Source organism: Entelurus aequoreus, unplaced genomic scaffold (assembly GCF_033978785.1).
Source record: "Entelurus aequoreus isolate RoL-2023_Sb unplaced genomic scaffold, RoL_Eaeq_v1.1 HiC_scaffold_50, whole genome shotgun sequence".
Classification (NCBI taxonomy): domain Eukaryota; kingdom Metazoa; phylum Chordata; class Actinopteri; order Syngnathiformes; family Syngnathidae; genus Entelurus; species Entelurus aequoreus.
The window spans coordinates 33,080-105,168 of record NW_026907982.1 but is presented as its reverse complement, the minus strand read 5'-3'; the positions used below and the strand labels follow the sequence as shown (position 1 = coordinate 105,168).

At 37.2% G+C, this 72,089-nt stretch overlaps 2 protein-coding genes across 2 annotated transcripts; one reads left to right on the top strand and one right to left on the bottom strand.

Annotated features, from left to right (window-relative positions):
- The first annotated feature begins 26,205 nt into the window (after positions 1–26,205).
- On the top strand, positions 26,206–27,050 carry LOC133645418 (cholesterol 25-hydroxylase-like protein 1, member 1). Its single transcript, XM_062040240.1, has one exon. The coding sequence runs from the start codon at positions 26,206–26,208 to the stop codon at positions 27,046–27,048; it is 843 nt and encodes a 280-aa protein (XP_061896224.1). The 3' UTR covers positions 27,049–27,050.
- Positions 27,051–33,944: 6,894 nt separating this feature from the next.
- Positions 33,945–66,507, bottom strand: LOC133645417 (chondroitin sulfate proteoglycan 4-like). The gene is made up of 22 exons (XM_062040239.1): positions 66,362–66,507; positions 64,696–64,859; positions 59,766–60,869; positions 59,311–59,700; positions 59,100–59,221; positions 57,876–57,984; positions 55,661–56,989; positions 55,290–55,382; positions 53,641–54,132; positions 53,437–53,571; positions 52,602–52,787; positions 52,345–52,527; positions 52,092–52,268; positions 51,421–51,619; positions 51,214–51,345; positions 50,905–51,080; positions 50,636–50,831; positions 46,614–46,785; positions 46,166–46,502; positions 43,315–43,467; positions 42,650–43,231; positions 33,945–35,705 (listed from the first exon to the last, which is right to left on the bottom strand). The coding sequence occupies exons 1-22, from the start codon at positions 66,420–66,422 to the stop codon at positions 34,668–34,670; spliced, it is 7,530 nt and encodes a 2,509-aa protein (XP_061896223.1). The 5' UTR covers positions 66,423–66,507; the 3' UTR covers positions 33,945–34,667.
- Positions 66,508–72,089: the final 5,582 nt, after the last annotated feature.

Genomic DNA, 72,089 nt, shown 5'->3' with positions numbered 1-72,089 from the left:
CCTTCTCTCGATCAGACACTTAGAAAAAAAACGGGAAAAAAAAAAAAAAAAATTTGGATTTTTTCTAAGTACAAAATCGAGAGAGGCTAAAAATCACCTCTTTTTCCTTCTCTCGATCAGACACTTAGAAAAAAAACGGAAAAAAAAAAAAAAAAAAATTTGATTTGATTTTTTCTAAGTACAAAATCGAGAGTGGCTAAAAATCACCTCTTTTTCCTTCTCTCGATCAGACACTTAGAAAAAAAAAAGAAAAAAAAAAAAAAAAAATTGGGTTTTTTCTAAGTACAAAATCAAGAGAGGCTAAAAATCACCTCTTTTTCCTTCTCTCGATCAGACACTTAGAAAAAAAACGGAAAAAAAAAAAAAAAATTTGGATTTTTTCTAAGTACAAAATCGAGAGTGGCTAAAAATCACCTCTTTTTCCTTCTCTCGATCAGACACTTAGAAAAAAAAATGAAAAAAAAAAAAAAAAAATTGGATTTTTTCTAAGTACAAAATCAAGAGAGGCTAAAAATCACCTCTTTTTCCTTCTCTCGATCAGACACTTAGAAAAAAAAACGGAAAAAAAAAAAAAAAAATTGGATTTTTTCTAAGTACAAAATCAAGAGAGGCTAAAAATCACCTCTTTTTCCTTCTCTCGATCAGACACTTAGAAAAAAAACGGGAAAAAAAAAAAAAAATTGGATTTTTTCTAAGTACAAAATCGAGAGAGGCTAAAAATCACCTCATTTTACCTTCTCTCGATCAGACACTTAGAAAAAAAACGGAAAAAAAAAAAAAAAAATTTGATTTTTTCTAAGTACAAAATCGAGAGAGGCTAAAAATCACCTCATTTTACCTTCTCTCGATCAGACACTTAGAAAAAAAATGGAAAAAAAAAAAAAAATTGGATTTTTTCTAAGTACAAAATCGAGAGAGGCTAAAAATCACCTCTTTTTACCTTCTCTCGATCAGACACTTAGAAAAAAAAACGGAAAAAAAAAAAAAAATTGGATTTTTTCTAAGTACAAAATCAAGAGAGGCTAAAAATCACCTCATTTTACCTTCTCTCGATCAGACACTTAGAAAAAAAACGGAGAAAAAAAAAAAAAAATTGGATTTTTTTCTAAGTACAAAATCGAGAGAGGCTAAAAATCACCTCATTTTACCTTCTCGATCAGACACTTAGAAAAAAAACGTAAAAAAAAAAAAAAAATTGGATTTTTTCTAAGTACAAAATCGAGAGAGGCTAAAAATCACCTCATTTTACCTTCTCTCGATCAGACACTTAGAAAAAAAACGGAAAAAAAAAAAAAAAAATTGATTTTTTCTAAGTACAAAATCGAGAGAGGCTAAAAATCACCTCATTTTACCTTCTCTCGATCAGACACTTAGAAAAAAAAACGGAAAAAAAAAAAAAAAAAATTTGATTTTTTCTAAGTACAAAATCGAGAGAGGCTAAAAATCACCTCATTTTACCTTCTCTCGATCAGACACTTAGAAAAAAAACGGAAAAAAAAAATAAAAAATTTGGATTTTTTCTAAGTACAAAATCGAGAGAGGCTAAAAATCACCTCATTTTACCTTCTCTCGATCAGACACTTAGAAAAAAAACGGAAAAAAAAAAAAAAAATTGGATTTTTTCTAAGTACAAAATCGAGAGAGGCTAAAAATCACCTCTTTTTACCTTCTCTCGATCAGACACTTAGAAAAAAAACGGAGAAAAAAAAAAAAAAAATTGGATTTTTTTCTAAGTACAAAATCGAGAGATGCTAAAAATCACCTCATTTTACCTTCTCGATCAGACACTTAGAAAAAAAACGTAAAAAAAAAAAAAAAAAATTGGATTTTTTCTAAGTACAAAATCGAGAGAGGCTAAAAATCACCTCATTTTACCTTCTCTCGATCAGACACTTAGAAAAAAAACGGAAAAAAAAAAAAAAAAAAATTGATTTTTTCTAAGTACAAAATTGAGAGAGGCTAAAAATCACCTCATTTTACCTTCTCTCGATCAGACACTTAGAAAAAAAACGGAAAAAAAAAAAAAAAATTAGATTTTTTCTAAGTACAAAATCGAGAGAGGCTAAAAATCACCTCATTTTACCTTCTCTCGATCAGACACTTAGAAAAAAAACGGAAAAAAAAAATAAAAAATTTGGATTTTTTCTAAGTACAAAATCGAGAGAGGCTAAAAATCACCTCTTTTTACCTTCTCTCGATCAGACACTTAGAAAAAAAACGGAAAAAGAAAATTAAAAATTTGGATTTTTTCTAAGTACAAAATCGAGAGAGGCTAAAAATCACCTCATTTTACCTTCTCTCGATCAGACACTTAGAAAAAAAACGGAAAAAGAAAATTAAAAATTTGGATTTTTTCTAAGTACAAAATCGAGAGAGGCTAAAAATCACCTCATTTTACCTTCTCTCGATCAGACACTTAGAAAAAAAACAGAAAAAAAAAATAATAATTGGATTTTTTCTAAGTACAAAATCGAGAGAGGCTAAAAATCACCTCTTTTTCCTTCTCTCGATCAGACACTTAGAAAAAAAACGGAAAAAAAAAAAAAAATTGGATTTTTTCTAAGTACAAAATCGAGAGAGGCTAAAAATCACCTCTTTTTCCTTCTCTCGATCAGACACTTAGAAAAAAAACGGAAAAAAAAAAAAAAAAAAATTTGGATTTTTTCTAAGTACAAAATCGAGAGTGGCTAAAAATCACCTCTTTTTCCTTCTCTCGATCAGACACTTAGAAAAAAAAATGAAAAAAAAAAAAAAAAAATTGGATTTTTTCTAAGTACAAAATCAAGAGAGGCTAAACACCTCTTTTTCCTTCTCTCGATCAGACACTTAGAAAAAAAACGGAAAAAAAAAAAAAAAAAATTTGGATTTTTTCTAAGTACAAAATCGAGAGTGGCTAAAAATCACCTCTTTTTCCTTCTCTCGATCAGACACTTAGAAAAAAAAATGAAAAAAAAAAATAAAAAATTTGGATTTTTTCTAAGTACAAAATCGAGAGAGGCTAAAAATCACCTCTTTTTCCTTCTCTCGATCAGACACTTAGAAAAAAAAATGAAAAAAAAAAAAAAAAAATTGGATTTTTTCTAAGTACAAAATCAAGAGAGGCTAAAAATCACCTCTTTTTCCTTCTCTCGATCAGACACTTAGAAAAAAAACGGAAAAAAAAAAAATAAATTTTGGATTTTTTCTAAGTACAAAATCGAGAGTGGCTAAAAATCACCTCTTTTTCCTTCTCTCGATCAGACACTTAGAAAAAAAAATGAAAAAAAAAAAAAAAAAATTGGATTTTTTCTAAGTACAATATCGAGAGAGGCTAAAAATCACCTCTTTTTCCTTCTCTCGATCAGACACTTAGAAAAAAAACGGAAAAAAAAAAAAAAAAAATTTGGATTTTTTCTAAGTACAAAATCGAGAGAGGCTAAAAATCACCTCTTTTTCCTTCTCTCGATCAGACACTTAGAAAAAAAACGGAAAAAAAAAAAAAAAAAAATTGGATTTTTTCTAAGTACAAAATCGAGAGTGGCTAAAAATCACCTCTTTTTCCTTCTCTCGATCAGACACTTAGAAAAAAAAAAGAAAAAAAAAAAAAAAAATTGGATTTTTTCTAAGTACAAAATCGAGAGAGGCTAAAAATCACCTCTTTTTCCTTCTCTCGATCAGACACTTAGAAAAAAAACGGAAAAAAAAAAAAAAAAAATTTGGATTTTTTCTAAGTACAAAATCGAGAGAGGCTAAAAATCACCTCTTTTTCCTTCTCTCGATCAGACACTTAGAAAAAAAACGGAAAAAAAAAAATAAAAAATTTGGATTTTTTCTAAGTACAAAATCGAGAGTGGCTAAAAATCACCTCTTTTTCCTTCTCTCGATCAGACACTTAGAAAAAAAAATGAAAAAAAAAAAAAAAAAATTGGATTTTTTCTAAGTACAAAATCAAGAGAGGCTAAAAATCACCTCTTTTTCCTTCTCTCGATCAGACACTTAGAAAAAAAACGGAAAAAAAAAAAAAAAAAATTTGGATTTTTTCTAAGTACAAAATCGAGAGTGGCTAAAAATCACCTCTTTTTCCTTCTCTCGATCAGACACTTAGAAAAAAAACGGAAAAAAAAAAAAAAAAAATTGGATTTTTTCTAAGTACAAAATCGAGAGTGGCTAAAAATCACCTCTTTTTCCTTCTCTCGATCAGACACTTAGAAAAAAAAATGAAAAAAAAAAAAAAAAAAATTGGATTTTTTCTAAGTACAAAATCAAGAGAGGCTAAAAATCACCTCTTTTTCCTTCTCTCGATCAGACCCTTAGAAAAAAAGCGGAAAAAAAAAAAAAAAAAATTGGGATTTTTTCTAAGTACAAAATCGAGAGAGGCTAAAAATCACCTCTTTTTCCTTCTCTCGATCAGACACTTAGAAAAAAAACGGAAAAAAAAAAAAAATTTGGATTTTTTCTAAGTACAAAATCGAGAGAGGCTAAAAATCACCTCTTTTTCCTTCTCTCGATCAGACACTTAGAAAAAAAACGGAAAAAAAAAAAAAAAAATTTGGATTTTTTCTAAGTACAAAATCGAGAGTGGCTAAAAATCACCTCTTTTTCCTTCTCTCGATCAGACACTTAGAAAAAAAAATGAAAAAAAAAAAAAAAAAATTGGATTTTTTCTAAGTACAAAATCGAGAGAGGCTAAAAATCACCTCTTTTTCCTTCTCTCGATCAGACACTTAGAAAAAAAACGGAAAAAAAAAAAAAAAAAAATTGGATTTTTTCTAAGTACAAAATCGAGAGTGGCTAAAAATCACCTCTTTTTCCTTCTCTCGATCAGACACTTAGAAAAAATAATGAAAAAATAAAAATAAAAATTGGATTTTTTCTAAGTACAAAATCAAGAGAGGCTAAAAATCACCTCTTTTTCCTTCTCTCGATCAGACACTTAGAAAAAAAACGGAAAAAAAAAAAAAAAAAATTTGGATTTTTTCTAAGTACAAAATCGAGAGTGGCTAAAAATCACCTCTTTTTCCTTCTCTCGATCAGACACTTAGAAAAAAAAATGAAAAAAAAAAAAAAAAATTGGATTTTTTCTAAGTACAAAATCAAGAGAGGCTAAAAATCACCTCTTTTTCCTTCTCTCGATCACACACTTAGAAAAAAAACGGAAAAAAAAAAAAAAAAAATTTGGATTTTTTCTAAGTACAAAATCGAGAGAGGCTAAAAATCACCTCTTTTTCCTTCTCTCGATCAGACACTAAGAAAAAAAACGGAAAAAAAAAAATAAAAATTTGGATTTTTTCTAAGTACAAAATCGAGAGTGGCTAAAAATCATCTCTTTTTCCTTCTCTCGATCAGACACTTAGAAAAAAAAATGAAAAAAAAAAAAAAAAAATTGGATTTTTTCTAAGTACAAAATCAAAAGAGGCTAAAAATCACCTCTTTTTCCTTCTCTCGATCAGACACTTAGAAAAAAAACTGAAAAAAAAAAAAAAAATTTGGATTTTTTCTAAGTACAAAATCAAGAGAGGCTAAAAATCACCTCTTTTTCCTTCTCTCGATCAGACACTTAGAAAAAAAACGGGAAAAAAAAAAAAAAATTTGGATTTTTTCTAAGTACAAAATCGAGAGAGGCTAAAAATCACCTCTTTTTCCTTCTCTCGATCAGACACTTAGAAAAAAAACGGAAAAAAAAAAAAAAAAATTTTTGATTTTTTCTAAGTACAAAATCGAGAGTGCCTAAAAATCACCTCTTTTTCCTTCTCTCGATCAGACACTTAGAAAAAAAAAAGAAAAAAAAAAAAAAAAATTGGATTTTTTCTAAGTACAAAATCGAGAGAGGCTAAAAATCACCTCTTTTTCCTTCTCTCGATCAGACACTTAGAAAAAAAACGGAAAAAAAAATAAAAAATTTGGATTTTTTCTAAGTACAAAATCGAGAGTGGCTAAAAATCACCTCTTTTTCCTTCTCTCGATCAGACACTTAGAAAAAAAAATGAAAAAAAAAAAAAAAAATTGGATTTTTTCTAAGTACAAAATCAAGAGAGGCTAAAAATCACCTCTTTTTCCTTCTCTCGATCAGACACTTAGAAAAAAAAACGGAAAAAAAAAAAAAAAAATTGGATTTTTTCTAAGTACAAAATCAAGAGAGGCTAAAAATCACCTCTTTTTCCTTCTCTCGATCAGACACTTAGAAAAAAAACGGGAAAAAAAAAAAAATTGGATTTTTTCTAAGTACAAAATCGAGAGAGGCTAAAAATCACCTCATTTACCTTCTCTCGATCAGACACTTAGAAAAAAAACGGAAAAAAAAAAAAAAAAAATTGGATTTTTTCTAAGTACAAAATCGAGAGAGGCTAAAAATCACCTCATTTTACCTTCTCTCGATCAGACACTTAGAAAAAAAATGGAAAAAAAAAAAAAAATTGGATTTTTTCTAAGTACAAAATCGAGAGAGGCTAAAAATCACCTCTTTTTACCTTCTCTCGATCAGACACTTAGAAAAAAAACGGAAAAAAAAAAAAAAAATTGGATTTTTTCTAAGTACAAAATCAAGAGAGGCTAAAAATCACCTCATTTTACCTTCTCTCGATCAGACACTTAGAAAAAAAACGGAGAAAAAAAAAAAAAAATTGGATTTTTTTCTAAGTACAAAATCGAGAGAGGCTAAAAATCACCTCTTTTTCCTTCTCTCGATCAGACACTTAGAAAAAAAACGGAAAAAAAAAAAAAAAAAATTTGGATTTTTTCTAAGTACAAAATCGAGAGTGGCTAAAAATCACCTCTTTTTCCTTCTCTCGATCAGACACTTAGATAAAAAAATGAAAAAAAAAAAAAAAAAATTGGATTTTTTCTAAGTACAAAATCAAGAGAGGCTAAAAATCACCTCTTTTTCCTTCTCTCGATCAGACACTTAGAAAAAAAACGGAAAAAAAAAAAAAAAAAATTTGGATTTTTTCTTAGTACAAAATCGAGAGTGGCTAAAAATCACCTCTTTTTCCTTCTCTCGATCAGACACTTAGAAAAAAAACGGAAAAAAAAAAAAAAAAATTGGATTTTTTCTAAGTACAAAATCGAGAGTGGCTAAAAATCACCTCTTTTTCCTTCTCTCGATCAGACACTTAGAAAAAAAAATGAAAAAAAAAAAAAAAAAAATTGGATTTTTTCTAAGTACAAAATCAAGAGAGGCTAAAAATCACCTCTTTTTCCTTCTCTCGATCAGACACTTAGAAAAAAAACGGGAAAAAAAAAAAAAAATTTGGATTTTTTCTAAGTACAAAATCGAGAGAGGCTAAAAATCACCTCTTTTTCCTTCTCTCGATCAGACACTTAGAAAAAAAACGGAAAAAAAAAAAAAAATTTGGATTTTTTCTAAGTACAAAATCGAGAGAGGCTAAAAATCACCTCTTTTTCCTTCTCTCGATCAGACACTTAGAAAAAAAACGGAAAAAAAAAAAAAATTTGGATTTTTTCTAAGTACAAAATCGAGAGTGGCTAAAAATCACCTCTTTTTCCTTCTCTCGATCAGACACTTAGAAAAAAAAATGAAAAAAAAAAAAAAAAAATTGGATTTTTTCTAAGTACAAAATCGAGAGAGGCTAAAAATCACCTCTTTTTCCTTCTCTCGATCAGACACTTAGAAAAAAAAATGAAAAAAATAAAAATAAAAATTGGGTTTTTTCTAAGTACAAAATCAAGAGAGGCTAAAAATCACCTCTTTTTCCTTCTCTCGATCAGACACTTAGAAAAAAAACGGAAAAAAAAAAAAAAAAATATTTGGATTTTTTCTTAGTACAAAATCGAGAGTGGCTAAAAATCACCTCTTTTTCCTTCTCTCGATCAGACACTTAGAAAAAAAAATGAAAAAAAAAAAAAAAAAATTGGATTTTTTCTAAGTACAAAATCAAGAGAGGCTAAAAATCACCTCTTTTTCCTTCTCTCGATCACACACTTAGAAAAAAAACGGAAAAAAAAAAAAAAAAAAATTTGGATTTTTTCTAAGTACAAAATCGAGAGAGGCTAAAAATCACCTCTTTTTCCTTCTCTCGATCAGACACTTAGAAAAAAAACGGAAAAAAAAAAAAAAAATTTTTGATTTTTTGTAAGTACAAAATCGAGAGTGGCTAAAAATCACCTCTTTTTCCTTCTCTCGATCAGACACTTAGAAAAAAAACGGAAAAAAAAAAAAAAAAATTGGATTTTTTCTAAGTACAAAATCGAGAGTGGCTAAAAATCACCTCTTTTTCCTTCTCTCGATCAGACACTTAGAAAAAAAAATGAAAAAAAAAAAAAAAAAAATTGGATTTTTTCTAAGTACAAAATCAAGAGAGGCTAAAAATCACCTCTTTTTCCTTCTCTCGATCAGACACTTAGAAAAAAAACGGAAAAAAAAAAAAAAAAAATTTGGATTTTTTCTAAGTACAAAATCGAGAGAGGCTAAAAATCACCTCTTTTTCCTTCTCTCGATCAGACACTTAGAAAAAAAACGGAAAAAAAAAAAAATTTGGATTTTTTCTAAGTACAAAATCGAGAGAGGCTAAAAATCACCTCTTTTTCCTTCTCTCGATCAGACACTTAGAAAAAAAACGGAAAAAAAAAAAAAAAAATTGGGATTTTTTCTAAGTACAAAATCGAGAGTGGCTAAAAATCACCTCTTTTTCCTTCTCTCGATCAGACACTTAGAAAAAAAAATGAAAAAAAATAAAAATAAATTGGATTTTTTCTAAGTACAAAATCGAGAGAGGCTAAAAATCACCTCTTTTTCCTTCTCTCGATCAGACACTTAGAAAAAAAACGGAAAAAAAAAAAAAAAAAAATTGGATTTTTTCTAAGTACAAAATCGAGAGTGGCTAAAAATCACCTCTTTTTCCTTCTCTCGATCAGACACTTAGAAAAAAAAATGAAAAAATAAAAATAAAAATTGGATTTTTTCTAAGTACAAAATCAAGAGAGGCTAAAAATCACCTCTTTTTCCTTCTCTCGATCAGACACTTAGAAAAAAAACGGAAAAAAAAAAAAAAAAAATTTGGATTTTTTCTAAGTACAAAATCGAGAGTGGCTAAAAATCACCTCTTTTTCCTTCTCTCGATCAGACACTTAGAAAAAAAAATGAAAAAAAAAAAAAAAATTGGATTTTTTCTAAGTACAAAATCAAGAGAGGCTAAAAATCACCTCTTTTTCCTTCTCTCGATCACACACTTAGAAAAAAAACGGAAAAAAAAAAAAAAAAAATTTGGATTTTTTCTAAGTACAAAATCGAGAGAGGCTAAAAATCACCTCTTTTTCCTTCTCTCGATCAGACACTAAGAAAAAAAACGGAAAAAAAAAAAAAAAAAATTTGGATTTTTTCTAAGTACAAAATCGAGAGTGGCTAAAAATCACCTCTTTTTCCTTCTCTCGATCAGACACTTAGAAAAAAAAATGAAAAAAAAAAAGAAAAAATTGGATTTTTTCTAAGTACAAAATCAAAAGAGGCTAAAAATCACCTCTTTTTCCTTCTCTCGATCAGACACTTAGAAAAAAAACTGAAAAAAAAAAAAAAAAAATTGGATTTTTTCTAAGTACAAAATCGAGAGAGGCTAAAAATCACCTCTTTTTCCTTCTCTCGATCAGACACTTAGAAAAAAAACTGAAAAAAAAAAAAAAAATTTGGATTTTTTCTAAGTACAAAATCGAGAGTGGCCAAAAATCACCTCTTTTTCCTTCTCTCGATCAGACACTTAGAAAAAAAACGGAAAAAAAAAAAAAAAAAATTGGGATTTTTTCTAAGTACTAAATCGAGAGTGGCTAAAAATCACCTCTTTTTCCTTCTCTCGATCAGACACTTAGAAAAAAAACGGGAAAAAAAAAAAAAAAAATTGGATTTTTTCTAAGTACAAAATCGAGAGAGGCTAAAAATCACCTCTTTTTCCTTCTCTCGATCAGACACTTAGAAAAAAAACGGAAAAAAAAAAAAAAAAAATTTGATTTTTTCTAAGTACAAAATCGAGAGTGGCTAAAAATCACCTCTTTTTCCTTCTCTCGATCAGACACTTAGAAAAAAAAAAGAAAAAAAAAAAAAAAAATTGGGTTTTTTCTAAGTACAAAATCAAGAGAGGCTAAAAATCACCTCTTTTTCCTTCTCTCGATCAGACACTTAGAAAAAAAACGGAAAAAAAAAAAAAAAAATTTGGATTTTTTCTAAGTACAAAATCGAGAGTGGCTAAAAATCACCTCTTTTTCCTTCTCTCGATCAGACACTTAGAAAAAAAAATGAAAAAAAAAAAAAAAAAATTGGATTTTTTCTAAGTACAAAATCAAGAGAGGCTAAAAATCACCTCTTTTTCCTTCTCTCGATCAGACACTTAGAAAAAAAAACGGAAAAAAAAAAAAAAAAATTGGATTTTTTCTAAGTACAAAATCAAGAGAGGCTAAAAATCACCTCTTTTTCCTTTTCTCGATCAGACACTTAGAAAAAAAACGGGAAAAAAAAAAAAAAATTGGATTTTTTCTAAGTACAAAATCGAGAGAGGCTAAAAATCACCTCATTTTACCTTCTCTCAATCAGACACTTAGAAAAAAAACGGAAAAAAAAAAAAAAAAATTGGATTTTTTCTAAGTACAAAATCGAGAGAGGCTAAAAATCACCTCATTTTACCTTCTCTCGATCAGACACTTAGAAAAAAAATGGAAAAAAAAAAAAAAATTGGATTTTTTCTAAGTACAAAATCGAGAGAGGCTAAAAATCACCTCTTTTTACCTTCTCTCGATCAGACACTTAGAAAAAAAACGGAAAAAAAAAAAAAAAATTGGATTTTTTCTAAGTACAAAATCAAGAGAGGCTAAAAATCACCTCATTTTACCTTCTCTCGATCAGACACTTAGAAAAAAAACGGAGAAAAAAAAAAAAAAATTGGATTTTTTTCTAAGTACAAAATCGAGAGAGGCTAAAAATCACCTCATTTTACCTTCTCGATCAGACACTTAGAAAAAAAACGTAAAAAAAAAAAAAAAATTGGATTTTTTCTAAGTACAAAATCGAGAGAGGCTAAAAATCACCTCATTTTACCTTCTCTCGATCAGACACTTAGAAAAAAAACGGAAAAAAAAAAAAAAAAAATTGATTTTTTCTAAGTACAAAATCGAGAGAGGCTAAAAATCACCTCATTTTACCTTCTCTCGATCAGACACTTAGAAAAAAAACGGGAAAAAAAAAAAAAAAAAATTGATTTTTTCTAAGTACAAAATCGAGAGAGGCTAAAAATCACCTCATTTTACCTTCTCTCGATCAGACACTTAGAAAAAAAACGGAAAAAAAAAATAAAAAATTTGGATTTTTTCTAAGTACAAAATCGAGAGAGGCTAAAAATCACCTCATTTTACCTTCTCTCGATCAGACACTTGGAAAAAAAACGGAAAAAAAAAAAAAAATTGGATTTTTTCTAAGTACAAAATCGAGAGAGGCTAAAAATCACCTCTTTTTACCTTCTCTCGATCAGACACTTAGAAAAAAAACGGAGAAAAAAAAAAAAAAAATTGGATTTTTTTCTAAGTACAAAATCGAGAGATGCTAAAAATCACCTCATTTTACCTTCTCGATCAGACACTTAGAAAAAAAACGTAAAAAAAAAAAAAAAAAATTGGATTTTTTCTAAGTACAAAATCGAGAGAGGCTAAAAATCACCTCATTTTACCTTCTCTCGATCAGACACTTAGAAAAAAAACGGAAAAAAAAAAAAAAAAAAAATTGATTTTTTCTAAGTACAAAATTGAGAGAGGCTAAAAATCACCTCATTTTACCTTCTCTCGATCAGACACTTAGAAAAAAAACGGAAAAAAAAAAAAAAAATTAGATTTTTTCTAAGTACAAAATCGAGAGAGGCTAAAAATCACCTCATTTTACCTTCTCTCGATCAGACACTTAGAAAAAAAACGGAAAAAAAAAATAAAAAATTTGGATTTTTTCTAAGTACAAAATCGAGAGAGGCTAAAAATCACCTCTTTTTACCTTCTCTCGATCAGACACTTAGAAAAAAAACGGAAAAAGAAAATTAAAAATTTGGATTTTTTCTAAGTACAAAATCGAGAGAGGCTAAAAATCACCTCATTTTACCTTCTCTCGATCAGACACTTAGAAAAAAAACGGAAAAAGAAAATTAAAAATTTGGATTTTTTCTAAGTACAAAATCGAGAGAGGCTAAAAATCACCTCATTTTACCTTCTCTCGATCAGACACTTAGAAAAAAAACAGAAAAAAAAAATAATAATTGGATTTTTTCTAAGTACAAAATCGAGAGAGGCTAAAAATCACCTCTTTTTCCTTCTCTCGATCAGACACTTAGAAAAAAAACGGAAAAAAAAAAAAAATTGGATTTTTTCTAAGTACAAAATCGAGAGAGGCTAAAAATCACCTCTTTTTCCTTCTCTCGATCAGACACTTAGAAAAAAAACGGAAAAAAAAAAAAAAAAAATTTGGATTTTTTCTAAGTACAAAATCGAGAGTGGCTAAAAATCACCTCTTTTTCCTTCTCTCGATCAGACACTTAGAAAAAAAAATGAAAAAAAAAAAAAAAAAATTTGGATTTTTTCTAAGTACAAAATCGAGAGAGGCTAAAAATCACCTCTTTTTCCTTCTCTCGATCAGACACTTAGAAAAAAAAATGAAAAAAAAAAAAAAAAAATTGGATTTTTTCTAAGTACAAAATCAAGAGAGGCTAAAAATCACCTCTTTTTCCTTCTCTCGATCAGACACTTAGAAAAAAAACGGAAAAAAAAAAAAAAAAAATTTGGATTTTTTCTAAGTACAAAATCGAGAGTGGCTAAAAATCACCTCTTTTTCCTTCTCTCGATCAGACACTTAGAAAAAAAAATTAAAAAAAAAAAAAAAAAATTTGGATTTTTTCTAAGTACAAAATCGAGAGAGGCTAAAAATCACCTCTTTTTCCTTCTCTCGATCAGACACTTAGAAAAAAAACGGAAAAAAAAAAAAAAAAAATTTGGATTTTTTCTAAGTACAAAATCGAGAGAGGCTAAAAATCACCTCTTTTTCCTTCTCTCGATCAGACACTTAGAAAAAAAACGGAAAAAAAAAAAAAAAAAAATTGGATTTTTTCTAAGTACAAAATCGAGAGTGGCTAAAAATCACCTCTTTTTCCTTCTCTCGATCAGACACTTAGAAAAAAAAATGAAAAAAAAAAAAAAAAAATTGGATTTTTTCTAAGTACAAAATCGAGAGAGGCTAAAAATCACCTCTTTTTCCTTCTCTCGATCAGACACTTAGAAAAAAAACGGGAAAAAAAAAAAAAAAAATTTGGATTTTTTCTAAGTACAAAATCGAGAGAGGCTAAAAATCACCTCTTTTTCCTTCTCTCGATCAGACACTTAGAAAAAAAACGGAAAAAAAAAAAAAAAAAAATTGGATTTTTTCTAAGTACAAAATCGAGAGTGGCTAAAAATCACCTCTTTTTCCTTCTCTCGATCAGACACTTAGAAAAAAAAATGAAAAAATAAAAATAAAAATTGGATTTTTTCTAAGTACAAAATCAAGAGAGGCTAAAAATCACCTCTTTTTCCTTCTCTCGATCACACACTTAGAAAAAAAAATGAAAAAAAAAAAAAAAAAATTGGATTTTTTCTAAGTACAAAATCAAAAGAGGCTAAAAATCACCTCTTTTTCCTTCTCTCGATCAGACACTTAGAAAAAAAACTGAAAAAAAAAAAAAAAAATTTGGATTTTTTCTAAGTACAAAATCAAGAGAGGCTAAAAATCACCTCTTTTTCCTTCTCTCGATCAGACACTTAGAAAAAAAACGGGAAAAAAAAAAAAAATTTGGATTTTTTCTAAGTACAAAATCGAGAGAGGCTAAAAATCACCTCTTTTTCCTTCTCTCGATCAGACACTTAGAAAAAAAACGGAAAAAAAAAAAAAAAAAATTTGGATTTTTTCTAAGTACAAAATCGAGAGTGGCTAAAAATCACCTCTTTTTCCTTCTCTCGATCAGACACTTAGAAAAAAAAAAGAAAAAAAAAAAAAAAAAATTGGATTTTTTCTAAGTACAAAATCAAGAGAGGCTAAAAATCACCTCTTTTTCCTTCTCTCGATCAGACACTTAGAAAAAAAACGGAAAAAAAAAATAAAAAATTTGGATTTTTTCTAAGTACAAAATCGAGAGTGGCTAAAAATCACCTCTTTTTCCTTCTCTCGATCAGACACTTAGAAAAAAAAATGAAAAAAAAAAAAAAAAAATTGGATTTTTTCTAAGTACAAAATCAAGAGAGGCTAAAAATCACCTCTTTTTCCTTCTCTCGATCAGACACTTAGAAAAAAAAACGGAAAAAAAAAAAAAAAATTGGATTTTTTCTAAGTACAAAATCAAGAGAGGCTAAAAATCACCTCTTTTTCCTTCTCTCGATCAGACACTTAGAAAAAAAACGGGAAAAAAAAAAAAATTGGATTTTTTCTAAGTACAAAATCGAGAGAGGCTAAAAATCACCTCATTTTACCTTCTCTCGATCAGACACTTAGAAAAAAAACGGAAAAAAAAAAAAAAAAAATTGGATTTTTTCTAAGTACAAAATCGAGAGAGGCTAAAAATCACCTCATTTTACCTTCTCTCGATCAGACACTTAGAAAAAAAATGGAAAAAAAAAAAAAAAATTGGATTTTTTCTAAGTACAAAATCGAGAGAGGCTAAAAATCACCTCTTTTTACCTTCTCTCGATCAGACACTTAGAAAAAAAACGGAAAAAAAAAAAAAAAATTGGATTTTTTCTAAGTACAAAATCAAGAGAGGCTAAAAATCACCTCATTTTACCTTCTCTCGATCAGACACTTAGAAAAAAAACGGAGAAAAAAAAAAAAAAATTGGATTTTTTTCTAAGTACAAAATCGAGAGAGGCTAAAAATCACCTCATTTTACCTTCTCGATCAGACACTTAGAAAAAAAACGTAAAAAAAAAAAAAAAATTGGATTTTTTCTAAGTACAAAATCGAGAGAGGCTAAAAATCACCTCATTTTACCTTCTCTCGATCAGACACTTAGAAAAAAAACGGAAAAAAAAAAAAAAAAAATTGATTTTTTCTAAGTACAAAATCGAGAGAGGCTAAAAATCACCTCATTTTACCTTCTCTCGATCAGACACTTAGAAAAAAAACGGAAAAAAAAAAAAAAAAAATTTGATTTTTTCTAAGTACAAAATCGAGAGAGGCTAAAAATCACCTCATTTTACCTTCTCTCGATCAGACACTTAGAAAAAAAACGGAAAAAAAAAATAAAAAATTTGGATTTTTTCTAAGTACAAAATCGAGAGAGGCTAAAAATCACCTCATTTTACCTTCTCTCGATCAGACACTTAGAAAAAAAACGGAAAAAAAAAAAAAAAATTGGATTTTTTCTAAGTACAAAATCGAGAGAGGCTAAAAATCACCTCTTTTTACCTTCTCTCGATCAGACACTTAGAAAAAAAACGGAGAAAAAAAAAAAAAAATTGGATTTTTTTCTAAGTACAAAATCGAGAGATGCTAAAAATCACCTCATTTTACCTTCTCGATCAGACACTTCGAAAAAAAACGTAAAAAAAAAAAAAAAAAATTGGATTTTTTCTAAGTACAAAATCGAGAGAGGCTAAAAATCACCTCATTTTACCTTCTCTCGATCAGACACTTAGAAAAAAAACGGAAAAAAAAAAAAAAAAAATTTGATTTTTTCTAAGTACAAAATTGAGAGAGGCTAAAAATCACCTCATTTTACCTTCTCTCGATCAGACACTTAGAAAAAAAACGGAAAAAAAAAAAAAAATTAGATTTTTTCTAAGTACAAAATCGAGAGAGGCTAAAAATCACCTCATTTTACCTTCTCTCGATCAGACACTTAGAAAAAAAACGGGAAAAAAAAATAAAAAATTTGGATTTTTTCTAAGTACAAAATCGAGAGAGGCTAAAAATCACCTCTTTTTACCTTCTCTCGATCAGACACTTAGAAAAAAAACGGAAAAAGAAAATTAAAAATTTGGATTTTTTCTAAGTACAAAATCGAGAGAGGCTAAAAATCACCTCATTTTACCTTCTCTCGATCAGACACTTAGAAAAAAAACAGAAAAAAAAAAAAAAAATTGGATTTTTTCTAACTACAAAATCGAGAGAGGCTAAAAATCACCTCATTTTACCTTCTCTCGATTAGACACTTAGAAAAAAAACGGGAAAAAAAAAAAAAAAAATTGGATTTTTTCTAAGTACAAAATTGAGAGAGGCTAAAAATCACCTCTTTTTACCTTCTCTCGATCAGACACTTAGAAAAAAAACGGGAAAAAAAAAAAAAAAATTGGATTTTTTCTAAGTACAAAATTGAGAGAGGCTAAAAATCACCTCATTTTACCTTCTCTCGATCAGACACTTAGAAAAAAAACGGGGAAAAAAAAAAAAAATTGGATTTTTTCTAAGTACAAAATCGAGAGAGGCTAAAAATCACCTCATTTTACCTTCTCTCGATCAGACACTTAGAAAAAAAATGGGAAAAAAAAAAAAAAAATTTGGATTTTTTCTAAGTACAAAATCGAGAGAGGCTAAAAATCACCTCATTTTACCTACTCTCGATCAGACACTTAGAAAAAAAACGGAAAAAAAAAATAAAAAATTTGGATTTTTTCTAAGTACAAAATCGAGAGAGGCTAAAAATCACCTCTTTTTACCTTCTCTCGATCAGACACTTAGAAAAAAAACGGGAAAAAAAAATATATATATTGGATTTTTTCTAAGTACAAAATCGAGAGAGGCTAAAAATCACCTCTTTTTACCTTCTCTCGATCAGACACTTAGAAAAAAAACGGAAAAAAAAAAAAAATTTGATTTTTTCTAAGTACAAAATCGAGAGAGGCTAAAAATCACCTCATTTTACATTCTCTCGATCAGACACTAAGAAAAAAAATGTAAAAAAAAAAAAAAAAAAATGGATTTTTTCTAAGTACAAAATCGAGAGAGGCTAAAAATCACCTCTTTTTACCTTCTCTCGATCAGACACTTAGAAAAAAAACGGGAAAAAAATATATATATTTGGATTTTTTCTAAGTACAAAATCGAGAGAGGCTAAAAATCACCTCATTTTACCTTCTCTCGATCAGACACTTAGAAAAAAAACGGGAAAAAAAAAAAAAATGGATTTTTTCTAAGTACAAAATCGAGAGAGGCTAAAAATCACCTCTTTTTACCTTCTCTCGATCAGACACTTAGAAAAAAAACGGAAAAAAAAAAAAAGAAAATTTGGATTTTTTCTAAGTACAAAATCGAGAGAGGCTAAAAATCACCTCATTTTACCTTCTCTCGATCAGACACTTAGAAAAAAAACGGAAAAAAAAAAAAAAAAATGGATTTTTTCTAAGTACAAAATCGAGAGAGGCTAAAAATCACCTCTTTTTACCTTCTCGCGATCAGACACTTAGAAAAAAAACGGAAAAAAAAAAAAAAAATTGGATTTTTTCTAAGTACAAAATCGAGAGAGGCTAAAAATCACCTCTTTTTACCTTCTCTCGATCAGACACTTAGAAAAAAAACGGAAAAAAAAAAAAAAAATTGGATTTTTTCTAAGTACAAAATCGAGAGAGGCTAAAAATCACCTCATTTTACCTTCTCTCGATCAGACACTTAGAAAAAAAACGGAAAAAAAAAAAAAAAAATTGGATTTTTTCTAAATACAAAATCGAGAGAGGCTAAAAATCACCTCTTTTTACCTTCTCTCGATCAGACACTTAGAAAAAAAACGGGAAAAAAAATAAAAAATTGGATTTTTTCTAAGTACAAAATCGAGAGAGGCTAAAAATCACCTCATTTTACCTTCTCTCGATCAGACACTTAGAAAAAAAACGGGAAAAAAAAAAAAAAATTGGATTTTTTCTAAGTACAAAATCGAGAGAGGCTAAAAATCACCTCTTTTTACCTTCTCTCGATCAGACACTTAGAAAAAAACGGAAAAAAAAAAAAAAAAATTGGATTTTTTCTAAGTACAAAATCGAGAGAGGCTAAAAATCACCTCTTTTTACCTTCTCGCGATCAGACACTTAGAAAAAAAACGGAAAAAAAAAAAAAAAATTGGATTTTTTCTAAGTACAAAATCGAGAGAGGCTAAAAATCACCTCTTTTTACCTTCTCTCGATCAGACACTTAGAAAAAAAACGGAAAAAAAAAAAAAAAATTGGATTTTTTCTAAGTACAAAATCGAGAGAGGCTAAAAATCACCTCATTTTACCTTCTCTCGATCAGACACTTAGAAAAAAAACGGAAAAAAAAAAAAAAAAATTGGATTTTTTCTAAATACAAAATCGAGAGAGGCTAAAAATCACCTCTTTTTACCTTCTCTCGATCAGACACTTAGAAAAAAAACGGGAAAAAAAATAAAAAATTGGATTTTTTCTAAGTACAAAATCGAGAGAGGCTAAAAATCACCTCTTTTTACCTTCTCTCGATCAGACACTTAGAAAAAAAACGGGAAAAAAATATATATATTTGGATTTTTTCTAAGTACAAAATCGAGAGAGGCTAAAAATCACCTCATTTTACCTTCTCTCGATCAGACACTTAGAAAAAAAACGGGAAAAAAAAAAAAAATGGATTTTTTCTAAGTACAAAATCGAGAGAGGCTAAAAATCACCTCTTTTTACCTTCTCTCGATCAGACACTTAGAAAAAAAACGGAAAAAAAAAAAAAGAAAATTTGGATTTTTTCTAAGTACAAAATCGAGAGAGGCTAAAAATCACCTCATTTTACCTTCTCTCGATCAGACACTTAGAAAAAAAACGGAAAAAAAAAAAAAAAAAAATGGATTTTTTCTAAGTACAAAATCGAGAGAGGCTAAAAATCACCTCTTTTTACCTTCTCGCGATCAGACACTTAGAAAAAAAACGGAAAAAAAAAAAAAAAATTGGATTTTTTCTAAGTACAAAATCGAGAGAGGCTAAAAATCACCTCTTTTTACCTTCTCTCGATCAGACACTTAGAAAAAAAAACGGAAAAAAAAAAAAAAAATTGGATTTTTTCTAAGTACAAAATCGAGAGAGGCTAAAAATCACCTCATTTTACCTTCTCTCGATCAGACACTTAGAAAAAAAACGGAAAAAAAAAAAAAAAAAATTGGATTTTTTCTAAATACAAAATCGAGAGAGGCTAAAAATCACCTCTTTTTACCTTCTCTCGATCAGACACTTAGAAAAAAAACGGGAAAAAAAATAAAAAATTGGATTTTTTCTAAGTACAAAATCGAGAGAGGCTAAAAATCACCTCATTTTACCTTCTCTCGATCAGACACTTAGAAAAAAAACGGAAAAAAAAAAAAAAAAATTGGATTTTTTCTAAGTACAAAATCGAGAGAGGCTAAAAATCACCTCATTTTACCTCACCTCGATCAGACACTTAGAAAAAAAACGGAAAAAGGTAAAAAGAGGTGATTTTTAGCCTCTCTCGATTTTGTACTTAGAAAAAATCCAAGATTTTTTTTTTTTTCCCGTTTTTTTTCTAAGTGTCTGATCGAGAGAAGGTAAAAAGAGGTGATTTTTAGCCTCTCTCGATTTTGTACTTAGAAAAAATCAAAAAATTTTTTTTTTTTTTTCAGTTTTTTTTCTAAGTGTCTGATCGAGAGAAGGTAAAATGAGGTGATTTTTAGCCTCTCTCGATTTTGTACTTAGAAGAAATCCAAGAATTATTTTTTTTTTTTCCGTTTTTTTTCTAAGTGTCTGATCGAGAGAAGGTAAAAACAGGTGATTTTTAGCCTCTCTCGATTTTGTACTTAGAAAAAATCCAAGAATTTTTTTTTTTTTCAGTTTTTTTCTAAGTGTCTGATCGAGAGAAGGTAAAAAGAGGTGATTTTTAGCCTCTCTCGATTTTGTACTTAGAAAAAATCCAAGAATTTTTTTTTTTTTTCCGTTTTTTTTCTAAGTGTCTGATCGAGAGAAGGTAAAAAGAGGTGATTTTTAGCCTCTCTCGATTTTGTACTTAGAAAAAATCCTTTTTTTTTTTTTTTTTTCTCCGTTTTTTTTCTAAGTGTCTGATCGAGAGAAGGTAAAAAGAGGTGCTTTTTACCCTCTTTCGATTTCGTACTTAGAAAAAATCCAAGAATGTATTTATTTTTTTCCCGTTTTTTTTCTAAGTGTCTCATCGAGAGAAGGTAAAAAGAAGTGCTTTTTACCCTCTGTCGATTTGGTACTTAGAAAAAATCCAATTTTTTTTTTTTTTCCTCTGTTTTTTTTCTAAGTGTCTGATCGAGAGAAGGTAAAAATAGGTGCTTTTTACCCTCTTTCGATTTGGTACTTAGAAAAAATCCAATTTTTTTATTTTTCTCCGTTTTTTTGTAAGTGTCTGATCGAGAGAAGGTAAAAAGAGGTGCTTTTTACCCTCTTTCGATTTGGTACTTAGAAAAAATCCAATAATTTTTTATTTTTTTTTCCCGTTTTTTTTCTAAGTGTCTCATCGAGAGAAGGTAAAAAGAGGTGCTTTTTACCCTCTTTCGATTTGGTACTCAGAAAAAATCCAAGAATTTTAAAAAAAAAATTTCTAAGTGTCTGATCGAGAGAAGGTAAAAAGAGGTGCTTTTTTTACCCTCTGTCGATTTTGTAGTTAGAAAAAAATCCAATTTTTTTTTTTTCTCCTCCGTTTTTTTTCTAAGTGTCTGATCGAGAGAAGGTAAAAAGAGGTGCTTTTCACCCTCTTTCGATTTGGTACTTAGAAAAAATCCAATATATATTTTTTTTCTCCGTTTTTTTTCTAAGTGTCTGATCGAGAGAAGGTAAAAAGAGGTGCTTTTTACCCTCTTTCGATTTGGTACTTAGAAAAAATCCAATTTTTTTTTTTTCTCCGTTTTTTTCTAAGTGTCTGATCGAGAGAAGGTAAAAAGAGCTGCTTTTTACCCTCTTTCGATTTGGTACTTAGAAAAAATCCAAGAATTTTTTTTTTTTTTTCCCATTTTTTTTCTAAGTGTCTCATCGAGAGAAGGTAAAAAGAAGTGCTTTTTACCCTCTGTCGATTTGGTACTTAGAAAAAATCCAATTTTTTTTTTTTTTTCTCTGTTTTTTTTCTAAGTGTCTGATCGAGAGATGGTAAAAAGAGGTGCTTTTTACCCTCTTTCGATTTGGTACTTAGAAAAAATCCAATACTTTTTTTTTTTTTTTTCTCCGTTTTTTTTCTAAGTGTCTGATCGACAGAAGGTAAAAAGAGGTGCTTTTTATCCTCTTTCGATTTGGTACTTAGAAAAAAATCCAATTTTTTTTTTTTTTCTCCATTTTTTTTCTAAGTGTCTAATCGAGAGAAGGTAAAAAGAGGTGCTTTTTACCCTCTTTCGATTTGGTACTTAGAAAAAATCCAAAAATTTTTTTTTTTTTTCTCCGTTTTTTTTCTAAGTGTCTGATCGAGAGAAGGTAAAAAGAGGTGCTTTTTACTCTCTGTCGATTTGGTATTTAGAAAAAATCCAAATTTTATTTTTTTTTCTCCGTTTTTTTTCTTAGTGTCTGATCAGGCCCGAGAAGGAACTCCTCCAGCTTCTCGACATCAACCTCAGGAGGAACGACTTTGAGTTCAATGGTCATTTCTTTCTACAGATCAAGGGCACGGCCATGGGCAAAAAGTTTGCTCCGGCCTATGCTAACATCTTCATGGCAGAATGGGAGACCTCTGCCCTTGCTGCCTGCGCAATCAGGCCCCTCCATTATTTCAGGTATTTGGATGATATCTGGGGGGTGTGGACTCATTCCATGGAGGAATTTGAGGTGTTCCGCCACACCCTGAATACCCACAACCCCAGTATCACCATCAAGTCCGCCACCAGCCCCACGTCGGTGGACTTCCTGGACACTACCACCTTCAAGGGTCCGGATTTTACCTCCACTCACCATCTGGACATTAAGGTGTTTTTTAAAGAGACGGATACCCATGCCCTCCTCCACAAAACCAGCTTCCACCCCCGACACACCTACGCGGGATTGGTGAAGTCCCAGCTGTTGAGGTTCCACCGGATCTGCACCAGGCGGGAGGACTTTGTAACGGCCATGGGAGCCCTGTTCACGGCCCTGAGGAAGAGAGGGTATTCCAGATCCTTCCTCAGGAGACAGTTCAGGTGCTTCCTGGACCAGAAGAAGCCTCCCCCTGGTAAACACATGATCCCCCTCATTACAACCTTCTCACCTGCGGCGGTACAGGTTTCCAGAAGGGTCAAGGGTAACTTTTGTACCTTTGTGGAGAAAAGCGGCAAACTGAAGGACCATTATCTGGTCTCTGCCTACCGCAAAAATCCCAGCCTGGGTGATCTGCTTGTCAGGGCTCGGATCAGTTCCACCGGAGATCCGCCCTCGGCCCGGAGCAGCGCTCCCTTGCGGAACATCCCGTGGCTGGTCAATCGCCACAGCGGTAAGGTCTTCCGGCCACTGTACAGAGGAGACGGGCAGGTCAAAAATTGCGTGTATGTTATCCTCTGCCAGCGTTGCCGTGCTATGTATGTTGGTGAAACGGGCAACACCATCGCCACCCGTTTCCACCAACATAAATATAACATTGTCCGGCAGAAGAACACCACCACCTACCTTGTGCCACACTTTATCCGGCACGGGTGGGCTTCTGTCCGGGCGTGTGTGGTCCAAGCCAACTCCAGATGGAGTGCCGCCCAACGGAGGCGGGCGGAAGGCCTCTGGATCCACAGACTGGGTACTAGACACCCGGGGGGGCTCAATGAGGCGTGAGTGCGAGCCCGCTGGGCCATAGACGGACCGTGCACACCCTTCTTATTCTTTTTTTTCGCTCTTTTCTATTGCCCCACCCCCACCCTTAGCCCTAACCCTAACCAACTCTCTTTCTCTATGCCTAAACCTAACCAACTATTTTTCTTTACGCCTAACCCTAACCCTAACCCTAACTCTAAACCTAACCCTAACTCTAATCCTAACCCTAACCCTAACCCCACCCCAACCCTAACCCTAACCCTAACCCTTATTTTGGATTGATTTTCCCACACCTGGCTTCTTCCTCGGCTTTCTGATGAGCGGACTTAACGACTGCAGGTGTGAGCTTTAGCCCCGCCCCCTGCAGAGCTCTAGTAAAATCCTCCCCCTCCCACAGCTCCATTTGGAAAAAGGCTCCAGCGGATGAGGTGGCCATCTTGCTGGAGACCTCAAATGTGGAAGCTTTACATGCCTGAAGAGGCCAAACAGGCCGAAACGCGTCGCATGTTCACAAAAATAATTAAGAAATTGGTTGATGTGTCTGACACTACGATTGGGGTCCCCCTGGGGGGGTGTGCTCTGGGTGTGGGGTCACTCTGGCAGACTGTAGACGGACAGTGCATATTCCCTTTTCCCTCCCCCAAACCCTAACCCTAACCCCCCAACACCTAACTAGCCAGTGCCTCCAGTCTGCCGTTGGGGTGGCATCCTGCCCTTTGTGCGCCCCCCCCCCCCCCCTTGGGGCTCTGTTGGGCATTGCTGGGATGTGGTGAAGGGCTGATGATAATCAGACACATTCTAAAATTGGGGTCAGAGGTCACAGACGCCGAGGAACCATCTGGACGTGTGTTTATGAAATACTTACCTGGATTTGTTTGAGTTTTCCTGTATATTTTTGCAGTGATACTTACCTGTACATATTTTGCAGTGTTTTTCCTATCTGTATATACTTTGCAGTGATTTGTTTAGTTTAGTGTGTGGTGTGATTATTATCTTATTTTGGACTGATTTTCCCACACCTGGCTTCTTCCTCGGCTGTCTGACGAGCAGACTAAACGACTGCAGGTGTGAGCTTTAGCCCCGCCCCCTGCAGAGCTCTAGTAAAATCCTCCCCCTTCCACAGCTCCATTTGGAAAAAGGCTCCAGCGGATGAGGTGGCCATCTTGCTGGAGACCTCAAATGTGGAAGCTTTACATGCCTGAAGAGGCCAAACAGGCCGAAACGCGTCGCATGTTCACAAAAATAATTAAGAAATTGGTTGATGTGTCTGACACCACTCTCGGCGTTGTACGATTGGGGTCCCCTGGGGGGTGTGCTCTGGGTGTGGGGTCACTCTGGCAGACTGTAGACGGACAGTGCATATTCCCTTTTCCCTCCCCCAAACCCTAACCCTAACCCCCCAACACCTAACCTTAACCCTAACCCTAACCCTAACCCTAACCCTCTTTGATCCATAGGTTTGAGTAGTCGCTGGCGACACTGCAGTGGGGAGCTTAAGCCCCGCCCCCCTGCAGCTCACCTATATATATCCTCCTCCTGCCAGCAGGCTCATTCCCTCTCCGGCCGTGATGAGGGGACATCCGGCCGTGAAGACAAATAGGGAAGCCTCAGGAGATTAGAAGTGCTCCACCTACTAGGGAATTAGTAGCGTCCCAGTTGGCATGAGGTCAAAAGCCAACCTGACGAGGCCTAGGGGGCCGAAACGCGTCGTTGGACAGCCGCAGGGATTTTTCGAGTGTGTCTGCCACCACATTGAGCGCCCGCAATGGGAGTTATGTCGGATGGGGTCCCGGGGGTCCTGCGTTTGGCGTGGGCGTCGCCTTGACAGGTTGCAGACGGACAGTGCACTCCCTTTGCCCCTCCCCCTTCCCCTAACCCTAACCCTAACCACAAACCTAACCCTAACCCTAACCCGCTTCTGATTCTTTGTTACACAGTGAAAGGAGACTTGAAGGATAGTATGCAGCTCATTGGCTGAACAGGAGACATGTGATCTGCTAGTGTCACTCTGTGGAAAATACCCAGTTGCTAGAATGCCAAGCGTGTATCGCTGGCGCCATCTGGTGGACAAAACCAGTCATTACAGTGCACTGCGTGTCCCTCTGAATAAAGCTGCCAAATCAACCAATATTCACTGAAATATTAATCAAAATATGATTATAAATCACCTTAAATTATGCTCTATCCCAATGGAATATAGAAAGACATAATTAGGTGGCAGAGAACCTCCTACCTCCACACATAATTGTGATCCAGCCTAATTAATGGCTTGAAAAATTGTATTACAAGTTATGACAAGGTTAGGTTTTAGGCATTCACCATAGTGAGGTTAGGGTTAGGATAAGGATCAGGGTGGAGGTAGGATGAAGTTCTCTGCGGCCCATTGTACACAAAATACACCTTAGCTTGTGCATTGTAAAATATGGATTCTAAAAGACACATAACCAGGCGACAGAGGAATGCATCCCTTATAAAATTGTGAAACAAGTTTTACAACGGATATAAAATTGGCATCTCTGTGGCTCCAAGACAAAATGCAACAAGTGGCCTAATAGTGACAGTAGTCCATCAAAAAAATTGTAAATTTTTTGCCTGTGTGATTTATACAGGAAATGGATGGGTGGGGGTGCGCCCCAGGAGGAGGAGCAAAGGCAAGCCCCCAACAGAGACCCCAGAGGGACCCGCGCGAGGCAGGGCATCAACCATACAACGGAGAGGAGGCACAGGCCAGTTAGGTTTTGGGGGATTAAGAAAGAAAGAGCAAGAGAGAGAGAGAGAGAAAGGGGGAGGGGTTTGTGCACGGTCTGTCTACTCCCCGCCAAGGCAACGCCCCGCCAGACGCAGAACCACCCGGAAGTCCCCAAAGGAGGCCAACCAGATAACACCCACAAAGTCAGACATTTTGCACACCATTTAGACATCCCCCCGATATATGGGTCATGTGTGGTGGGCCCGCCCATTTACGGAACCAGCGTGTCAGCCCGTCAGTGGGAGACTTCCAAGTCACCGCACCGACATCTGTGGCTGGCTGGACAACGATGGGCGTGAGCGAGCTGTAGTCAGGAGGACCGAGTGTGGAATCCAATGAGCCAGCTTGTACCTAAGTTACGGTCAGAGCGAAAAAAGATACACCCTGCACTGCCTCTCTAGTCCTTCACTCTAACGTTCCTCATCCACAAATCTTTCATCCTCGCTCAAATTAATGGGGTAATCGTCGCTTTCTCGGTCCGAATCTCTCTCGCTCCATTGTAAACAACAGGGAATTGTGAGGAATACTAGCTCCTGTGACGTCACGCTACTTCCGCTATAGGCAAGGCTTTTTTTTTATCAGCGACCAAAAGTTGCGAAGTTTATCGTCGTTGTTCTATACTAAATCCTTTCAGCAAAAATATGGCAATATCGCGAAATAATCAAGTATGACACATAGAATGGATCTGCTATCCCCGTTTAAATAAATAAAAATCATTACAGTAGGCCTTTAATCCTCTTTGAGTCAAACTCCAATACTTTATAAGAGGGATTTTGCTAGTGTGGAGTGTGCAGAAGCAGTCCAGTGTGCAGCATTGCATCAACATGTTGAACATCAGCGACTTGCCAACGCATCCTCTCACCTCCACAAGATGGGAGTGTCTCCTGCAGCCGCTGTGGGACTATCTGCTTCTGCACCACCTGCCTCTCATCTCGTCCCCTTTCTTCCCAGTCCTGCTTGCTTTTTGCAGCTACTTCTTCTTCAGCTTACCTTTTGCAGTCATGGACCTGTTGGGAGAAAGGGCTCCTTTATTCCACCAGTACAAGATCCAGCCGCAGAGGCAGCCCACACTTGGAATGATGGCCAGGAGCTTGCTGACAGCTCTTTTTAACCACATCTTCTTTGTCCTACCAAGTGTGATGGTCAGCATGTTCATCCTTCCTCCACCAGCGATACCTCAGGAAGCTCCCGCCCTTCGCAACATCTTCATAGATGGACTGGCTCTTCTTCTACTCTTTGACACTCAGTACTACATCTGGCATTTTATACACCACAAACACAAGCAGCTTTATCGTTTCATCCACGCCATCCACCACGAATACACGGCGCCTTTTTCCTGGTCCACCGAGCACCTCAGCATCCCAGAGCTGATAACGGTTGGACTCTGGAGCAACCAGGACCCCGTTCTTCTCAAGTGTCACCCTCTTACAATGTGGTGCGTCACGGTGCTCAGTATCTGGATGTCAGTGGAGGACCACATTGGCTACGATTTGCCGTGGAGCCTCAATCGGCTGGTGCCCTTCGGCCTGCTGGGGGGCGCACCGGCTCATGACATGCACCATCAGAGACCCAGCAGCAACTACGCTCCCTTTTTTAGCCACTGGGACAGAATATTTGGTACGGCAGTCTCACTGAGGGACAAAAAAGATGTTAGGTTGGCTACATAATGAGAGACTATGTTTTGTCAATGTGAACCTGCACATCCATGTCATTTCATCATTTGCTCACGTTAAACTTTTTGTACTATTATTAGGCATTTAAAGGTGATGCTTTGGTGGATGCATGGAGGATGAACGTCATCACATTAGTAAAATTGCCTGACTATATTAAACAAACTGTAAATGCATTGCTTGATTTAAAGCCTTATTGGGTTTATTTTATTGTAATCATTATTTTTCTTCTTCTTGTTTTATGGCAGGACACTAAATGCTAAAGGTGCATTACCGCCACCTGCTGTATTGGAGTGTGAACCAGAGTTCCTTCCCTCCTACCTCCCTCACATGTCTCAGATAAACTACGATATAGGTGAAACAAAACATTGGAGCTCTATAAGTTACATAGCTACCAGAGCAGGATTTGATACCCGTACCCCTTGTTAATGGTCAAGTGTGAATCACTGATCTATCCTTGGTCTTCTTGAGTGAAGATTCCGGGCCCCAATGACAAATGTAACCGAGGACCCGTCTTGATAAACTACGATGGAGGTGAAACAAAACTTTGGAGATTTTTAAGTTACCTAACGACATGACTGGGAATGGAATCCATTACCCCGTTATGGAAGTCAATGCGTTTAACCGCTCAGCTATCCTGGGTATCGGTGTCATTATTTAGCTCACGTTTAAGACATATTTTTTAGAATGGATCAACTTTGACAATTTTCCAGCTATGTCTTTATTCAACACACCATGCATCCTCACACATTTGGAGCCAACATTTGAACAGTTAGTAACTTAATCTGCATTATTTGTCATTTATCATCTTTCATGTTTCCTTCTTCCGCAGTATGAAATATGTAGGCGTGAGCGGCAGATATGTGGGAGTGGCTTTGCAGCTGAGAGGCCTCAAATACATTTATGTATGGAACAAAATCTTGTCTTCACAAGACCCAGGATAACCCAGTGGTTAAGACTGTTGACTCGGAGTGAAAGGTGCTGGGTTTGAACCCCACTCTGGTTGACAGTATTTTGTTCAACTTCCAACAAACTTTACTGAGCAAGATGTCCTCGATGACATTTGTGTATGGAACAATATCTTCTCTTCACAAGACCCATGATAGCCCAGTGGTTAAGACTGTTGACTTGGAATAAAGGATGCTGGGTTGGAATCCCGGTAAAGTTGATATGTAACTTACATAACTGTGGCAGGAGTCATCAAGGTGACATACATTGTGGCTGTGTCACCTCTCCTATGTAATGTAAATAAAATAATTATTTAATTAACTTAACATATCTTATTTTAATCATACCCAGGAGTGCTCATTTTTCAAAGCTCTTTATTATTAACTTTCTACTCCTATTCCCACCCACTTCAGGAATTACACTCACACGCACACACACAGGTAACCCCTGAGGTGTCATCATTGACTATTTGACAATTTATTTTTGATTATTATTATTTTTAGCGTTTACATAATTTTTCAACTATATGTTAATCAAGCAACTAGCATGTTGTCTTGACGCCATACAGCTAAATTACTGATTACCTATATGGGGTTTGAACCCAATACCCCTGTATCAGGATTCTTGATTTTCGCTCTTATACAAATGTAATCAGTGAACTATGATGGCGGTGAAACAAAAAGCAAAATTCTCCAATTTATGGATTTGAACCCAGTAGTACTGAGTGAGAGGCAGCAGTTTTTTAGTTGCAAATATAACGAGTCAGAGTCACCACGTTTATTATTTGCTGACTCATTGTTTTTGCCAGTGGAAAATGTGCAGTGTGACCATGCACTTGACAAGCCAAGAAACCATGTGCACAATCTCCTTTTCTCATGATCCTATTGCATAATTCTAAATCTTTGCAAGTGTATAACTCATTCACATTTTACCGACTGAAGAAAAAGCAGGATTTAGAAGGTTTCTCACAGGTCAAGCACAGCATTGGAAAGAATTAAGGACATCCTGTTCTTGAGTGCAGGGCAAACGTGCAGCTTTAGATGGATGCAATGTTCAGTCTGAAGGTAAAAACAGGCCAATGCTGTTTTGTGTGTCTGTAATGAGCTGCGTTTATCCATGCGTGTCTCAGACATGTACACTATAACTTTATGCACCGACCGGTCCAACTTCATGTCATATATCAGACGAAACAACGTTACATGAAGGGAATAGGACAGGATTCTGATGGGACACACGTTAGCGACACTAGCAAAGCTAGCATGAGCAACACTGCTAACACTACGGTCACATTTTAACAGCCACACCATGCTTTGCTGAAGAAAAGCATGTCAGTAGCTGACTGGCAGCTAGTTGGCAGAGCTCCATTCCTTAAGGCAGGGGTCGGCAACCCAAAATGTTGATAGAAATATATTGGACCAAGAATACAAAACTAAAATCTGTTTGGAGCCGCAAAAAATTGAAATCCTTAAATAAGTGTTATAATGAAGGCAAGACATATTGTAAGTGTCTATATTAGCTATATTAGCCTACTATCAAAGGCTGACGCAAATCTTCGTTGACAAAAATGTTATATTTAAATTTTTATTGTACCCATTTTTGCAACATTGGAAATCATTAGTAAAATGGAGACTTCTCACAGGATGAGATAACTACTGGCTCAGAATGGCCACAGGTATAGACGTGTGTCCAAGTTTAAGGAAATCGCAGGCTGTCTTCTTATAATGGATTTATTACAATCTTTGCAAGCTGGGTAATGTTTGCTGTGGTCTGGAACAACATGGCACACAAACAACTTTGAGAAATGCAGCCAATTTTACATACAGACAATGTGTCATGAGACATGCATATATAAATTAAATACACAGAGGACATAAATAAAGGAAATTAAATGAGCTCAAATATACCTACAAATGAGGCATAGTGATACAATATGTACATACAGCTAGCCTAAACAGCATGTTAGCCTTGATTAGCTTGCAGTCATTAATTGACCAAATATAACTGAATAGCACTCCAGCAAATCAATAAAATCAACAAAGCTCACCTTTGTGCATTCACGTACAGTATAAAACCTTTGGTGGACAAAATGAGACAAAGAAGGCGTGGCATTAAACACGTCTTTCTGTGGCAGCATCGGATAAATTTGTGCATGTAAACAAACTACGATGAGTTCAAGGATCGCTGAAATTGAAATTAGTAGGACAAAATGGTGCTTGCCGATTACTCATCAGTGAAGCATGTATAACATAAACAGTGGGATTTCCAAAACTTAGGGAGCTTTGTGTCATGTTTGTTCTATTACAGAAAAAATATTCAAACAAAAAATATACTTTTTTCTTTATCTTTTGCCATTTTCACAAATCTCTATAGAGGTCCAGGGAGACACGGGTGCTGAGCTAAAGAGCTGCGAGTTGCTGACCCCCGCCTTAAGGTGTGTAGCAAAACCTGCGTTCTATTTATTACTCTCTTCTGTTTTTTAGCTAGCGGTGGATCAGAGTGTTGCCTTCGTGGGGTCGTACAGCTGCAATGGTTGTGTTCTCACTCATGCAGAAAAACAAGCAGGAACCAGCCCGCAGGTAAAAATCCATTTTAGTTCCACAAGGCAAGGCAAAAAATACAAAAAGTTTGACTCTAGCATAACGTGAAGCCAAAACATACACAGGGTGAACAGCATGAAAGTCGTTATGCGGGGGGGGGGGGAAGAAATCCCAACCCAGCGTGTATAGCGAACATTGATCCAGCGACTAAGGCTGGGTGACCAAAGATTATAAAAGGGAGTGATTAACGGAGGAGACAGGTGGGACGACTAATCACAAACTGAAGACAGGTGTGTCCATTCAGTGCCCGAGGCAACAAGAAAAGTAAACAGAGGAAGAAGCGCTGAGGACAAAACAGAACCCTAAACTGCGAATAATAATCAAATCACAACACGAGACATAGCGTCATGACAGAGGCTTTCATGGTTTCATCCAAAGTGATTTTTGAGGGCCTCTTTTCCTAAAAGTGCCATAAATAAGTGAGGGAGATGATAGATTTTTCTCAGGTCGTACGGACACATTCTACTGTTACAACATCAAAAAAGTCAATTTGGCATGGTAACATCCTTCATTGCAGTGGTGTGCATGTGTCGTCAGGACCTTCTCTGCTGGCCTAACATAACCACAAATCATCATCATATATAAAGATACAAAAATGTTTTTATTGACTTTCCCTAAATATGTAAAAGTATTCATATTCTCTTCATGTCATTTTATGCTCCTTCCAGCGCTGTTGTTTTTAGTTTTAGTTTGTATCCAATCAGAATTCAGCTAGTTTATGTTGCCATGCTGTACCAAATCTGTCTTCAGAATCAACAATGTGTGTGCACTGTAAGCCATCGGGGAAATACAGTTGATAGACAGTTGCCATAGCCAATCAGATCACGAGTTGTTGTCAGTAAGGCCTTCTAGCAGGCCTAGGGTTGATGGTGACATTTACACGTCCTGTGATTGGTTACTCATCAAGACCATTAGCGGATACATTTGAGAACACATACAGTTGAGATACATGTGGGATAGCCAATCAGATCACCAGTTGTTGTCAGTAGCCTATCTAGGTAGTCTGATGTTCATGAGACTGTGATTGGATACTCACTTGTCACTCCAAAGTGAGTATCCATTCACAAGTTGCAATTTAGCAGGAAGTGTTGCACCGTAGCCATACCGGGCTAGCAGAGCAGGAGAACAAATCGTTGATTAGGTGGCAGATATATATTTGCAAGGCCATTTTCAAGAAGGATATTTAAAGAGAAACTACATCTTGTGAGACCATGTCGGCCAACCCGGGGAAGCTAGCTCAGCTGTTCTGGTGATGAAATGCTCGCCATTTCCACTGGAATAAGCCGACGACGAGGGGTACCACTGGGGGGTGTTTGTGCTTTGAAAGACACGCTGCTGAAGGAGAGGAGCTTTCCTCTCCGCTGTGAAATAAATCTACTTTGGCATATTCTTCCAGAAAAATCGCTGGTCTTTTGTCTTTTTAGGGCTCATGTTGATTTAGCAAAATAGACAAAACTTGTTAAAAGATGAAAAAACACAGAAAAAGCACACACGCTGAAGTGCTGAGAAGTGACTAGTAGTGTCCTGGCCAGCAAATGTAGCTCCCCATTAATGCTGTGTCCTGCTTTTTGCCTGCAGGCTTGACACAAAGTGAATGACTGAATAAAAACGTTCGTACAAAGAGACATGGTTTGCACACCTCGGCCTGTTTGGCGCGGTCTAAAAGTTTGTGAATTGAAAAGTTTGCCAACAGAGGTGTTTGTAAATTGAATGTTTGTGACAAAGGTGTAAGGTCTGTTGAGGACGGACGGGCTCATCAAGTGGTCATTGATGCTCCCTGACGGGCTCATCAAGTGGTCATTGATGCTCCCTGACGGGCTCATCAAGTGGTCATTGATGCTCCCTGACGGGCTCATCAAGTGGTCATTGATGTTCCCTGACGGGCTCATCAAGTGGTCATTGATGTTCCCTGACGGGCTCATCAAGTGGTCATTGATGTTCCCTGACGGGCTCATCAAGTGGTCATTGATGCTCCCTGACGGGCTCATCAAGTGGTCATTGATGTTCCCTGACGGGCTCTTCAAGTGGTCATTGATGTTCCCTGACGGGCTCATCAAGTGGTCATTGATGTTCCCTGACGGGCTCATCAAGTGGTCATTGAAGTTCCCTGACGGGCTCATCAAGTGGTCATTGATGTTCCCTGACGGGCTCATCAAGTGGTCATTGAAGTTCCCTGACGGGCTCATCAAGTGGTCATTGAAGTTCCCTGACGGGCTCATCAAGTGGTCATTGATGTTCCCTGACGGGCTCATCAAGTGGTCATTGATGTTCCCTGACGGGCTCTTCAAGTGGTCATTGATGTTCCCTGACGGGCTCATCAAGTGGTCATTGATGTTCCCTGACGGGCTCATCAAGTGGTCATTGAAGTTCCCTGACGGGCTCATCAAGTGGTCATTGATGTTCCCTGACGGGCTCATCAAGTGGTCATTGATGTTACCTGACGGGCTCATCAAGTGGTCATTGATGTTCCCTGACGGGCTCATCAAGTGGTCAGTGATGCTCCCTGACGGGCTCATCAAGTGGTCATTGATGTTCCCTGACGGGCTCATCAAGTGGTCATTGATGTTCCCTGACGGGCTCATCAAGTGGTCATTGAAGTTCCCTGACGGGCTCATCAAGTGGTCATTGATGTTACCTGACGGGCTCATCAAGTGGTCATTGATGTTCCCTGACGGGCTCATCAAGTGGTCAGTGATGCTCCCTGACGGGCTCATCAAGTGGTCATTGATGTTCCCTGACGGGCTCATCAAGTGGTCATTGAAGTTCCCTGACGGGCTCATCAAGTGGTCATTGATGTTCCCTGACGGGCTCATCAAGTGGTCATTGATGTTCCCTGACGGGCTCATCAAGTGGTCATTGATGCTCCCTGACGGGCTCATCAAGTGGTCATTGATGTTCCCTGACGGGCTCATCAAGTGGTCATTGATGTTCCCTGACGGGCTTATCAAGTGGTCATTGATGTTCCCTGACGGGCTCATCAAGTGGTCATTGATGTTCCCTGACGGGCTCATCAAGTGGTCATTGATGTTCCCTGACGGGCTCATCAAGTGGTCATTGATGCTCCCTGACGGGCTCATCAAGTGGTCATTGATGTTCCCTGACGGGCTCATCAAGTGGTCATTGATGTTCCCTGACGGGCTCATCAAGTGGTCATTGATGCTCCCTGACGGGCTCATCAAGTGGTCATTGATGCTCCCTGACGGGCTCATCAAGTGGTCATTGAAGTTCCCTGACGGGCTCAACAAAACTTGAAGTTGTATCAAATCAAGCATGTGCATGTTGAATTGTCTTTTATTGAAAAATAAATCTTTACCAGTGCATGGTGAAGGAGACAATCGAGGAGAAATTCTTAACATTTTAAAAACTTATTGAACTACCAGTGGAGTCACTTGTCACATTGTGAGCTGTAACTTGCTTGACAGTAAGTCCCAGGATACAGATTGAGACTTTTATTAGTAGGTTGCACAGTGAAGTACATATTCCGTACAATTGACCACTAAATGGTAACACCCAAATCAGTTTTTCAACTTGTTTAAGTCGGGGTCCAGTGGAGTCACTTGTCACATTGTGAGCTGTAACTTGCTTGACAGTAAGTCCCAGGATACAGATACCATCATTCTGAAGTCATGGCAAGATAAAACACTAAAAGAATTCACTAAAGTACCAACATTATCATGTTATCAATATTAAGCAATATCCATGATACAGTAAATAAATAAACCTATTTATATTACACATATTTGTTCCAAAGCAATACGACATAGCAAAGGACATTAAAAACGAGCAAACAATTGATCGCATTGATTGCGTATTGCCGCAACACATTTTGAATTTAGCCCGCAGGACGCTTTATTAGGCACAGTCCAGTGCAGACATTCTGCCTTTACAAATGCTCGACTACTATCATTTACCAATGTTATTGTTGGAGTTTCATATTGGTTGTGTTTCTTCAAATGTGGTTCAATCAAAACAGATCATTAAGCCCTGAAGTTGTTCATAGTATACATGCCTCCTATACAGCAGTAAATAGTGCACACCTCTAAGGCACAGTTCGTATTTGATTCCGATCAATCAAACCCAATACTGGTTGTCTTTCAGCGTGGGGGGCTTAGATCGACGAGAGGACTTGAACGCTACAGAAATGGCTGGTAACGAATTTCTACCAAAAGTGTTCTCTCTTTCCCAACCTGTAATATTCTCATCACTACTTGTAGCCTCAGCTTCAAACGGTCCCCAGAAGGTCATCCCTGGGGCCAGACTGCGCCTCCTGGGGCCTATGGGTGCCCTGGGAGAGGCAGGGCAGCTGGCGGTACGAAGCGGGGTGACCACCACTGAGGGCATAGCCACGCTTCGCTCGGGCCCGCCCGAATACGGGCTGCCCTCGGCGGGTAACTGCACAGAAGCGAGCTCCTGCAGGAGGCGCATCCTGGCCTGCTTCTCTCTGCGGTGACGCAACACCAGGATCAATACCACCAGGATCACGATGAGGAGCAGACATGCCAGCAGAGGCAGGATGATGAGCAGAGGGTCCGAGGCAGGTCGAGGGAGGACCGCCACCTGAACGGGGTGAACGTCAGGAGGCTGTGCCGGGCCGTGGTCTGGCTCGGCCGGAGGAGGGCTGGACTTTGACCGGCTGCCATGATGCGTGTGGTTTGCTATGCGGTTGTGAGGCCTCACTTTATGATGCGTCTTATTGTGGTTCTTGTGTGTTAGGATGTGAGGGTGCAAAGCCATTTCCACACCGCCGTGCGTCCGCCCCCCTCCTCTCGGCCCTCCCGCAGCGGGCTTGCTCCGTGTCGTCTTGTGTTCACTACTCGCCACGTCCGCTTTATTCCCACCGGGCGGAGCGTGATGCATCTGGTGATGAGGTAAGATGGTGAAGTGAAGCTCACCTTTCGCTGGTTGGACATTTCCAGCCTTCAGCAGGAAGATGAAAGAATCGTTGAGAGGCGTGGCGGGGGCGTGGCCAATTGTTAGCGCCGAATCGTTACTTTGGATTTGATCGTCGTTGTCGCTCAGAGTCTCCTCGATGGCGACGCGTCCTTGCAACACGTCACGAAATGTAAAGGACTTCAGGACCTCTGATGCTCTGTTGGGGTCATAGGTCATCTGCGTACATGCAAGCACAATATTACAAAGTATAAATATATATATATATGTATATATATATATATATATATATATATATATATATATATATATATATATATATATATATATATATATATATATATATATATATGTACATATATATATATATGTATATATGTACATATATATATATATGTATATATGTACATATATATATATATATATATATATATATATATATATATATATATATATATATATATATATATATATATATATATATATATATATATATATATATATATATATATATATACTGTATATGTATATTTATTTATCATACGCAGTCATTTTTACTTTAGAATGTTGTTAGAGATCACCAAGTGTTGAGTTGAGTTGAGTTGAGTGTGAGTTTATTTGGAACATGCATGCATACAACTTGATACATCACACATGCATGCATACAACATGATACATCACACATGCATGCATACAACATGATACATCACACATGCATGCATACAACATGATACATCACACATGCATGCATACAACTTGATGCATCACACATGCATGCATACAACATGATACATCACACATGCATGCATACAACATGATACATCACACATGCATGCATACAACTTGATACATCACACATGCATGCATACAACATGATACATCACACATGCATGCATACAACATGATACATCACACATGCATGCATACAACATGATACATCACACATGCATGCATACAACATGATACATCACACATGCATGCATACAACTTGATACATCACACATGCATGCATACAACTTGATACATCACACATGCATGCATACAACATGATACATCACACATGCATGCATACAACATGATACATCACACATGCATGCATACAACATGATACATCACACATGCATGCATACAACTTGATGCATCACACATGCATGCATACAACATGATACATCACACATGCATGCATACAACATGATACATCACACATGCATGCATACAACTTGATACATCACACATGCATGCATACAACATGATACATCACACATGCATGCATACAACATGATACATCACACATGCATGCATACAACATGATACATCACACATGCATGCATACAACATGATACATCACACATGCATGCATACAACTTGATACATCACACATGCATGCATACAACTTGATACATCACACATGCATGCATACAACATGATACATCACACATGCATGCATACAACTTGATACATCACACATGCATGCATACAACATGATACATCACACATGCATGCATACAACTTGATGCATCACACATGCATGCATACAACATGATACATCACACATGCATGCATACAACATGATACATCACACATGCATGCATACAACTTGATACATCACACATGCATGCATACAACATGATACATCACACATGCATGCATACAACATGATACATCACACATGCATGCATACAACATGATACATCACACATGCATGCATACAACTTGATGCATCACACATGCATGCATACAACATGATACATCACACATGCATGCATACAACATGATACATCACACATGCATGCATACAACTTGATACATCACACATGCATGCATACAACATGATACATCACACATGCATGCATACAACATGATACATCACACATGCATGCATACAACATGATACATCACACATGCATGCATACAACATGATACATCACACATGCATGCATACAACATGATACATCACACATGCATGCATACAACATGATACATCACACATGCATGCATACAACATGATACATAACACATGCATGCATACAACTTGATGCATCACACATGCATGCATACAACATGATACATCACACATGCATGCATACAACATGATACATCACACATGCATGCATACAACTTGATACATCACACATGCATGCATACAACATGATACATCACACATGCATGCATACAACATGATACATCACACATGCATGCATACAACATGATACATCACACATGCATGCATACAACATGATACATCACACATGCATGCATACAACATGATACATCACACATGCATGCATACAACATGATACATCACACATACAACATGATACATCACACATGCATGCATACAACATGATACATCACACATGCATGCATACAACATGATACATCACACATGCATGCATACAACATGATACATCACACATGCATGCATACAACATGATACATCACACATGCATGCATACAACATGATACATCACACATGCATGCATACAACATGATACATCACACATGCATGCATACAACATGATACATCACACATGCATGCATACAACATGATACATCACACATGCATGCATACAACATGATACATCACACATGCATGCATACAACATGATACATCACACATGCATGCATACAACTTGATGCATCACACATGCATGCATACAACATGATACATCACACATGCATGCATACAACATGATACATCACACATGCATGCATACAACATGATATATCACACATGCATGCATACAACTTGATACATCACACATGCATGCATACAACATGATACATCACACATGCATGCATACAACATGATACATCACACATGCATGCATACAACATGATATATCACACATGCATGCATACAACTTGATACATCACACATGCATGCATACAACATGATACATCACACATGCATGCATACAACATGATACATCACACATGCATGCATACAACATGATACATCACACATGCATGCATACAACATGATACATCACACATGCATGCATACAACATGATACATCACACATGCATGCATACAACTTGATACATCACACATGCATGCATACAACATGATACATCACACATGCATGCATACAACATGATACATCACACATGCATGCATACAACATGATACATCACACATGCATGCATACAACTTGATACATCACACATGCATGCATACAACATGATACATCACACATGCATGCATACAACATGATACATCACACATGCATGCATACAACATGATACATCACACATGCATGCATACAACATGATACATCACACATGCATGCATACAACATGATACATCACACATGCATGCATACAACATGATACATCACACATGCATGCATACAACATGATACATCACACATGCATGCATACAACATGATACATCACACATGCATGCATACAACATGATACATCACACATGCATGCATACAACATGATACATCACACATGCATGCATACAACATGATACATCACACATGCATGCATACAACATGATACATCACACATGCATGCATACAACATGATGCATCACACATGCATGCATACAACATGATACATCACACATGCATGCATACAACATGATACATCACACATGCATGCATACAACATGATACATCACACATGCATGCATACAACATGATACATCACACATACAACATGATACATCACACATGCATGCATACAACATGATACATCACACATGCATGCATACAACATGATACATCACACATGCATGCATACAACATGATACATCACACATGCATGCATACAACATGATATATCACAATTTCTAGTTTCTCTATTCAACATGTTCAAAAAGGAGTAGGAAGAAGCAGAGCTTATTTAATTCTACCCCTTTTGCATTACATAGCAGTTGCTAAAACTTATGTTCACTTCCTGTTCTCAATGTATTCACAATATACGCCATAAGTACTAACATTAAAAATGAATAAATAATCATTAGTGAAGTAAGTTATATTTCATATATGGTGAGATAAATAAGATTATTTTGAAAATTAATGGATGGATGAAATACATTGAGAATGTTTATCATGGTTTTTCTTCTTTGTACTTTGTAAACACTTTAAGTTTGAAGAGTTTCTTGAAGTGGATCATATTAGTATTTTGTTTGATTTCTTTGCTTGATCCATTCCATAAATTAATTTCACATACTGATACACTAAAGGTCTTAAGTGTTGTACGTGCGTAAAAATGTTTTAAATGGCATTTTTCTCTAAGATTATATTTCTCCTTTCTTTTGATGAGAATAATTGTTGTGTATTCTTGGATAGCAGGTTATAGTTTGCTCTGTGCATAATTTTAGCTGTTCGCAAATTCACTATGTCGTGGAATTTCAGTATTTTCGATTGAATGAATAAAGGGTTTGAATGTTCTCTATATCCAACATTATGTATTATTATAACTGACTTTTTTGTAAAACTGTTAATGAATGAAGTGTAGTTTAGTAGTTATTTCCCCAGATTTCTGCACAATAACTCAAATATGGTAACACTAGTGAGCAGTAGAGAATATGAAGTGATTTTTGGTCTAGAACATATTTTGCTTTAACGTGTTTTTTTTACATGCGATTTCCAGTTCATTTTATCATCAATCGTTATACCTAGAAAATCGGTTTAGAGTGGTGTAGAGTGGTAAATGATTCACCCAATTCGTCCAAAAAGTATTATTTACTTTGTTCATATGTATAGCAGCGACATATACCGAACAGAATAAACAAAACACATTCAATTGAATTCACTGCTAATGAAATGATCCAACACTGACCTCTTGTGGTGCACTGTATTTACTGTACAGAAGTTGTGTTTACATTACAACTTCTACAATTGGGTTCTTGGCAAAAAAGTCTTGCTTTGACATTAATAAATCTCTTGACATGTACACCATGTTTCTTGAAAAAAAAAAATCTGAATAAACAAGGTAAAGGTCTACATGGTACAAAAACGACAATTAGATTTTGATGGATTGATATGTAACATTGTAACATGTGTATTTATTTTTGCTACCAGATAAGGGTACAATCTTAATTTAGACTTAAAATTCCCTCTATGAATATGATGTGTCAGTCTAAAAACATAAGCAAAGCATGTTGCTAATCAAATATAAGGCAGAGCAACGTTATAATATTAAACTTTTGCTATAGTAGAAACTATACAGGCAGTGACATTTTTAGACAGCCTGGCAAAAATGTAATTAATTAGTGCAAATGATGTATTAGAAAACCTGGAGTAATGTTTAATACTAAATATAAAATGTTCCACAAATGATGCAAGTTCAGTTGTACTATTTGTCGTATTGCTCCTCATAAAGTATTGTGTATCGCTGTGTTTGATCTAAATAAGTCAAGTAATTCAAAAGCTTAAGGCCAACAAAAAGGATATTCCGCCTCCAATGTTCCACCTGCGGTCAATCTCGCCTCATTGGAGCTATTTTTTCTGCTGACATCCGGCCTGTTTTATTTCTTTCAAAAAATCTATTTACCTGTATGCTTTGAAAATTAAATATTTTAGAATAGCCCCCACATACATTGATTTTTCAGTGTGCGGCCCTCAGTGGAGAATGTTTGGACACCCCGGGGTTAGTTTTATGTAGGAATGTACACATCTTTGGAAAGTGCCATTGTTTTGAATCAAAATAATATCATTTCAGTGCAAACCCAAACAATGGACTAACATAAAAAGCAGGCGTCGTTCATATTATAAACAAAACTATGAACAGAAAACAGCATAAGTAGAACAAGTTTCATAATCATCCATCCATCCTCCTATTTTCTACCACTTGTCCCTCTCGGGGTCGGTTGTGGAGCCTATCCTAGCTGCACTCGGGCGGAAGGTGGATAAACATAAATGTTTGCAGAGTTTTGCCTTCATATTCAGTGAGTTTTAGGACTAATACTTGTAGCATTCTGAGTGGCTATTTTTAGCTTCAAACTATAAGTGAAGTTTGTCATTACATTTTTACGATTTTATGGACTTTTTAAAGGCATATGCTTGTATTGGTGTGTTTGCTTGTAATTTACCATTTACCCAATTAGGTGCTTGTGCTTTAAATGTTCCGACAATTGGTTTTGATGAACTCTTAGTTGTTGTTTGTTGCTTTACATAAATGTTAGACATGACGTTTGCGAACGAGTCGAGTCTTTTGAACAATTCTTTCAGGTGAACGATGACAAATGATTCTCAGTTGGGAGTCGTTCCTTTCCAAGCCATTTGTATATGAAAATTGCCCACGTTACCTGCAGTACATGTGCACACCACTTTTACTGCTGTACCAGGAATTGGAGGAGATATTAGCGCCTGTAGGTATAGGAGTGCAGTTTTGTATTCATAATTTTATCATGCATACATATTCTAGTTGTATTTTGATGTATTATAAACATATACGTTTAATCCTTATTTGTAATTTTTGTTCCTGTATTGTTAAAATGCTGGTGGACATTTTTTGTGTGCATATACTTAATAAAGCATGTAGCATGCATAGGTTGTATGGTACCACAACATTTTTTTAGGTAAGGTAAAATGATAAAACAGTGATCTCATTGTCAAAGCATGAGGTATTGCACTACATAATGCAATGTTTACAATAAAAAACACAATCCATCCATCCATTTTCTACCGCTTGTCCCTCTCGGGATGACAGGGGGTGCTGGAGCCTATCCGAGCTGCACTCGGTACACCCTGGACAAGTCACCACCTCATCACAGGGCCAACAACATTCACACTCACATTCACACACTAGGGACCATTTAGTGTTGCCAATCAACCTATCCCCAGGTGCATGTGTTTGGAGGTGGGAGGGGCCTAACCCCAGGTGCATGTGTTTAATAGAGTAAATATTGTTGGGATATGTAAATTTGAGTTGCTCTTAGATAAGTATTATCTCATAACTGCTATAAGAGATAGTTTCTTTGATATTTGAGTTACATAACAAAATACAGCATAATAGCCAGCCAGTCTTTTGAAAAGCTCTTTAACAGGAAAGGCTCCTCAAGATCTAGCTTCTTTAAAAGAGCCATAAATCTTATCTCTAATAGATGTACACAATCAACCTGTTTATTTGATCTATTCTTCATTTGGATATTATTACAAAAAACAAGAACATTCTTGCTTTTCTTAAAAAAAATGAAGCCATACCTTGACAAGTTTGCCATGTTTTGGTGGAGCCAGAACCTCAAAGATCGGGTCGGCTCTGCTAATTCTCGCCAGCTCCGAGGCGTCCATCATGGCTTTCCCCAGTTTCACGGCGATGCCACTGGGGACTCTCACTGGTTCCCGTAAATAGATGAGAGGTCGCACGACTACCTTCACTGTCTGTGATGTCACGTTTCCATACTCCACACCCGGTGCCGTGGCCGAGATGGAGATTTGAAAGCTGTCTTCCGATTCACTGAGCTCAGTCATGTGATAGACAACACGGCCATGTTGGAGATCCTCATGGCAGAAGGTCATGACTTCTTGGTCGTTTATAGCAATGCGTCCATGCCGGGGGTGGGTGGTTACCGTATAGGTTATGTTGGCCTGACTTTGACCATTTGTTTGAGCTGCGAGCTGGTTGATTGTCAGGATAACAGCAGTTGTGCCTTGAACCAATGACAGGCCGGTGTTGTTAACTATAAAAATGAAGGGCTTAATCACCTCCAAACTGAACAGTTTGTAGAGCGGACGATGATGACCATCAGTTACATTAAAGTAGAAAACTCCCGTTGAAGGCTCGCCCTGGTGAGAAAATCAAATCAAATGTCATTATTAAAAATGAAAACATAACAGATGGGAAGTTTCCACCAAGACTGACTCTGCACCTGCTGTATAAAATGCAGCCGGCCGTGGTTGACGTCGTACTGCGTGAACGATGTCACTGGTTCTGGCCTTTCACCCAGCGTCAGGTAGCCGTTGTTGGGCTTGCTGATTACAAGATAATGCAGCTCCTCCGGAGGCGTGTCATGATCTTCAACCTGTTCTTGTAGATGCAAACTGAATGTTAGCAAAGACAGGGAATGTTTGCTTTTAATTACCATATGAATCTGAATATGAGACCATTGCACTTGGAGCTGTGTTTTGTAAAAGTAGAATACTTATATTTTTGTCAGTATGGTCTTTTGCAGCATGATTGAAACAATTGGGCAACTGAGGTAAATGTGTTCAAACGACCTCTGTGAAACCCTAGGGCCCAAAACAGGAATTATTTGTGTTCCCTAAATGATATGATTTTTCAGTTCAAAGGTTTGCGGTCTGAAATATTTTTTATTTTTTCTAATAAAATGGCATTGTGTTTTTTTTGCAACGTTGTTAGAAAATATAAACAAAGTATACACACTTCTCTTAAGACCTCTATCAGCCCCAATGACTTCATTTCCAGCTAATATATTTGTAACAGACCGTAATCCTGGTATATGACCATGCTTTTTCCAGGAAAAACAAATGAATCTAATTTTTGCCCAGCGAAAAACAAGAAAACATTGTTTTGATGTAATTGCGCCCCTTAACCAACAGATAACGCCAAAATCATTATGCGCAATTTTGAGATCTTTGGTAAGCGTAAATGAGTTAAACTGCCATTAAATTGATGAAATGCAATGAAAATTATTTTGGGCAGTTATATATAATATGACAGTACCGGTATTAGTATAGTACCGCGATACTAATGAATCATATTCGGTACTATACCGCCTCTAAAAAGTACTGGTCCCCCACACCTCCTAATGTAAAGTATAAAACAACAGAAGAATAAGTGATTATTACATTTTAACATAAGTGTAGATAGAACATGTTAAAAGAGAAAGTAAGCAGATATTAGCAGTAAATGAACAAGTAGATTAATAATTCATTTTCTACCACTTGTTCTTAATAATTGGGACAAAATAAAAGAATAATAAATGACACAATATGTTACTGCATACTTCAGTTGACTAATTAGGAGCCTTTGTTTGTTTACTTACTAATAAAAGACAAGTTGTCTAGTATGTTCACAATTTTATTTAAGGACAAACCTGCAATAAAAATCATATGTTTAATGTACCCCAAGATTTTTTGTTAAAATAAAGCCAATAATGCAATTTTTTGTGGTCCCCTTTATTTAGAAAAGTATTGAAATGTATCAATATACATTTTGGTACCGGTACCAGTACCAAAATATTGGTATCGGGACAACACTAAATGACAGATACAGTAAATAAAAGACTTGTCTGTACTCAACAACCTCAACCAAGTTTTGCATGCTTTCTTTCTCATTGTAGCTCAGTAGGCACTGTCAAAATATTTGGTCTACTGCAGGGGTCGGCAACCTTTACCACTCAAAGAGCCATTTTGGCAAGTTTCACAAATTAAAGAAAGTAATGGGAGCCACAAAAAAAATGTTAAATTTAAAATGAAAAACACCGCATACAAAGCTTAAATGCTTTGTGCTATGTTAACCAGGGGTCTCCGACATACGCACCGGCACGCACTTTAATGTGGAAATTTGATGTTAGTGCAGCCCGCGAGTTTTGAATGAATGGCGCTTGATAGCGTCATACTTGTCAACCCTCTCATTTTTCCCGGGAGACTCCCGAATATCAGAGCGTGATGACACTGCATTTGGCGCCCTCTACAGTCTGCCCTAACAGTGTACCTGCTAGATCACACGTAGAATGCAGTGTCAGCTTGCTCACGTAAGTGACAGCAAGGCGTACTACGTCAGCAGCCACACATCTTACACTGACGGTACCAATACTCAGAATCCCATGCAGCCCTAACTCTTCCGCTCAACCAACGCACGGAGAGGGGGGGGGTTGATGTGTGGGGGGATTTGGTGGTAGCGGGGGTGCATAATGTAGACCGGAAGAGTTAGGGCTGCATGGGATTCTGGGTAATGGTTGTGTTGTGTTTATGTTGTGTTACGGTGGGATGTTCTCCAGAAATGTGTTTTTATTCTTTTTTGGTGTGGGTTCACAGTGTGGCGCATATTTGTAACGCAACAATGTTAAAGTTGTTTGATACGGCTACCGTCAGTGTAAGCTGTGTGGCTGATGAGTAAGTATGCTTTGCTGTCTCCTGTGTGTGCAAGTAATAACAACATGCAACATGTGGCTGGACTGGCACGCTGTATGTAAATGCTATAGAGGACAATTACTGCAGTGCAATTAGGGCACGCCCTTTATTTAGTAATTAGAGTGTAAATAGGATTATTTTTTCCCTGGGAGTAATCTATGAGAGACACTGAGATCCATAAATCTCCTGGGAAAATCGGGGGTGTCGGCATGTATGTAGCTGAGCTGCATCAGAGTGGTCAAGGAGCCGCGGGTTGCCGACCCCTGGTCTACTGTATCAAAATCAGTGTTGTCATGAATTATTGACATATTCAAGGCTGCAATTACCCAACCTCAAATATTCCATTCTGCAACTTATATTTTAGAAATAGTGCATATTTATCATTATTTATTTTTTGACGAGAATGCCATAAAACATTAAAAACAAGTGTAAAAGATAAGTTCATATCAATAGATAGATCTGAAGTTCAAAGCTTTCAAGCATTGAAAGTAAAAAGAAAAATAATTGATTGATGACTTCTGACACTTTTATGAGCGGGTCCCTATTGGATCCTAAGAGTAAGTGTGTGTATTCAATCTTAAGGTTGCACATGGGTTAAGAAAATCATTGAGAAAATATTATCACCTGCAGATTGTCTGGTCCGAGAATGACCCTCTCTCCAACGACAACCTTCAAACTCGGGGATCTATTCCTATTCATTGGAGGCTGGTCGTTGACCGGAGTTACCGTAATGTTAAATGTCTCCGTCACAGCCAGGCTGTCCTTGACGTGGCGATGAGACACTGAGTCTAATGATGGAAGGGAGGAGGAAGCTGAGTAAAACGGAGATGAGGAGGAGGAGGCATCAAGAGGAAGCACCCATGCCCGGAAAGTGAAGCTGTCACTCGTGCTCTCAGAGTCATCGTGGATGTAAGTCATGCCAAATTTGTTCAATGTAATCTGCGAAAAATCTGGTTGTTCCCTTTTGGAAAAAAAAGGCAGAGCATCTAAGGATACATACTGTATGTACAGTATATCACTATGGAAGTGTCTAAATTAAGCCAATTGTGAAACAGAGAAAGGAGTAGAACACCTGGTGAGGTTGCGGCCATGGATAGACAAAGCGCCGTGGCGCGGAAGAGAAGTCAGACGGTAAACAACATGGTGGTCTTTCTGGAAGGGCTTGGGGACTTTCCCAAGGAGATTGGAGGCATCAAGTTTCGATCTGTCAATTGTAATCCTGCCACCTTCCAACACCACAGCGCCTGAGAGACAGATCAAAAAAAGCATTGCTCATTTTGGTTGTATTATAGTTCATGTACTTTTATTCTAGCCCGTCAAGTGGATGTTTCTTAAAAGCCACATTTGTATCCTGCAGCAGAGCTCATGAGTTTCAATTTGGAGAAATAAATGGTAAATGGTAAATGGGTTATACTTGTATAGCGCTTTTCTACCTTCAAGGTACTCGAAGCGCTTTGACACTATTTCCACATTCCCATTCACACACTATGATCAGTACACTATGATCAGTACACTATGATCAGTACACTATGATCAGTACACTATGATCAGTACACTATGATCAGTACACTATGATCAGTACACTATGATCAGCACACTATGATCAGTACACTATGATTTTGTGAGTCAAGTCTTCTTCTTGGCATGCGGCTATTCATTTGCAAGAAGATACCCTTTTTTGGGAAAGACAATGTGGGTTTTATACACTCAAATGGAAGGACTCACACGGCAGTTAGTACAGGTATGGTGCTTTAAAATGCACCTGGCCTGGGAATTTGTTTATACCTTACACTGGAAATACCTTTTGTCAGCATCAATTTGACAAATTGCTGATAAGATGTGAAATTGTAAATGTATTTGGTGAAACTCATTGAGTTGACACATTGCCTCTTAACAGCAGCAAACACATTGTTGATAAGTTAAGTAGTAATTTTTCTTTTTTTCTTTGAATACGATACACAAATTAAAAATTGGATGGCGGGGATTGGTTATCATGGTCCTCCACACAAATTCTAATAATGGAAATGATGTGCTTTACTTGTTATGACCTTTCACGCCAGGTCATATTCTCTGTTTGTGTTCAGTATTATTCTCCGTAGTTTAGTGTTCTGTTATGTTCTCAATGCTCCTTTCCTCTCTTGTTTACATTTTCTTGTTGCTAAGCGCACTGATTATGAATGTTGTCATTCATTCAGGTCATTGTAATCTAAGATCATTCAATCAATCGCAACTGGACTGTTTGGTTTGTCTGGGAAGACGTTTTGCCTCTCATTCGAGTAGGCTTCATCAGTTCTTGCTCATAGACTTAGATTGGTCAGATCTAGTCTAGCGGCTTGTGCCAAAAACCCAAATATTTATACTCCAAAACCAGGAGGGTGTGCCTGGGCAAGGATGGTTTTGCATTATTGTTGTGAGAAAAACAACCGTTTTGATGCAAACGAGCAATCCTAACTGTCAAAGTCATCGACAGTCGGTGAAGTGTAATTTCCCCTCCTTAGCATTGAGGTATTGTGTGGCAGAACGATCGCTGTGGATCGACTACTTCTACTAGCCCAGGCACACCCTTCTGGTTTTGGAGAAAAAATATTTGGAGTTTTGGCATCCCGTTTCCCGTTTAACTACCCTGCTGTTTTGAATCAGTTTGAGCAAGTGACTCTGCGGCAGTTACAAGAGTTAACTAATCCTATGAAGCCCTCAGGTTCCCCCCATGATGCTGTCCCTCCTACATTTTTTAAAGAAGTGTTTTCTTGCATAGGGCAGCCTGTTCTTAACATTTTAAATAGCAGTCTGTTTTCTGGTGTGGTTCCTACCAGTTTTAAACACGCCGTGGTTCAACCGCTTTTAAAGAAACCTGGTCTGGACAGTTCAGTTTTAGCCCATTTTAGACCCATTTCTAAGCTGCCTTTTCTCTCAAAAATCTTGGAGAAGATTGTTTTTACCCAGTTAAACACTTTTTTAGAGGACTCTGATATTTTAGAAGTCTTTCAGTCTGGGTTTAAACCCCTCCATAGTACCGAGTCAGCATTAGTAAGGGTTTTTAATGACATCTTTCGAGCAACAGACTTAGGTGATCATGTGATTTTAGTTTTACTCGATCTAACAGCAGCATTTGATACGGTGGACCATAATATTTTAATTAGCCGCCTACAACATCAAGTGGGCATCTGTGGTACTGCCCTGAGTTGGCTGAAGTCATATTTGACTAACAGGACCTTCTCTGTAAATGTTGCTGCTTCTGAATCTTCTGTTGCTCCCTTAACATGTGGGGTCCCACAGGGCTCAGTTTTAGGACCACTGCTCTTTTCTATTTATTTACTTCCCCTGGGCTCAATCCTAAGAAAGCATGGTATTTGTTTTCATTGTTACGCTGATGACACACAAATGTATTTTCCGTTAAAGAAAAATCATGCCTCTTCAATACAGCCATTACTTGCTTGTCTTGATGACATCAAGGCCTGGATGGCCCTAAACTTCTTCAACTTCAATGAAAAGAAGACAGAAGTAATAGTGTTTGGACCTAGTGGTACCTGGGAGCTTCCCCCTGTTGACTTTGGCCCCTTGGCTTTGTACGTTAAGCCCATGATCACCAACCTGGGTTTTCGTATTGACAGTGATTTTAAATTGGAGCGTCAGATTGGTGAAAGCCAGCTTTTTGTATTTACGTCAGCTGGCTAAGGTTAAAAACCTTCTTTCTAGGCAACAGTTTGAGACAGTAATCCATGCCTTTTTTACATCTCGGCTGGATTACTGTAACGCTTTATATTTTGGAATGAGTCAGTCCTCCCTCTCACGTCTGCAGCTGGTCCAAAATGCAGCTGCCCGACTTTGAACAAACACAAGAAAACGAGAGCACATGACTCCTGTTTTAGCCTCCCTCCACTGGCTGCCTGTGTCTTTTAGAGTCCATTTTAAAATGATCTTACTTGTTTTTAAATCCTTACAAGGTCTTTCCCCACCTTACCTCTCTGAGCTGCTCCACCTCTATGCCCCCACCCGCTCCCTCAGGTCAGCTGATCAGCTGATCCTGGGGGTACCCAAATCCAAGCGTAAGCTCAGGGGGGACAGAGCCTTCTCTGTTGCAGGCCCAAAACTCTGGAATGATCTTCCACTCCATGTGAGACAGGCCCCTTCTTTGGCTATTTTTAAGACCCATTTTTATTCACTGGCTTTTAACCCAGCATGAGACTTTAAACTGTTTTTAACTTTTAACTTTTTTAACTGTTTTTAACTTTTAACTGCTTTTTATCTAGCAAAATTGTTCTTAGGGTAATTTTGTAATTGCTTTTTTAATGTGTATTTTACTTCTGTTCTAAATTTTATTTCTTAGTCTGTCCTTTGCCTTTATTTCTTTGTGGTGTACAGCCCTTTGTTTTTCAACTGTGGTTGTTTTTAAAGGGCTTTATAAATAAAGTTGCTATGGTATGGTATGGTGAAACTCTTTGGCTGCTGAAGTTCTGGTGCTGCTCACATTCGCCTTCTCGCCGGCCAAAGATGTGGCCAGTGCGTGGACACTCGCCTCGCCAGCTGCAGCGGCTTTGACTCGCTGTAGCCACCCGACATATTATGTGTTTGTGTTTAGTATTCTTCTTCTAAGTTTAGTGTTCTGTTATGTTCTCAATGCTCCTTTCCTCACAGGCGCCTTGGGTTTACACACGGGCTTCTGTTTGGGTAATTAGGACTCACACCAGTTGCTCAACCTAATCACTCCCCTTTTTAGACCCCTTCCGCCATCACGTGAATGCTGATCCATTGTTTGCTACCCGCGACTGTGTGTTGCTGGTTTTGATTGTTTCTCTACGCTAATCTTCATGTGAGGGTAAGCACTTAAATTGTGTTATTTTTCCTTGTGTATCGAGGTAAAGAATCTTACCTGCACGCCGCCTGAGGTCCTTCGCATCATCGGAATCACAAACACTCCACAACATGCCGGCAAACAACAGTACTGTTGTAATTGGTGGAAACTGATTGTACATAGACTTTGTGAGTTCGTTTTTGGTCGTTGTAAAAAATTGAACTTGAAGATTAGTAATTCACCATATAAGGGATAATGTACTGTATATTCTACTTTATGAACTGACTTTTGTTAGCACATACCTGCATTGTTAAGGGTCCTGCTGTCATGTTGAAGATAGTGAAGATGTTTGTTTGCCTGGTAGGAGATCAAAATGGTGAAGCTGTGTGGCGGGAGGAAGATGGGAGGATAAGACACGGTGAAAGAAAACGTGTCTGTAGCCAACCATACCACTGACTCTGGCTTGTTCTGATCGTACAAGACAACCCCAGAGTTCACCTAAGGCAGAAACGACTACTTCAATTTACCATTCATTCACAGATTTTAAAAAAGACACATTAGTTGTGACTACCATCCTCTGTGTGAACGTAGAAATATCCTGAGTAGAGTTGTCTGGCATATGACGGACCAAGCGGCCCAATTTTGGAGGAATGGTCACTGTATACACCAAAGTGTCATTTATTGCAACGTCAGTGGGGTTGCTGGTTATCACCTGAAGCTCATGCTCAGATATTGGTGTCACAGATCCTTTAAAGTCAATAAAAAACACAGTGTCAGGAACTCAAGTGACAGAGACAAGGAAAAAAAAAAAGACGTCCCTAACAGCCAAGACTCAGTGATCTGTGAGGTCATTCTAATAAAAAATAGTAAGCCGTTATACCTGGGTACACCTCCACTGGATGGTTTCTCTGCAGTGTAAGTACAAAAGAATGAGCTGTAGTGCTGAAGATTTGGCGGTTGGCATAGTTCACGCCGTCATTCACCTGAAAGTGGAAGCCACCAGACAAAGCACCTAAACGGAGAGCGCCAACAACGTAAAGAAAATAAGAATGATTTCATTCACTCAAGAATGTTCTTTGCATCTCACCATTGTGCGCAAAGAGTAGCTGGCCACTTTCAATGTGAATCTGCGTGAAGTTTAAGATGTGTTTGGAGGGGGCGCTCTTCAGAGCCAGGTAGCCATTACTGGGTGGTGTGACGATGAACTCAAGCTTGTCAGGTGGCGTGTCACAATCCTCAGCACTGAGATCGTCCACTGAGATTTCTGTCACCGAATCCACCCAAACCTGAGAGGAACAATGAAAATTTTTTTTTTTTCATTTGTGCATTGAAACAAATTAGTTTAGAGTACGGTGAACCCTTGCAACTTGATCTGTTGCAGAAGGCTGTTCTATTTTGGAATAATAAACCATGTTCAGAACCTTACCTTTGATTATTACAACTTTACTTCCATTTTTTTAGTATATTACCATTACCATTTTTCTCTTTGTCTTGCATTGCCACAGTTTTTGAAAAATATTTGAATGTACTTCACTTGAAATTTTAGATTGAAATCCAAATCATTTGACTGTCAAACCATGTTAAGTTTTAAGGTATACTTGTATTGCATAGGTGCCAAACGCAAGACTCGTAGGTCAGGTGTGGCCCACCACATCATTTTATCTCCATAAGCATTTTTACATATTTTCCACCTTCTTTGCAATATAGGTTATTTGAAATTTGAAAGAATATATCCCTTGTGGGCATTCTACTTCCTACCTTTAGACCATTGTTGGTTGTAACAACAGGAGTCTCATCATTGACAGGCGTGACATTGATCTGCACGGTACAGGGTAGACTGTGCTTCTGGTTCTCTGTCTGATTGGCAATGATGGTAAAGTTGTCTCTCACTGTGTCACTGCCATCATGGATATAGGAAATGTATTCACGCTCCAACTGTAGAGTGAGATGTGCTATGTTGGACTTGGACTTGGTCAAGATGAAACAATATGAAAGTCTAGATTCTGAGTACCTCCGTGTGTGTGAAAGCAGTGATGGGCATCCCTGGGATCCGACTGTGCTCCAAGTGACCGTGTCGTGGTGGAACAACAATTTGATACAGGAAATTCATCCCTGAAAAGTGATGACTATTAACTGTGATTATGTCAGGTGTAAGCGGCAGAGACGACCCCTCATCCAATGTCAAGTCAGAGACCTACGGAATAAAACCCAACTTGAACAATTTTCAGGTGCCTCACCACAATTTGGCTTATTTGGTTCAAGCATTACCTGTACAGGCAGTAGCGTGGGAATAATATCAATCGCCATTTTAATGGGTCCAACCTTGGTGACCCCATTGGTAGCCTCCAACAGAGCAGAATCATTGGCGCTTCCTGAAGCCTGCTGGTAGTAGATGACCAAACCCTTGTTGATGTCCTCCTGAGTGAAGGAAGTTGTTGGCTCCCATCTAAATTTCTGTGAATTTGGAATTATTCATTATCCAATGGAAGATGCTTAAGCTATCCATCCATTGTTTGCTAGACGTCTTATCTTTTTCACAAACAGGATCATATGACAATTAAAGTGAAGTAAATTGTGAATTATATGTATATAGCGCTTTTCTCTAGAGACTCAAAGCAATTTACATAGTGAAACCCATTATCTACATCTTTAAGCTACATTCAAACCAGTTTGGGTGGCACTGGGAGCAGGTGGGTAAAGTATCTTGCCCATGGACACAACAGATGGTGGAGGATTGAACCTGGAACCATCCAGTTGCTGGCATGGCCTCTCTACCAACCGAGCCACACCTTCCCAATTTAAGGAAAAAAGGCTCACTACACCCCTGACTGCTCGCCAGTCAATCACAGGGTAAAGCTAAAGAAGGACAAGCATTTCCACTGCATTAACACTACCAGTGAGTGGGGACTGAAACATTGCTGACTGCATTAAAGTCTGCCAAGTGATCCACTACATTATCAGTCACTCATATTTAAGCCATATTGGTCTGTCGTATGCAAACTATTTGATGCTGTAATTAAAGTCTGTCTTTAAATAAGACCGTTTTTTGGCCAGAAGCAATTGAGTGGTGTTCCTATAGGGATGTGATTCAGGTTTTATGCACCTGGAAACGATGTTGGTGTCCTTCGTTATTTGTTCGCCGCTTTTTCTCTGAGGTAAACATCTCAATTAAGCCCAAAGATGGTGGGCTTTGGACGGTGAAGACTATCTCTGAAGGCTGGCTGTCAACATGGATGACCTGGAGGTGATGGAAGTAGAGAGGTGACAATATGAAGCTTATTGAAACGTCTTCGCAAGACCATCTTACCTCTAACTGCTCTTTATTTAAGGAGACATTGTGCCCCTCTGCAACGACCACTGGACGATTATTAATGACTATTGGTGGTCTCTGATGACTCTTCAGGTAGATTTTTATCTGCAAGCCAATGTCTAGATACACTTCCCTCCTCCAATCATGTGATTGCCCTTCTCTGTTTTTCTCCCTTGCTCTCGCTGTGATATTAAAGCCATCTGAAAACTCCTGGCTGCCGTCATGGTGATAAAAGAGGCGCTTTGCTTCCAGATCTTCCTGGGTGAATAAGGAAACAGCATCTGCCTCTGCTGCAGATTCACCATCATTCTTGAGAAGCACACCATGTTTGGGTGGAAGGAAGACCTCGTACATTAGTTGCTGTGAATCTCTGATGTCAAGGTTGCTAAAGATGCTGAGGTTACATGAGGTTAGAGTCGTTATTCCACCTTGCTGGACCATCAGGCCTGTGTTGTTTTTCACTTCAATGTAAGGATCCTGTGCCTTAACCTGCAACAGAAAGACATTGTAATTCTGCCAAGTCACAAGCAAGTCCAACCATTACTCCATATATGTGTTTGTTTGTTGGATTCTTCCTCTCATGCAAAAAAACAGCACAGAAACACTTGGTAATCACTACATGTTCAATTATTTTTGTATCTGATCGTCTTCAAATTTGGTGGATGCAATAGCCAATAGTCGCTTAACTCAGTGTTTTTCAACCACTGTGCCGCGTGAGATACAGTCCGGTGTGTCGTAGGAGATTATGTCATTTCACCTAATTGGGTTAAAAATATTTTTTGCAAACCATTCATTATAATCCGCAAATGTGCCGTTGTTGAGTGTATGTGCTGTCTAGAACTCGGCAGAGTAACTGTGTAATACTCTTCCATATCAGTAGGTGGCAGCAGGTAGCTAATTGCTTTGTAGATGTCGAGAACATGGTTTGTCGTGATCACAACATGTGGGAGGCAGCGTGCAGGTAAAAGCTTAAACCAAAAATAAACAAAAGGCATTGAAGCTTAGGGAAGGCTATACAAAACTAAACGAAAACTGAATTGGCTGCACAGTAAACAAAAACAGAATGCTGGACGACAGCAAAGACTTACAGCGTGTGGAGCACACGGCGTCCACAAAGTACATCCGTACATGACATGACAATCAACACCAAAATAGAAGCGCAAGACAAGAACTAAAACACTACACACAGGAAAACACCAAAAAAGTCAGGGCGTGATGTGACAGGTGGTGACAGTACACCTACTTTGAGACAAGAGCTATAGTGATGCATGCTTGGTTATGCTTTGAATTTATATCCAACAATTGCGAGAACGACTTTTTACTGCCAATATTGGCTGCTGAGTTTCATTTTTTTATGTTTTCTGCTGGTGGTGTGCCTCGGGATTTTTTTCAATGAAAAAAATGTGCCTCGGCTCAGAAAAGGTTGAAAAACACTGGCTTAACTGATTGTTTTTGCTGATGATTGACCCACATCTTCGCAAGATAAGTTCACTGGTAATGGGTTCCACATCAGTTCTGAAATCTTGATATTGCAGTATTTATTTTAGTAAGTTCTGAGAGAAACCACATTTCTTATATTGAGCTTAAAAAGCTTGGGCAAACCTGATTTCAAGTATAAAGGATGAAAAATACTAATAAGCAATTACCTCCATCAACGTAGAAACATAATGTTTTCCGTCTGATACAAAAAGCACAAAGCGACCAAAACTGACTCCACTGTGTACAAACAGCACCTTTTTCTGAGGGAAAAACACAAGAAGAATGAAGACAGTTGAAGAATTTACAGTGATAATCAAACCATTAGTTGTGTAAAGATGTCTTTTCATAGACCCATAGACCATTATGTTTTTATCTCTATGGAGAACCAAAAAAATCTCCCATGAATGAGTAAAAAGTTATTTTCCAGCATAAATATACCTTAATGTTCATTATATGCTGCGAAATATTTAAAAAAAAACCATAAAACTAAAAAATGACTAATTGTCCATATGCAGTGTCATTCTAATTATGAATCTACCTGCTTGAGATCTCTCTGTGTGAACTCGTACAGTTTGTGATGGGGCGCACTGGTTAGGACCAGCTCCCCCATCGGAATCCCTCTCCTAGTGTAGACCAGCCAGTCGTCCTCAAAGTCTGAGTCATCATCTCGGTAGCAAAGATCATTCAAAGTCACCAACCTCTGCCCGTCTCTGGCCATATGGAATACTTTGTCAACAACTCTGACTGGTCGCTGATCGTTGATGAGTTGTATGGTGATGTTTACGGTGTGTTCCACTGGCTTTCTGTTCTCATTCTTGCCGCTGACTTTGGTTGCTTTGTAAACCACAATCTGAAACCGAAAGGAATCTTGCTTCGTCTCGCTGTCATCATGAACGTACATCACCCTTTCCTCAATGATATCCTGATTGGTGAAAATGCCAACGTTGTCGTTGATGGAGGTTGAGTTTGAGAGGTTGATTCTCCGTATTTGACCGTGCTTTGGTTGCACGGTAATGCTGTAGTGGACATCGCGGTTGCTTGCTATGTGAGTGAATAGTATACTTTTTGTGATGATTTTAGTCCCTCCTTCCACAACTGAAAGGCCTTTGTTTAAGACGGTGAAGTCGGTTGACTCGGTTCTAATGTTTATTCTGAAGTCATGACTCATTGAGATGGCAATGGTGGAGAAGGCCTGGAAGATGCAAATGTCTCTTGTGTCAACAGGCAGTCTGGTAAACAGTTCATAGGTCACCAAGCCATCCGTGATATTCTTCTGGCTGAAGGTTGAGTTTATCTTTAGGACTTTGTCAATGAGGAAAAGCTGACCTTTTTTGGGTTTGGTTAAAAGTTTGAAATATATGTCGCTATCATTGAGTTTAACACCCTTGGTGATGACATGAAGGTCCTCTGGAGTGACAACTACTTTCAGAACGCCATTGACCTCCATTTTGCTTCTTGTGACCTTATAATGTATCCATCGTACCACAATGGGAAAAACAATCTCTGTCTTTGCTGCAATAGAGCCAGCGCGGACTTTGCATTTCAACCGTTCAGTGGCATTCTGAGTTTGAATTGCACGGTAAGTGTTTAGGTATCTGATCCGTTCTTTTTCAATACGTTTTTGAGAGAAGAAAGTTGTGGGTCTCCATTCACCACTTGAGTGTAAACGCTGAAGTTCACCGTACTGTGGCAGCTCTGTGACATCATAGCGAATATCCACTGGCTGATCAGCCACGTTAACTTCTACTGCGAGATGATTGATGGTGATGACTGATGCTCCACCCTGGTTCACCTCCAGTACAGTGTTGTTGACAAATTTGTATTCAAGTTCCACTGCCAGTATCCTCAAAATGACAGGGTTGCTGACCTGACACAGTAAAAGAAACAAATTGTATTGCATAAATCAAAGTTTGGCATTGTTAGGATCTCCTTAGAAAATATATTTAATCCTGCCATGATCTTTGAAAAACAGATTTTCTCGGGCACAATTTTGGTTTTCTTATCACCTCAGGCTCTGTTTACTCTCTCAACGTGGGAAATAAGAATCAATTCATTTTGACACAACTGAAGTTAGCTTGACAGGTTTAAAAAATATATGTTCTTTATTTTCATCGTGGTGCTTTCCATTTACCTCCAAAGTTGTACAAACCGTATGTCAAGGCTGGGAATAACGTCACAGCCGAGCTATGAGCGTTCCAGATATTAAGTCGGAAATCAAGATGGCCACATCTAAGAAGTTATTATTGGGCTTGCCTTATCTAAACATAAACAACTTCTGGACAAATGCTGCATGCGCTCCTTCTGCAACCGTCAAACACAGTGGATGAAGAACGTGTGCAACGTATACAACACATTAAAAAATGTCATTTACATTACAGTAATATTATCATGTATATAAGTCATATTATATATGGTTGATCTCAAGTGTGACAAAAACTAGTCTGAAGTCCTAATAACAAATATTAGAGAAGCTTCTAATGTTTGTTTACACTCAGAGCAGCCATCTTTGTAAGCCAATTTGTGGGCAATTAGGACTCCCACTTTCCGAGTAGGAAATCTGCCTTGGGGGGCATTCCAGTGGAAACTTCTGACTAGGAACTCTGAAATTACGACAAATGCAATAAATGGAAAAATGGAATGCACCATAAAGCTGCTGCCCCTCCCCTAAACACTTTTAGCCCACATCACCCGCGAAAAACCCTGGCATAACTACATAGCAAAGTATAGTGTAGTTTAGGGACTACAAGACTTACCATGTGCCCATCGCTGACTCTGAATGCCAACCTGGTCGTGGAGACTCCGGTGTGGACAAAGTTAATCTTCCCCTCCTTCAGATCATACAAGGAGAACACGTTGATGGCCCTGGAGAAAGGATGCATTGGTGTCATTTAGGACCTGATCTACTAATGGATTGCGTGTATCAGAATATGTGCAAACTTGATAACACATGTAAAGCTGATCTACTAAACATGGGCATAGAGGATTGCATCTCTTTAGTGAATAGAATACAGAGCGTCTGAATACAGAGTAGACTGATCATCAGAATGCCCACAATAGTGGAACGAGAAGACGCAAATGTAAATATTCTGCCCACGCAGTTTGACTTATCAAAAATAAAACTCAACTGCCAGCGCTATTTTGCGTCTTCATTTAGCACGTCTGAAAAGTAAGTGCAAAATGACACAGTTACGCAACGCACATGGTTGTGCTGCAGCTCCATCCTACTTATGCTTGTCAACATATATGGATTGTCAAAAATCCAAATATCAGACATACTGTCTAAACACCAAAATCATTTTATGATTTTATGGCTGCTGGATGACTCAAAAGGCATTTTATTGATGCGTTTTTGTGTCTGCTTGGCTGGTGTTTATTTTTAAAATTAAGTTCTTTTTTCATTTAGAATATATATTATTAACATGTCTCCTATTTGAAAAAAACCTATATGCATTTTCTTACATATTCTTGTTTTAATTCGCAGTCAGGAACACCAGCGCATCTTTAGTGTGAAAAAAATGTGGATTCCATTGTAGACCCACCGCTTCTAAAATGCCCAGAAAAACTGGTACATGTCTGCTGTGTTAAAACATAGAAAAACACCACAGGTAGGAGTATGATAACATGGATGTGCAGTAAATCGTCTAGTGTCTCCGTGGTGAAAGCCCTGTATAAAACATGCAAAAACTTCTTTAAATAGGGCAGTCTGCACCACTTTTCAATTGCACACACAGTCTTAGTAGATCACACACAACACGCCCACTAATAGTACACATCATTTTAATGTTTGCACCATTCTAATGTTTACAAAATTGATGCAAAAGTAGACTGTCAATCCCGACTGCAACATAACTTAACAGCTTTGACATAGCCTGTCTCAGCTAACTTTAGTCAAGGTGCAAGGTAAGACTCTATAAAGTGACATGTATTGGTTCAATTACCCAATTAAAAAGAAAGGTCTCACAAGTAATCACACCAACCTGCCGGGCTGATCTCTGTGTTCAAGGTGTCCAGCCTCATTGTTCAAGTTTCCCATGGTGCTAAACACCAAGTCAGACTGACTGCTATCAGGGTCTGACACTCTCAGGACATCTGTTGTAAACTGTAAACATTGATGATATACTTCATTTTCTCATACTAAATTAGGAAGTGGTTTAGTAAAAACCCATCCAGCAATGTGTTAGAACCTACCAGTCGTTTGGACTTTTGGAGTAAAGTAAAAACATTTCCCTGTGGTAGGCTGAGCACGGGCGCATCATTAACAGGACTAATGCTGATGTCAAAACGGTACAAATGATGATGGTCAGTCAATGACAGAGGAAGTTCCTTGTAACCGGAGTAGATGGAGAACATGAAGTAGTCATGGTGACCCTCTGAGCCGCTGTGAACATACGAGACCCGGCCCTGCCAGAGGTCAAGCATGCTAAAAGCCAGGTGCCTCTCCTCTGCTCCAGTTGGGGTCATCCTCACTTTAGGCTCAGGGCTAGAATCAAGATGCAGGTGGCCCTGGACTGGCTGCTCTTCAATGCGGAACATGAACTCAGATGGATGCAAGCCTAACTTTGGTAGATCAACATTCACCTGGGGGATTAGACACATTGGCTGTAAATGTGATAATGATTTGAAGAGAGTCACTAAAAAAGTACCTTAATATGTTTGGGTTCCAATGGTGCCTGACTTCCTTCTTCTACCTCAAGCCTTCTGAAGAATAAGAGGTTGGAGTCATTGTTATCACTTATCCCATGGGCTGTTGTAATGTCAAACTCGTGAACATATATCGATGTGGTTGTAGACATGGCCTCTGAATGTTGGCCCATCTTGCACCCCAGGGTGATATCTTTGGAGACAACAGCATGAGGGAGTCCAGTTATTTGGGTGTTTACTTTTATTTCTCTGAGGCAGCCTCTGAAAGAGCTTCTGCTCTCAATGATTTGCAGCTGAGTATTGGAAGATATCAATCCTGTTTGCTTTGCTTCTCTCCATGCTTGTTCATTTATGCCCCCCAGGAAGAGTGGTCCTTTAAGATGGATGTTCTGCAACCCTAGACTGGCCTGCAGCAACTCTTCACCTACCTTCAGCTGGACAGTATGAGGTAGTAGTTGCAACTGAATGGGATACCATGTGAGATTGCTGTAGAGGTGCGTGCGGGAATGCAACTCAGCCTTATTCCCTTGCACAGTTCCAACCGTTGCCACCAGGTGACCACCTTTAATCTCTAGCAAAACACCTCCCAGAATACCAGAGCTGTACAGGACTATACCATCGGCTTCTCTCCCAGAGGGGTGAAGTTCACATTCAAACACCCCTTTTTGTTGCGTGTCCCATGGTGAAAGAGAGATAAATGCTTTAGAGCTGAAAAAATGGGCCACATCGGCTTCTGTAGCTGAAAACAACTCACTACACCCCAAAGACACCTCATGGACCTTCTTGTACCCAGAAAAAGACTTCAGGCTAGACAGCAGGTTGAGTTCATTGAGGATAACTTCATCTAAACAACCTCTAAACCCGTCAGAGATGTTGAGAATGTGTGGAAGATGAAGTCCTGATGCCCCACCAACAAAAAGGGCATCTACACTGAGCTCCAGATCCGGTCCTGGTATCACAATCCTAGAGTGAGAGCTTCGGTCCACGGTTATGGAGACATGATGATGCGTGTGAGTGACTTCTACAGAATGCCATGCGAGGTCACTGAGGTTGATGTCCCTTTCTGAGCGCAGAGTATGCTCACCTGAGCCAAGGTCCACACGAACCTTAGGGGGAAGAGGTTGCAAAAAGAACTGGTGAGAAACGAAGACAACGCACATGAGCAGCTACCTTGTCTTCTAAATGTCATCATAGAATAAACCGTATAATTAGATGGAAACTTGCCATTCAAGGTCTTGCTGCTGATGAGTTCATATTTATTATTTCATTTTCTAAAAACAACATGCCATAACCCCAGCTCTTAAATGGACTTCTTTTATGAGTGCTCAAACATCTTGGAATTTTAAAATGCCGTATAAGACATGTTGATAGTACTAATTATTATTACTTTGTGAAGGAGAGGAAGTGCTAGAATGCACTTTATTAGTTGAATGCTAGTTGCATAGACATACAAAGATAGACACTCTGAATCATACAACGACGTTGCCACCAAATCGGGAGAAGTTAAAGTGAACAAACGTACAAAATACCTCCTTCATGCACTGCATGCAATTGTATCAACTGCTTTACAGTCCAAACCATCTATCCTGGGATTATAACCCCCAGGCAAGACTGATCAAATACTTTTGATTGTGTTTGGCCCATATAACATCATTTTGATCATATTTTCAATGCCTATATGTTTCCCAAGTATTACAGTATATATTAGTGTGCATGTTACTGGGTTTATAAAAGGCATAAACTTCAATCACTTTGTTAAAAGGCGCTTTATAGAGTTCGGTCCATTTCCTTGCATTGATTTGCCACTCCCAATATGGCGGACGCGCTGACTTATAACAGTAACAGGTTGATCATCTCAATGCGTTGTCTACTTATATTTGTGTCTGTGGCTAGCTGTGCCTCCCTTATCATAAATCATGTTGAAGTGGTAGTTTTATGACACAACTTCCATCCATCCATCAATGTTTTACCGCTTGTGGCTGGCGCTTATTGATCCTAAACAATCAAGCAATTAAAAAAAATGTTGCCAGGTTTGATGGTTCTCTAAAGTTTGTTGCTAGTAACACAAATGCTCCATGCACCCTAGTACGGTAGTCTTTGAGGGTCAAAAAGTGTTGTAAAGAAGCATTGTAAAGGTAAACCTAGAGTTCAACATTTCTGTGTTGCTATCCATTACTAAATCATCATCATCATCATCATCATCATTATTTATTTGTATTCCTTTCATGAAAATGCATATAAATATACAAGCCACGTACATTTCACACTTTCATTGTTTTTTGTTTCTTATACATTTCCATGATCAGAAAGGAGCAGATGGAAGAATAATATTCTTATATTTATCTGCCCCCTTTTTAACACTAATTATTTAGGTGACTTTATCACTGTTACCTCCACCAACACTCCAACTCCAACATACTTTTTCATTTTCGTTTAAGCATTTTCAAAATGACACGTCCAATCAAAATCAAAAATCAGTTTGATATAATTCCAGTTGTCTCTTTTTGTAACTCTTTTTAAATTCCAAAATATTCTTGCCACTTTTGAAGTCTTTCTTGAGATACTTCCATGCTTTCACAGCAGCAACAGACAAGCACATCTCTTTCAAATGTCTTGGATGTTTCAAATCTTACTTCTGTGCTTCTCATCTTCACACGTCAACACAAATAACTTTTGTAAGTCCTTCGGAAGAACTTTATTTCTAGCTTTGAACATCACTAATAGAGTATGCAATGCTACAATGTCTTTTAGTTTGAATAATCCTGCCCTAATGAAGAGTGCATTTGTGTGCTCTCTATATCCTACTTTGAAAATAATACCAATGACTCTTTTCTGTGAAAGAAATAAAGGCATTATGTTATGTATTTCCCCATCTTTCTGCACAATGATTGAAATAAGGTCAAATAATTGAGCAATATAACATTCTCATTGTATTATACGGGAAACTGTATTTAACCTTGTTCAAAATAAAGCAGCTTTTAGATAGCTTATTTTTCACATGCAATATCTGAGCTTTCCATGTCAACTTTTCCTCTAAGATGACCCCAAGAAATCTGATTTCAGACACCTTCTCAATTTTCACTTTGTTTATGGATAAACTAACTTCTATCTTTCTTTTATTACTGAATACCATAAATTTAGTCTTTTCCAAATGTAAAGATAATTTATTTACATCAAACCACAATTTTAGTTTAACCATTTCCTCTTCAATATTATCGACTAAGATTTTCAAGTCATCTCCTGAACAGTATAAATTTGTATCGTCTGCGAATAATACGTACTGTAAACTTATTCGAAACCTCACAAATATCCTTTATATATCAAATAAAAAGTTTGAGTCCTAAAATCGAACCTTGTGGAATTCCATATTCAATATTCATACATTCTGATCATTGATCTCAACATATTGCTGTCGTTGTTGTAAAAAGCTGGTTAGCCAGTCCAGTGCAACTCCTGTAAGTCCATAAGTAAATCATTTAGAAATGAGAATTTGATGATCTATAGTGTGAAATGCCTTCTTTAAATCAATGAACACTCCTATTGTGTATTTATTTTGATCAATTGCAGTTGTAATCTCTTCAATAATGTTCATGATGGCCAAGCTCGTAGACTTATTTGATCCAAATCCATACTGATTTTCATTGAATCATTTATGTTTTTCAATAAAGCACATTTTATTTTTCAAATGTTATTTTAAATATTAATATGTAATGTTGATTACCAGCAATAGACCAATCAGTCTAATTAATTGATTTTAAAAGTAATAATGAATCCAGTTGACTAAATGTTTGGCGATGGGCACAGGTTGAATATGTTTTAGAGTCACCAAATGTCCTGTTTTCACATTATATGTCCTGTTTTCACATTCTATGTCCTGTTTTCACATTCTATGTCCTGTTTTCACATTATATGTCCTGTTTTCACATTATATGTCCTGTTTTCACATCCTGTGCTGGCTTGTCTAAGTTTTTTTTAAAGTGATGAAAATGTCCTGTTTTTTTATATTTAAGATATATATACAGTTTATATATTGTTAGTTAAAGTAATATTTGTATTATTTACATCGTTACATTAGAATGTTTAAAGTTGCTATTCTTGTAAAAAGCTGGATTTGTTATTTGTTCTCCGACTTCTTCTGTCCAGGTGACAGGTGTGATTGATGATCTACAATAAACTTCCAGGAAGCTGGGAAACACCTCGCCAGTCTATCATGTTGAAATTGTACACAGCGCTTATAATAAAAATATCACTAACACTTGGTGAATAATCAAATCACAAAATGTAAATGGAGTATTGTTGGCGGTTTTTGAATGGTTATTTATGGGATTTTTTGGTCTTCTATTTATGTTTATTCACAAGTTAGAATACATTAAAGAAAAAGAAAAATCCATCCACCGTCATGTCTTTCATAATGATTGTTAACGATAGGCAAAATTCCAAAATAAGTGCAGTTCCCCTTTAAGAGTAAGTTTGTATAGTCAGTCTTAAGTTTGTACACGGGTTAATATCCTGATTAGGGGCCCAAACATGTTGACGCAACACCTGTAACATGGAAGGTTTCATACCGCTTAAAGGGATCCTATTATGCAAAACCAACTTTAGAACGGAAAAAAGACACTCAGAGAGCGGCTTGTAGATTGTCTGCAAAACATAATCTATGTACATTTTTGACCAAAACACCACCATTACATATTATGTGGACCACAACGATGTGTTGTAGAAAATGTAGAAAAAAATCTTAATATGACCCCTTTCATATTATTTCCCACTGATTTCTCATTTCAAAATGGTTCCCCTCTCATGTGGAAACTTGTTGAGAAATGTTATTTCATGGTTGTGTGCATGCAATCTGACACCAAACTGAGTGCAACTTACTCCAGGAGAGTAAACGTCAACACATCATGTATGAATCATAGCCACGTTGTAACTCACCTGTAAGCGCCCCGAGGTCACCTCCAACAGCAAGAAGTCTGCAGGCCCCGCAGCCAAAAATAACAGGCCTTGTTGGCTGGAAGTTGTAAAGTGCACACGCAGCAACGTCTGAAAGGATGCTTGGACAGTCTGCAGCTGGATGGAGCTGTCGCCAAAGAATGACACTGGAATAGTGAGCACAGAGCACATTCAGTCCACTTTTGGAGCCTAACATAGTTATATTAAACATTATATTCTCATCTTTCTTACAAACTAAGTGTATGATCAATCCCATACTAACACTCTGTCACTCGTTATTCAGGCACAAATCAGGCTGCTAATGCCCACGGCCCAGAGTTTTATTGACCCACCTGTCAATGCTTTGCACTCTACACCTGCTAGCCAAATTCAATTAATGGCAGCTAATGCACTCCAAAGCGGGTCACCCAAATATTGTCAGACGCTAATTAGACCACAGTGCTGACCCAAATGACAACATGTTGGACTTTTAGCAGAAGATGGTTTTATTTTCCGGTTAGAAAAGGGAAGAGCTGACCACTTTGTGTCTTTATCAAGATAATAACAGCCAGATCTGATTGGGGTTAGGGTTAGGGTTAAGATAATTTCAAAGATGTGCTCAACATTATTTGTAAACATTAATGCAGTCTTGAATTCAATTGATTTGACCTGAAAGAACATCAGCCATCCATTAGAATCAGTGCTTGCAGGTCAGTCAGTGCCAGAGTTTTGGAAATAGCTGTTGTTGAATGTTCATTTCATTTTAGGCAAATACGTATGTTTTTGTAAAGTAACAACTAAAACTATAGTAACCTTTATTGGACATAAAAACACATTTGTAACATATGTGGGTGTTCAAAATGGAGCCTGCATGGCTCAGTTGAAAACAGAAAAACTGCTATATTTCTTGATCAAAAAGATGAAGAAAAATAATAACTGGTAGTACCAATAGAAAAGGGAAGAAAATATGATGACAAAAAATATGACAAGTCGGACGGTTTTGATGCAACATTTTTTTACGTTTGGCTATAATTATTATTTTGAATGTATATTTCATTTCTTTTGTAGGACATTAACAGAAACAGTGAGTCAGCAGAGCAAGGCAGCATGTTGATCGTCATAATGCCTATAAAGCTCCTGTCTGTCCAGTTATGGCTAATCTGCTTCTATGATAGCAGTGGATTACTTCCTATATTAGTCTGCAGCTACCAAAGTAGCCAAGCCTTTATTGTGGCACCATTAGTAAATAATCTATACACTTTTCTTATGCAAACTGTTGGATTTAATATGCAGTATTGTGGATTAGATTATAAAATGGATTGATTGTTAGAATAAAGTTTGATTATAATAATACTTATTTTGGGGCACACATACAAGAATAATGAAAGGTACTGTTCAATAGATGTATACATGGCATCCAACATTGACAAATACATGCTTTTTTAAATTGATTTACATTTTATACTGAATTTAAATTCCATTTCAGGAACTTTAAGTGTACAAGAAATGCATCAATGTTATCACATTTTTTATAAATCTTTTTTTCTTATAAATCTACCCCAAAACCTACTTGCAGAGGACACACCTGCTTTGTAAAAAAGTGCAGCATGATAGTTTTGTCGCAATAGTGAAGTTCACACAGACTCTGACCTTCTCTAAAACCTCTTACCTGCATAAACTTGTCCTCTGCAAAATAGCAGGAGAAAAAGCAGCTCAGCCAATAAAGTCATCGTTGTTGTTTAAACTCCTAAAATCCCACTTTTTGTTCAAATACGAGCAACGTGTGTCTTCTCGACAGTAGCATCCATCATGCAAGTTATTTACAGCCTCTCAGTAGTCTGGATTTGGATTACTGGCGTTTGAAAAATGCACCTGTGTTTGTGGGCGTCACCCAAGAGAGGCTGTGACTCCTCCCACAAGTAGCTGCACAGCCGCTTATGACCACAGGAGGGCAGACTCATCCCAAACAGAAAGATAGAAGTTGTTTTTGCTAATGGAAGTCATGTTAAATACTCTTTATAAAAGACATGTCACTCATTATTTATATATTAGTGATCTTTTCATAAATGTTACTCCCTCTCAGAGAGAAATTAGAGCATGAGTGTCAAACCCGCTTATGACAGAATGATATCGGGATTTGCTTATGCATTTGATTTTTTTTTTTTTTATGTGCACTGTCAAAACAAATCTGTAGATTTTACAGTAAAAGAAAAAGATGGTAACTCAGTCACCAGAATTTCACTGTAGTATTGTTAATGTATTTATTTATTTTTTACAACATATTACAGTAAATGGAAAAACAGTTTTTTTACAGGAAAAAACTTAGTCGCCAACATTTTACTGTAAAATTTACGGTGGTTTTTACAAACATTTTACGATAAATGGAAAAATATTACAATTGTTTTTTTTTTATTCTGGCAAAAATGTGGTACTGATTTTCCATTTACAGTAACACACAGACAACAACCGCAGATTTTAAGGTAAACTAAAAGACCCCAGCTCAGTTGGCAGAATTTTATTGTAAAAATTAAAAAAAACAGTAGTAAAGTTTTTCATTTTACAGTAATATGCTGTAAAAACCACCGTGCATTTTACTGAACATATATTGTCATTTTTACGGTGTACAATGTTATGGATAACTTGCTTTGAAATCATAAGTCAGGCAGGTATTTAAGTATTTATTTCTATTTTAACAAAAAAAATGTTTGGAAAGTAAGATGTTTGTTGTAATGTTGGTTAACATTAAAGTTTAAAAAATAAGCAATTTCATGCAGTACTTTTTTTTTCTCTCTCTCAAAATGAAAGAACAAATACATTTAGGAAGAAAAGATAAGGTACTTTATTCATGTATATTATTTCCAGGCATTTGTGGGCCATAAAACATGTTTTGGCCTTGAGTTGGACATCATGTATTGGAGTATTGATTGCAACAAACTCTACAACAGAGATTCTCAACCTGTGGTACGTGTACCACTAGCGGTACATGGGCGCCATCTAGTGGTATGCCAAAGAATCACTTTGTTCAAGTACAATGTTTTATTTTCTTATATCCAAACATAGTCTTACTGTTTAAACTGTGTGGAGCATTACAGTGCCCCAAACATATTAAATAGAATAGTTTTTAATACATAGTTAGGCCTTGTCATACTTGGAGAGACAAGTTTTTTCTGAGGTGGTACTTGGGGAAAACGTTTAAGACCCAATGCTCTACAATAATAATAATAATCATTTTTACAATAACTGAATTTCTTTAGTTCTCCTTCCTCCTCTTTATGGAAAGAAATGACTAATACTAACATTCAGGGGAAAATCTGCTCCCATTGTTAACTGGGAGAGTCTCCAAGCAGCCTCACCACACGGCCAAAGAAGTGTGACTATAAATAAACACAGAATGGAAGTTGTTGTGTGGTAATTAGAGACCATGTCATTCAGCACACCATACGGTCACTCCATTAGGTACACTTGACTAGGTGTTGATTACTGGACATACCTTTCAACATATTTGTATTTCAATATAAGGCTAAAGCGAGGCCTTCAAGATAAAAGCACGGCAGTAAAATAACACGCTTGCGCACTACAGTAAGGCATGCAGTGCAGGCACAATCACAATCACAAGTACTTTATTGCAGGCACAATCACAATCACAAGTACTTTAGTGCAGGCACAACCACAAGTACTTTAGTGCAGGCACAATCACAATCACAAGTACTTTAGTGCAGGCACAATCACAATCACAAGTACTTTAGTGCAGGCACAATCACAAGTACTTTAGTGCAGGCACAATCACAATCACAAGTACTTTAGTACAGGCACAATCACAAGTACTTTAGTGCAGGCACAATCACAATCACAAGTACTTTAGTGCAGGCACAATCACAATCACAAGTACTTTAGTGCAGGCACAATCACAATCACAAGTACTTTAGTGCAGGCACAATCACAATCACAAGTACTTTATTGAGATTGTCCCATTCAAGATCACACAAACATTACAGGGAGACAGAAAAAGGATCGCTGACGGGTCTGCCAACTTCCGGCGCCCCTTACAAAAAAAAAGGTAAGAAACAGTGCAACAAAAGGGGTGGGGGAGGGTTAAAAAATATTTAATCAAAGGCTGGATCACATAGAATCAACAAAACTTGCAACAGAGGGGAAGGATTGGGAGCTACGGTGGCCGGCTGCAGCTGTTTAAGCGCTACTCAGCTATCCATCTCCGCTAAAGGAAATGAAGCTGTGGTGAAGGTGTGGGGTGCAGGTGGGTGTGTGGGTGTGGGTGTGTGTGTCCATTGTCCAGCAGAAACTTTACAGAAAATGAGCAAAAATAAGATAAATTCTGGTTTTAAGTTTTGGTGGAAAGTCCAGAATTTCCCGTATTTTGGCACATTTTCCTTTATTTTACGTGACCCGACTGCTACTAGAGATGGTAATCTTACAATAACTTGCAATTCAATACTATTCCCATTCTTGGGGTGACGATTCGATTCAGAATCAAATCTGAATACAACACAGTTCTCCATTCAAACTGTAAGATATCATTTGTTATATCAATTATAATGACACGTATTCAAAACAGGTTGCAAAAGCTTCTCTTGGCTGCTGACGTATAAGCACAGCGGGTAAACCGTAGAGATGACCAAAACCTCTTTAAAAAATATATATATTCATATTTTTTTATTGATCCTTGTAAATTATAAATCGATTTATAATTGGAATACGAAAAAATCACAATTCGAATGCGAATCAATTAGCCTGCAACGGTAGCGTGCAACCATATTATTGTACTTGTGTGGTTTTATTTTGAAGGCCTGGCTTTAGCAGCTACAGGATGTGTTGGGAGCATTATTTTGAAGGCCTGGCTTTAGCAGCTACAGGATGTGTTGGGAGCATTATTTTGAAGGCCTGGCTTTAGCAGCTACAGGATGTGTTGGGAGCATTATTTTGAAGGCCTGTCTTTAGCAGCTACAGGATGTGTTGGGAGCAGACTGGAAGCTGCGCTGCTCTGACAGGACGACACAATGGTTCACCAACAAAGATAAACAGTTAGCATCAAGCTGGTAAGCAGAATGTGTCACAGTACACTAATGTTCTTGTCAGCTGAACTAAGGTAAGCTTGTATTGTGATGAGTCAGCAACTGTTTGTCCACAAGTTTACAATGTCAGCTGAGTGTGTTTCAACCCTGAATTCCAAGAATCAGAAATGAAGGAAGATTAAAAGGGCTGGAAATGTATTTGAATTGAGCTGTCAAAATTAATGCTTTATGATTAACAATTGCAGAGCAGAATGACTCAAAAACATTGTTAGCATCACATTTCTGGGACGTTTATCCAAATACTTCAGTGCAGTGTTCACGCCACAAGTCAATCTCCATTCTTTTGTGACCTTTAGCACATGTTTTCACAGGCCTCTTTCTTGTGGATACACAAACTACAAAAGTAGTGAAGTTGTCACGTTGTGTAAAGCCCTTTGAAACACTTGTGATTTAGGGCTATATAAATAAACATTGATTGATTGATTGATTGATTGATTGATTGATTGATTGATTGATTGATTGATTGATCTCTGCAGCAATCCACCAATCAGACCACTATGGTAGAGTGGTCAGACTGAAGACATTTCTTCGTAAAAAGTTTGCCAAACTGCACCTAAAAGACTCTCAGACCATGAGAAAGTAAATTCTCTGGTCTGATGAGACAAAGATTGAAGTCTTTGGTGTGAATGTTTGGAGGAAAGCAGGCACCTCTCATTACCAGGACCATACCATCCCTACAGTGACCATGGTGGTGGCAGCATCATGCTGTGGGGGTGGTTTTCATTAGCAGGAACTGGGAGACTAGTCAGGATGGAGGGAAAGATGAATGCAGTAATGTACAGAGACATATTGGAAGAAGAACAACGCTTCCCATTCAACCTTGAGAGGTGGTGCAAAGAGGAATGGGTGAACGTGTCCAAAGATAGGTGTGCCAAAGTTGTATTGAGGCTGTAATTGCTGCCAAAGGTGCATCAACTAAGTATTGAGTAGATGCTGTCAACACTTATTTCATTTCATTTTCATTTTTAATACATTTGCAAAATAAAAATACAAATACTAACTTTTCACATTGTCAATCTCGGGTATTGTCTGTAGAGTTTTGAGGACAAAAAGGAATTGAGTTCCTTGTGGAGTAAGACTGTAACATAACAAAATGTATAACAAGTCAAGAATACTTTCCGGATGCAATGTAAGTGCATATTAGTGTTGTCCCGATATCAATATTTTGGTACCGGTACTGGTATTAAACATGTATTTCCATACTTTTCTAAATAAAGGGGACCACAAAAAATGTCATTATTGGCTTTATTTGAACAAAAAATGTTAGTGTACATGAAACATATGTTTATTATTGCAAGTTTGTCCTTAAATCAAATAGTGAACATACGAGACAACTTTACTTTTAGTAGTAAGTAAACAAACAAAGACTCTGACGTACATATTGTGTCATTCATACACCTATTATTTTCTACACATTATTAAGGACAAGTGGTAGAAAATACATTATTATCTACTTGTTCATTTACTGTTAATATATGATTATTTTTTCTTTTAACATGTTTGATACTTTACATTAGTTTTGGATGATACCACACATTTGGATATGGATCCGATACCAAGTGGTTACAGGATCATACATTGGTCATATTCAAAGTCCTCATGTGTCCAGGGACGTATTTCCTGAGTCTATAAACATGATATACACTACGTACTTTTTTTTAAAAACAAAAGAAGATTTTGTGATGCTAAAAAATATTGATATAATCATAGTAGCATCGACTAGATACGCTCCTGTACTTGGTATCATTACAGTGGATGTTAGGTGTAGATCCACCCATGGCGTTTGTTTACATTCATGATCGGCGTCATTAGCGGTGACGGCGGTGAGTTATTGTATCCTCCTACGGTGTGTAGTGAAGCATGTTTAGCTATTCCTCGTCCTGCAGTGATAATGATACTTGTAAGTAACTTACTTTATTTGTCGCCATGGAGGCCAGGATTAGTGATTTAGAAGTAGCTAAAAGACTGCAGATGGATGTTAGCCGCTAACTAGCTAGCCATGTCTTAAAGCAGCTCTTCCTGAGGGTGTTTCAGTGTTAGAACTTCACCTTTTTCTTGACTTTTTACACCATTCTCCCTTTTGTGTCTACACACTGTGTCTGCTTGTAAGTACTCTGTGTGTGTGCGCTGCTGAACATGCTCCTCTGCTTGTAAAACCAGCAATGTGATTACGTGACGACGACCGGGAGTGGGGGACCGCTACTTTTTAGAGGTGGTATAGTAGCGAATATGATACATTAGTAGCGTGGTACTCTAGTAATACCGGTACTGTACAACCCTGTGCATATACAGTATATTCCCTTCTTT

What these genes read in the sequence shown, in the direction of transcription:
- LOC133645418 (XM_062040240.1), top strand. Translation starts at nt 26,206, where the DNA reads ATGTTGAACATCAGCGACTTGCCAACGCATCCTCTCACCTCCACAAGA.
- LOC133645417 (XM_062040239.1), bottom strand. Translation starts at nt 66,422, where the DNA reads ATGACTTTATTGGCTGAGCTGCTTTTTCTCCTGCTATTTTGCAGAGGA. An exon ending in CACAGAGATCAGCCCGGCAG is followed by an intron (nt 57,985 to 59,099) that starts GTTGGTGTGATT and finishes TCCTTTCTCCAG; the next exon opens with GGCCATCAACGTGTTCTCCT. An exon ending in GAGTCAGCGATGGGCACATG is followed by an intron (nt 56,990 to 57,875) that starts GTAAGTCTTGTA and finishes TTACTGTGTCAG; the next exon opens with GTCAGCAACCCTGTCATTTT.